The 60948-nt window shown below is 40.8% G+C and overlaps 1 protein-coding gene across 1 annotated transcript; it reads left to right on the plus strand.

Annotated features, from left to right (window-relative positions):
* Positions 1-16840: 16840 nt before the first annotated feature.
* Positions 16841-60039, plus strand: LOC126418721 (28S ribosomal protein S15, mitochondrial). The gene is made up of 4 exons (XM_050085625.1): positions 16841-17310; positions 26525-26658; positions 56085-56280; positions 59636-60039. The coding sequence occupies exons 1-4, from the start codon at positions 17021-17023 to the stop codon at positions 59931-59933; spliced, it is 918 nt and encodes a 305-aa protein (XP_049941582.1). The 5' UTR covers positions 16841-17020; the 3' UTR covers positions 59934-60039.
* Positions 60040-60948: the final 909 nt, after the last annotated feature.

Genomic DNA, 60948 nt, shown 5'->3' on the forward strand with positions numbered 1-60948 from the left:
TGCCAGCGAGCCGCACTTTTCTGTGCGCCAGCCCACCAATGGTAGCTGTCAGCTCCCACTTCGTTGCCATTTACGTTGCGAAAAAACACTATGCACGCTAGTTTTCAATTGTTGTTCACGTGCCTTACAAAGTGCGGTGACTGTAGACGGAAGAGAGGCGCAGGACCGAGACAACAGAAATGTATACCACGAGAAAATTTCAGAGTTTTTACGTCATTTTTTTCTCTTTCAGTTTCATGTTAAGAACAAGAAAATCAGAAGATTACGAAAATAATGCCATAAGAGCAGTTAAATGAAAACGGGACAGATGGGAAAAAGTAAGTAAACTGTTTATTGTTTAAAAAATAGTCGCCATAAATGTTGATGCATTTATCTCACTGTCAGAGAAGATGGTTAGGGCCTTTTCCGTTGGCTGCGGGGTCATGATTGTACCCAGGTGGGCAGCTCTTCGTCCGAAGCAAATCGAAGCCACGAACGTCCTTCCTCAGCGATCCAATAATATGGAAATCCACGTGAACGCTTAGCAAAAAAGCAGAAGCGCGCCATCAAGTCCAAACGCCAACGAATCTCGACGGGCGGCATCATTCTGCTGCAGGACAACACTTTTTCCGTGAAGGCACTGGCCGTCTTGTCTCACACTCAGATAAGCGTATTAGCAGTTACGGGGATTTATTTCGAAACAATAAACAGTTTACTTACCTTTTTTCCGTAGGTCTCGTTTCTATTTGACTACCACCCATACATATCAAATGCAATGTGATACGCAATTTCGAAAAGATCCTTTGCCGGGTGAGGTATTTTGGAAACTAACTAAATAAAACACTATTTCAGTGAATTCAGAGGCTGTTCCCAGGACAAGAAGATTTCTCTTGTGTAAGAAACATAACACAACTCTGACCCTAAACGAGATTAAGAAACTATTTCTGACTTCCTTTAGGACACTGTACAGGTCAGTACCACACGAAAATTTCAGATATTTTACGTCCATTTTCGTAGGAGAAACCAATCGTCTTTGGGGCTGTATGCAGGCAGTGCTCGCCCGAAAAACGACAGATGTTTTGGACCTTCAGTGTGAGATGCCAAGTAAATTCTATCATACCGTCGTTGCTCCAAATTAGTTTTTGGACAGAAGCACTCCGTCTTCAGGCCACGAGTGGCCTACCGGGACCACCGGACCGCCGCGTCATCCTCATTGGAGGATACGGATAGGAGAGGCGTGGGGTCAGCACACTGCTCTTTCGGTCGTTATGATGGTATTCTTGACCGAAGCCGCTACTATTCAGTCGAGTAGCTCCTCAATTGGCATCACGAGGCTGAGTTCACCCCGAAAAATGGCAACAGTGCATGACGGCCCAGATGGTCACCCATCCTAGTGCCGACCACGCCCGACAGCGCTTAACTTCGGTGAACTCACGGGAACCAGTGTAGCCACTGCGGCAAGGCCGTTTTGGACAGAAGAGCACAAGAAAACGGTGGATGCTGCTGATCTCCAGTTTACAAAAGCAGCAGTAGCTACACACCGGCTGAGCAGAAAGTCATGACATACCTGGCTGCCGCAAAGTTGATCCCTCACTCAAGCGTACGGTCGGGATCTGATGCTAAGATACCCTGGAGGTCTCCGCATTTTTGCGGCCAGATGCCGGCTTTATTCGAAATTCAAATTCTTACACTAGGGCCTGCGTGTGATTCGGTGTCATCCAAAAGTACTGTGTGCTAACCGTGTCGGCACTTCCTGGTGGCTATTTGCATAATTTGTCCACGTAATTTAGAGACTACGCTAGTGTCGCTTCATTTCAGATTTTCATACAATTGACTGACAGGTCCATAATCCCGTAATTCAAAATTGGAGTCGAGGCCATATTAAGGATTTTTCTCTCTGCTGCTGCTCTGTGCGCAATAGAGTACGTGGCCGCATACAAAACCAATCATTCATCCCGGGAGACTGAATGACGAATGTCAGTAAGCGAGCACATTTCGCTCTCTCGACAAACAGTTAGGCCCGCTCTGTGCCAGGTTCGTGTACTTATGCAACGACGTTTTCATTTGAGACGGTGCGTCATTACTTGACAAAGCGAACCGTAATGGGCATTAACGTGTTCTTCAGGTGCGAGGGAGAGAACGTACTTCGCGAAAACTGCAACGGCATTAGATTTTTACGAAAAGATGAAGTATAACCGCATCAGCCAGCGTTTTATTTAGCCAACAATGTGTTAATGCGCAGTACACTGTGAAGAAGTGTTGATAAGTGACAATTTGCAAGGGATTTTGTGAAACAAAATTGCTGTTCCACGTTTAATTGTTGTGAACGTGGTGACAAGATTTTCTTCTGGGTACATCTCTGATATATGCTTCAAAAAGCATGACTTCAGACTTTCTTTCAGAAGCGCAAAGCACCGCTTATTCCAGAATTTCATCTAAGCTGTCTTGACGTTCCTCGCACTGCTCCATATCAAGCAGGATAGTAAAATACCTGCTTCTATTTCATTAAGAAGTGAAATACTGTGTGCAACGGATGTAAGCGCTGATATTTCTATTAGTGACTGAGGACGATGTATTACACAACATTACATCAGCATTTACGTCATTTGCGGACTAATAATTGTAGCCTTTAAAAGTCTTATCTTTTTATGTTGGTTAGTACCTCCATACTGCAAGAGCAAGCTATTGATGTTTGTTTTCCGCTGGGCAACAGGTCAGATGTTGAAGTTCGGATGCGTGAACGCAAAACGTTTAGTCTGTTCTTACAAGCGTGGTCCACTTGGTGGTGCAGTACAGTCACGCAGAAGACATCAGGTAAATAAAGTTTGTGAAGTACGAGGGAAAGTTATAAAATTTTATTGTAATCAGATAGGAAACTTCCAAGAATATTATTTTTCGACATAGTCTCCTTGCGTTTCAGCGCACTTGGTCCATCGTTGTACAAGCCTCCTGACGCCCTCATAGAAGAAGGTTCTCGGTTGAGCTGCGAGCCAGGAATGCAACCCTTCTTTCACTGCTTCGTCCGAGGCAAATCGACGGCCCCTTAATGCCTGTTTGAGTGGACCAAACAAGTGATAGTCAGAAGGGACAAGATTGGGACTATATGGAGGACGATTCAGTACTTCAAATTTGAGTTTCTGGAGCGTTTCAGCAGTGTGGGCAACAGTATGCGGACGGAATTATCATGCAACAACACAACACCTTTTAACAGCTATGCTCGGCGTTTGCTTCGAATTGCATGCCTTAGCCTGGCAGTAAGCATCTGACTGCAACCTGTTTATTGTTGTACCCCTTTCCCCATAATGTTCCAGTACTGGACCTTGTGCGTCCCAAAAACCCGTAAGCATCAGTTATTTAAAATGAAAACCAAAGAGAAGTCTTCGGATCACAGTTTCTGTATCACACGTTCATTTATGCTCGCTTCGCTACCTATGCTACCAATACTACAGGTAATGCTATCATTTACTACGTCATTTATGTACCGTACAGAAAGTACCGAACTATAGCGTAACTGTGACATACTAGAGTCCAAATGTGAAATGCAATGCAGTGAAATATTTTTGGCAGCTATTCAGTACAAAAATAGCTTTCAGAATGTACAGTTTAAATTATTGAATTACTATCATTGCATGAGAAAAAACTAATCGAAAGTAATTTAATTTTGTAATGCATAGAAAACGTTTCAGTGAATTTATTCCTTTTTGGTTACCAACATTGTAATCAACTTAAAAGAATCATAAATGACGAGCACCACTCATCACAATGTTGTAGAACAAAAGCAAACTGGTGCTTTTCATTTATTATAATGCTGTTCTACCAAGAACCGACGGAAGATTCTGTTAACATGAACTGAAAACAGTTTAACGTAAGAATATTTTATTTAGATTTTTCCACATTACGAACTGCACAGGTTTCTTATGAAGTCCATAGTGGAAGCGAGGTGTGGGGTTTCCAAAAATTGTTTATCTTCTGTTTGAAAATATACAACGGAAGGAAAATTTATAAAGGGACAAAGGGACGTTTCTGGTCATACCGCACGTGCTTCTGATCACTTGCGTAATGGACAACGTAGTATAGGGCAGAGACAATTTTTTAGGAGACTAAAAGGAGAAAGCCTTAGTCACGGCAAAGAAAAGGGGATTTGGCACACAAGATTTACTGGCTTTCGGGGACATAGCTAGCGGATGGTTCGATGTACTACTACGAACTCGGTCACATATTTCAAGTAAAGATTTACAGAAAAATAGTGGTAAAAAGCTATGTTGACTGAGAGTAAGATCTAATCTACGCTTGTAATTGCCGACATTTACATTTGCTGCCCAAATTCCTTTTCACGAAATTTCGAATCCGAAGCATATCACATGGTTAACGCTACGCTTCGCTTTGTCCTCTCTCAATGTAGCTCCATGTGCTCTAAGACCCTCCAAAGCCTTATCCAAACGTTTCAAGTGATCGTCAAAAGTGGGAGAGGCAAATATAATGTCGTCATTATACACTGTGCTGGACGTTTTCTGTTTTAGTTTCAAGACTTCGTTTATCGCCCTTGAGAATGGCGAACGCGAGTACTTCATTTCAAATGTAACCCTCTTACACACGTACTGGTTCGTTTTGATCTAGACCCCAGTGTATTTCCGGCGTGGCTTGCGTAACACCACTTGCCTTAAAGCCAATGAAATGTCTAGCGGCGTCAACCACACTCTTCCCGAGAACTGGCTGAGGATATCTTGTATAGGCTATGGTCGCTATCCGTCTGTGTCTAACCGTGTATTCAGTTACCTTGTATTCGCACCTCACTGCACACTTCAGTCTTTTTGCATGGATGTTTCAAAGTTCTGGTGCTGGATGTAATACCGTGTTCGTCTGGTTCGTTACTTGTATTGCTTTTAGAGCTGTTTCTGTGTGTTTGACAGGAAAGGAATAAGATTTCACATTTAGACCTCCCCCTTCACTCACACGATTTTTGTACGACACGCCCTAGAATTTCCCCGTACATACGAATAGATATTTTCTAATCACGTACTTTAAGCAACTACCTTACTTCTCTTGCAAAATTTCATTCGCCTCGACTCTCCCCTCTAAAACTTGAATTACTTTCCTTACAAAATGCTCACAGCTCCCGTGGCCCGGACGGGCTACCACGATGACTTTGCTTTCAATCCCTGCTCTTTATTGCGCCTGCATTGGTGTCACCTTTTATTTTACAATATTAGGAAACAGAACACAGATGGTGTTATTTTACCAATTTATCACACTTTCTTGGTAGTATATCGCTGCCAATCAGCACATCTAACGATAGACGCTCACCATAAACGCCGTGGTGTCTCTATAGAAATGGCTGACCTCTAATGTAGCTAATGTTGTTGTCTCCAGATGGTGGTACCAATGCTATTTATGGCTCGTGCAGGACTTTCTTTGATATTTCTGACTTCATTTGTTAATCTCTCAAAAAATCTACTGCTGTCGCTTCCGATATAGTGCCAGTATAAGAGGAAGATAAGTTGCTTTGGCCCTTTTCTGAATGTGGGGAGACCTAGTTCCAATCTTCATTCATGTCAGAATTTACAGCGTCTATGTTTCACCTTGTGTTTGCACTTCCCAGTATTCCATGTTCGCTAGTCGTTTCTATAATCTTGTTTCCTGGGTTTTCTCTTTGAAATATTCCACTTTAACTGGATATAAAACTGACACCACCTTCACCTTAAGGACAATATTTTCTTGTCTGGATTGGCGATATGTCGTCTCGGTCATCCCTCTCCCGTCTGCGCACAGCATTTATCGACTGATAATTTCGGCGGGGCGTGTTGCAATAGACGTAACCACCACCTAAACCTCACTGGGCGGCTTCATTCGATCCCTGTCCTAAGTCACGGATCGTGTTCGAATAGTTATTATTTTGGATGATTCTTAGTCGGCCATTACGTCCTTCATGAAAAACGTAATTTCGTTCATGCTCACCGCTAGTTTGCTCCAGATCATCCAAATATCTAAGCTTCTCAATAAACTCACTGACTGATTTTACGCTGCCCGGCAAACGTTGTATATGCGCCGGAAAATGTGACTTCATAGCGTCACAACACTCTTGTTCAAACATATTAGACACTAAGAATGGCTACGTTGGAGCCATGGATTACCATACTCTGATTCGAATCTACATCATACTGTCCGTGGAACACTTTGAGCTTTACGGCGGTCTGCGCAGGAATGTTCTAATAGGTCGTCAAGAAAATTTCCCTTCAATCTTGGCACTTCGTCCGCTTCGTAGACGAGACTGCGAACCACGCATCTTCCTCGCGGTCCAAGACCTGCTGGATTACCAAGATATTGTATTTCTAACTGATTCCTTTAATGAAACACGTAAGCGATTGTCCAGCTCTTGCAGGCTGAGTGGTTTCCTCTCATTCAGGACAGGCGACAGTATCTGATTCAGCGAGAGTGTCAGCCACAGACGGCACCTGGAACCTGTTTGTGAGACAAACCGGGGAGGCCTTATGTGCGGCCGCCTGAGAAGTCTTTCGCCACGTGCTTTGTCCTGGGGTGACCTCCCACTCGACGACAGGTGAGGAGTCAGCCTCAGTGCGAGCAGTAACTGGGTTGGCCACTGGTGAGGACCGATCCGAGGACTCTGACATACTGGACGTCCATTGGATCCCCATAGCCAGCCCACAGCAGTGGTGCCCATCCACTGCAGCCTCAAGCTGTGTAACCGAAACCATCATAGCCTGAAGCTGAGAGCGAAGGGTCTCCAGTTTGGCTCGCATCCGCACACAACAATCGCAGTCCCTGTCCATATTAAAGACTGTGGAAAACTAAACTATGCAGATAAATGGACTATCAGCATGTGCTGCGCAATTCTATTGTATAACCTGCTGAAGACGCACAAACTGTGTCTAGTAATACGCAGATATTCAAAAACCTAACTACCGAAGCACTCAGGTGAAACTAAATAATTTGACCCTGATTTGGAACTTGTATTATGTCACAAAATCGGTTTACTTTCTGCCGCAAATGAAAACGCGAGAAGTGTGGCTATTAGATGTTAAATTTACACGCAGAAACTCAAGAAACTAAGCTATTAAAGCACACAGATGATATAATAAAATTCGCTCCTAGTTAGGAACTCGTAAATGACAAATGCGGTTACTTATTGCTGCGTCTGTCGCCGTCAGCTACTGCTACCTGACTGGTGCAATCAGTTGTAGTAACCTTTGTTCCATGACTGACCAACAGGAACATGTTAAAATTTTGAAAGGATATTTATAAGGGTGTTACTAGTTTCATTTATGATATTTGTGTTTATGTTTACACCTCCACACAAAATTATATAGACTTTTGTACTTGAGACTTTATCTAGCACTGCTATTAATTTATCGAAAAGAGTCCACATTTCCACTGGGTGAGCAACACACACAAAAATGATTGTCTGCTTGGTAACATCAAGCCCTGCTAATTCAGTACCCCTTATTTTAAAATGTTCGTCTCCATTTCCCATACTAAGGTTATATCTTGATTTAAACTGTCTTGATTTTCTGACAGAAAAGCATGATTTTCCACCCTCTGGAGCAGTCCTGGAGTAAGAGCCTGTCATTTCATACATCGGTAATTTTACATGTTGGATTTCTGAGTCTCTACACCAGTGCTCAGTGACACAAACTACTGTGCAGCTCAAAGACTGGAACCCAACTTGTGTATTTTATTTCTTTCTTTTGATGAAGAATTATTAAGTCTGCGAAATGCCTCATGTTTCTTTGTCTAGTGATTTAGTTTTCTTCGTGATTTGCACACTTGATGTGTTATAATCTAACTTTTGAGTGATTATTTCAGAAATTTTTAGACTGCTGGAGATACTCTTTAGGCAGGGGAATCTGTTATCTGAATTTGTCCTAAAAAGACTTATTTCTTCTATCCATAACATCAGGTGTTTGACTATTTGTGGCCCAAGACTCACCAACTATTCTTTCATGAATCAGTTGCACCAGACTTTCCTTTACAGTTCTGTTTAGGTGTGTTCCATGCCTAATGAATACCCATCTAGTGGTAGTCCCGACTGGTACCCTTGACTGCATCCAGGATGGACTCCAAGAGGTAGGACAGGGGGTGGGGGGGGGGGGGATTTTCCAAGGACGTGAAGCTGTTGCGTATTGGGAAGATCGGTGTTTAATGTCCCACCAACAATGAGGTCGTTAGAGACAGAGTACAAGCTCAGATTATGGAAGGATGAGAAAAGAAAGCAGCCATGCCCTTTCACAAGAACCATCCCAGCATTTACCTGAAGTGATTTATGGAAATCATGGCAAACCTAAATCAGAATGGCCAGATGAGGGTTTGAACCATCATCTTCCCAAATGTGAGTCTAGTGTGCTAACCACTTAGCTACCTCACTCAGTGCTACTTCATTAAAATGCTTATGGTGCTTTTCATTGCCAATGACCGGATTTATAACATTTAGTGTTGATGTAAAAATGGAAAAAATACACCATTCTTAATCTGAGGGCATGTGGAATTGATAACTTTCTCGCAGAAGTGTCGAAGGTTATGGAAACAGGGCAAAGAAGAAAACACTCTCCCTATGTAATGATATATACAACAAGGCTAACTTTCTTGCAGTAATAATGATACCAATTGACAAAAAGAGAGATATCAAAAAATGTGGAGATCGTAGGACCATCAGCCTAATTTCTTATGCAGCTAAAGTACTGCTGAGAGTGCTAAGTAGAAGGCTATATGTCAAGTTGTATAAATGGATTGGGGAGGTACAGTACAGATTTAGAAGAAGCAAAGGATCAAGAGATGCCCTTAGTCTGTTAAGAATCATAGTGGAATTATATATTCAGAAAAGTAAATTTATGCTGTTTTTACTGATTTGGGAATAGCTTTAGAGAAAGTATAATGGAACAAGCTGGTATTTTGAAGAGGAAAGGAATAGACTGGTAGGAGAGACAGCTGGTACAGAATCGATATTTACAATAGAAAGAAAGAATAAGGATTAGAAATGAAATGTTTGAAGTAAGCGGCATTGGAAAGGGCATTAGATAAGATTGTTGTCTGTCACGTTTATTGTTTAATTTATTTCTGGAAGAGATTATTGCAAAAGGCGTAGATGGAAAAAGAAGAGTGAGTATGGACAGAAAAACAATAAAATGTATTCAATTTGCTGTTGACATGGTATTATGACACAAACTGTTAATAAAATGCAAAAATATCTGAATGAGATTGAGTGGAATATGGGATGGGAATCAGTACAGCAAAAACGAAGAGTATGGTGATCAGCAAAGGAAGGAGACAGAAAAATATTAAGATAACATAAGTAATTTTTAGCCAAATAAGAGCATTTAGATATCAGGGAAGCACAATCACTGCAGATTTGAGATGCCATCCGGAGGTGAAAACTAGCCAAGGACTTATTCAATAGGCAGATGAGATTATTATGTGGCTAAGTAGATAAAGGTCTGAGGCAAAGACTTCGTGGATGTTTTGTCTGTAGTGTGGCAACTCTGTGGAGCAGATTCATGCACACTCACACAAGAGGGTGAAAAAAAAGCTAGAAGCATTTGAGATATGGATGAGGAGGAAAATGGAGAAGATACGCTGGAGAGAGAGTGAGTTATTAAAGAATGTTGGAAAGGGTTGGTGAGAGGAGAAGACTGCTGCAGTACATAAGACAAAGGAAAAAAACTGGATGGGACATTTGTTGAGATAGGAGTGCTTGTATCAGATGCTTTGGAAGGTATAGTCTGTAGGAAGAGACTGAGAGGAAGGAAGTACACAAGATGACAAATGACATAAAGGGAAGTGGAAATTATGTGAACCTAAAGACGTTGGCAGGAGATAGCAGAGCATGGAGAGTTACTATGTGAAAATTTACCTATGGGCAGAACACTGATGATCATGATGAGTTTGAGTTATAAAGACCTGAGTTTTTTCAGCACTGGTCTCTTTGCTCCTGGAGGGTGGGGGGAAGGGGATCTGCCTAGGCCAATGTCAAAGCAACATGCACGAAGCCAGCCACTATTTGTGTCATCTCCAACCCCACAGCAATTCACCTCACTCCCCTATGAAAGTGTGGTCAATCACAACACCAGAGCAGCTCAACAAAGTTGGGAAGCTATCTTATGCCAATCACCATAAATGTCATATCCACCACCCTGTCCTCTTTCGAAAAATACTTACATAAAGATAGTAAGTCCTCTATCACTTAGGTCAGCCCTGCATTTGTTTTGAAAATGCTAGTGGCCTGGTATGCTGCTCCTAAGTTTGCCTGCAACTGAGGACTTATACTTCACCTATGACTATAGTCTAGCAACAGCACTTTCTTCTTCTTAACATTTTGCACGTTTGTAGGCTTTCTAATGTCTCAGATGTTCTCTTGGTTGATATCTGCTTTATGTTCCCTATTCCTAATCCCATCCGAGACTCTTCTCCACTTAACTCTTGCAGTACTAGATATCTGTTTTTAGTGATGATAATAAAACTATCACATTGCATTCTCCTGTTTCCTACCTTCACACTGATTGCCAGTTCCCAACCACTCTCTCCCCTCTATTTCTCTTGATCCTGAACAATTCCTTCCTTACTTTCTTCGAATGTGTGCTTCCTGCAACTCAGTTAAAAAGTTTGTGCCGCATACTCTGTAGTTCCAGGAGAGAACCTCTTATGTTTTCCCAATGATCTCCCCACTGTATCCACTCAGTGATAATGTTTCTCACAAAGTTGGTTATAAATCCCCCCCCCCCCTCCATTACCTCATAATAGTTCCCACATTTCTCACTCATGGTCAGTTTCGAAAGAAGAATTAAATTTAAATTTAAAGAAGTCTTACTGTATGTAAACAAAAGCAATACTTCAGTGTTTTGTGCTTTTCCCACTATTTTTGTATTGATTCACAGATATTACAGCAAAAGAATAAATCATCATGGTTGTGGCACTGCTTTTAGAGAATTTGCGTTACCAAGATTGTTTTGTTAGTTTTTTAAACGTTTATAACTCAGAAAATTTAGACTTAGATCACATCTATCCAGTTAATAAATAATACTAAACGGATATAGAAATAGAACTTTAAAATGTTTAATTGCACTTTTATGCTGACTGTAGACACTACTGAAACTAATAGCTGTCCTGTTTTGAATAAATTCACCATTACGAAAATTTAAATAAAATTTTCGATGTTTACATCATGCAAAATGTCAGCCTCTGTAACAGCTATCAGAATTTCACATAATAAGTTGTTTTTAAGAAAAGTACGATGGTAAATCTAAATGTTAACTTGTATAACAATACTAGATATTGAAAAATATGAAAAAGAAAGAAAAATCAGTTAAGTACTTAAACTCCCAACAAGTACTGTTTGTGCTTGAAATATACTAGTGTATCTCACTCGGTGATCATCTTGCTGTCTTGATCATTTCTGAAACGTTCTCAAAATTTCTTATATTTGTAATGTTTGTATATTCTGGAATACTCTCTGTCTGTATAAATAGCAGTACTCTCCATCCAGAAGTTCATTTCTTTTCTGACTTTATGTCGGTTTTTGTAATAAATGTGCCTTCAGTTCTAAGTGTTGGGCTTAACTGACAACCCTGCATTTGGATTTGGACTTGAGTGTGATTATGATCTGAAACTCACAGTCATTACATTTACATTAAACATGACATATAAAAGATGAAAATGGGATTTTGGAAACCATTTTGTGCTGTAGTATTTACATGTTACTGCGTGAATCACTTCTTCTGTCGAAAATCGGTTTTCAGATCGTCACTTGTTTTAGACATATGGAGTGCAGCAATGAGCTGCTCTTTTTTTCCTGTATGGTGGTGGGGGGGGGGGGGGGGAGGCTGCAGCGTACAGGCAACCCTCTCTTCAGCCAATGGACAATAAATAAATAAACAGATAGCAGAGATATATACACTAAACTTAAACTTTTTGAAGGTGAAAAGTAAAATGGAAATTTTGAGATATACAATGGGTGATTTTTTGCACTAGCAGTTAAAAACAGTGATAATAAAAGGTAAAATGAAATACAATAAGCGCACATTTAAAGCACATTAATGAAACACTGATATGTAAAAGAAGCGCATCCCTGTCACGGGATAAAGAGTCAGTTGTTGAAGGGGAAAAGGTTGGCCATTGAAAAGTGTAGGAATGCGGTAGTATAAGGAGGAGGCCTGGTGCACTGCAGCAGTGGGGTAGGAGTGACTATTGGGACAGAAGAGGGAGTGGAGTAAAGAGGGGAACTGGTGGCACTAACAGTTGTTAAGGACAGAGGGTGGGGAAAGAAAAGCAGAAGGGAGAAAAAGGTATAATGATATAAGGGTTGGGAGGGGAGGGGATGCCATGATAAGGTGGATTGGTTGGGGTGGACCTGTAGGTGGTAGGATGGGTAAATGTTGAGCAGATTTCATGATCTGGGACAGGAAGGTGGTTGAAGATTATTTGGGAGAGCATGTAGAAGATGTGTAAGTGGAAGCTTGATATAACATGTTCAGAAAGGTGCGACAGCATATGAGGAGTGAAAAGTAGAGGCTCGCTGCATACAGTGCAGTCAGCTGTTGCAGCTCCCACCTTCAGGTAGCACAATGGCAGTTTCAGCTTTGGTGTTTGCATGGGCTTCCAAAATCGGATTTTGTAAACCGATCTCCAAATACCAACTCTTATTGGTCATGTAAACACTCTAAAATCGTTCCAGAACTCCAGTTATAGTTGCTGGTTTTCCACTTAGACAATCAACTTTCGTTCCTATGTAAATGCACAACTGTTTTTGAAAGGTGATTGAGTGATCAGGTCATATTTTGTTTTTAAAAATTTCCACCTAATATGGAAAAGTCTTACTTATGTACAGTGAATGAGTAGAAGAAATATTATACATAGCATGCAGCTGTCTACCTCTAACATTTAACTGCAAGGAAATAGCGATTGTGCTGACTAAATCACAAACTGGAAAAGCTGTTTTAGAGATGCTTCGTTTTACTGGGCTAGTAAATTTGTTTCAGCCTTAACATGTATAAATGACAACAAAAAACAGTTTCGGAAATTTGATTTTCATCTTCTGGAAGATGTGCCACATGTAAATACAATCACTTACTATTTTTATTTTTACAGTTGTTTAAAAGTTAAATTATTTCTTCAATTTCATAGTTACATCTTTTATTATTCTATTTTGTTTTCTTTCCATGAAATTCAGTTCTGTGGTATGCCACACATTAACAACTGCATAAAAATTAAATATGTAAATGACTATGTAATGACTAATAAATTGAAGTTGTATTCATGATTAGCTTGGTTCAGACTCTAGTATGAACAGTCTAATTTCTGCTTCCTAAGTTATACCACAATAGCTCTTTAATGGCACTGCCTTGATGGCTAAGTTGATAACAGTCACATTAATAAATCCTGAGGTTTGTGGTGCAATCTTCATTCATTATAAGATTTTGTACTGTTGTGTACCACCTCTTTTAAGGACAGAGGAAGTCAATGTCAATCACATCCACTAGGACCGTTCTTAGTGAAGCACTCTGATGTTCAAATGAACCTTCAGGGTTATATTGCCCATTATCCCTTGTCAACACTGTCTTAATATACCTAAAAATCAAATTTATCCCAATCAGGTATCAGATTTGGAGACAGTGTGTGAAATCTCTTTCTCTACATAACATCCCTAAAATCCAGATGTTCATCTTAAAAACATTGTATGATATGGAAAATTCAGAGTTAAAATGCACCAAGCCAATTTTTCGCTATTTTAACTAGAACCTACCACTGTATTGTAAAAACATGTCACTTTAGTAGTATTTAATCAAATATATAGTTAAATTTCATTTGCCATATGCCATAAAGCCTCTTTGCCTCAGAAATACAGTCAGTTGTTACCAGAGGTACAGTGAACCAAGCCCACAATAGTATTGTTTTAGAACATTTCCATATTTATAGTGTATCTTTTTGGTTCAAGTATTTTGTAGAAACTCTTTTGTGTCTTAATAGTTCGATAAAGTCGGAAAAGACCAAAAAATTACAGCAGCCTCTTGAATTGGCAAACATTTACAGAGGATGCACAAAACATCAATCATGTTGGACTCATTTCAGACTTGTACCCTGGACAAAATCGAAACGTCAAAAGGATTGTAGCTGTATTAAACTGAATTCAAAAAGGTCCTTGCCCAAAAATATAAACTATAGAATTGTCGTTCATTTGTGCTTAAAGATGCTGATTTCAGTACATCGAAAGAATAAGTAAAAAGAAACAATATATTTATATGCCAGAGGATTGGACCAAAATAGTGAATTCAAAAAAGAAGAATAAACCTAAAATCACCGATGTTTTAATGTTCATACATAAATTTATAAGCACCAAAACTTAGGGAATTTCCATAAATAGCAGAAAAGTGTGCTCACAAAATCATTCTGTCAATTAGATGAATATAACACAGCTGAAATTTGAAAAAGATTCATATAGGAAATAGCATGAGGATTTACTTTATTGCTCCAAAGACCAATGATGTGGATGAGAAAGATGATATGAAATCACTTCTGCCATCAACCTTCCAATATATCGTGTGTATTTCGAACCATTCCAGGAAATTTGAAGCAAGCTCCAGTAATGTAATTGTGCAGAATGAGGATGATGGTGACATTGTTTATGTCCAGAATCTTATAAAATTTTTCAAATATCCAATTATGACAAATGTAACAATATTATGCACTTCTACAAAAACCTGATGTTGAAAAGGTCTATATATTAATATAATAAGAAACATTTTTTCCTATTTTGTGGCCTGCAACCAATTTCAAAATACATCTTAAGTCAAATACTTTTCTAAAATTTTCAGAGGGAAAGTGAACGAAATGTATCTTTCTAAGCAGAAACTGTAATTAGTCAGTAATTTAATGTCAAATAATAGTCCATTTAAACACTTATTAAACATATCTGAGTCTTAAGAACGATCTAACCCTCATAGTCACTTAATTCAACTGCTTTAACTTATTAGTTTTTTCTCTGAAAATTAACTGTTGGACTTCGGTCACTTTAACTTTAAACCCCCCATGTATTGGCCAGCTGAGCTGCCCGTCACGTCGTGTTACGTCACATCACATCAAAACATTCCACAGTCCATTTCAAATGGCAGGATTCACACAGTCCACCAATGGATCATCCTGCCATGTAAAGATCTCAGGAATAAGCTAACCTATTTTCGCCATGCTCACTCATGTTATAGTAGTAGATTTCCTTGCTTTTGTATCTTCTTATTTTATTACTGTACTTTGTTTTCGTGGTAAACTGCAAGTGTTCCATAGCGAGTTGGATATTTTTTTTCCACTCAGTGTTCTTCCACGATCGGGGGTCACATACTAGATGTTACAGTAACAGAATGGAGCTGATGCCCAGACTGTATAATACATAAGAAAATATGTTGGTGAAGCCTTTATCATTAAAAAACATTTTAAGTGGAAAAGTCAGCTCCAATGAACAAGATAAATACACTTGTTTGCAAAGTTATTAGTTATGTTGGAAAAATACAGATACTGTTTGACGTGTTTGTATGTATATAAATAAATGTAGATGTTTAGAAATATTTCACATCTTAAAGCATTTTGTTACATAAAACTGTTGAAGAACGTAGTTATGTAGTTTACTTTAACCGTTAATAAACTTTATCGTTGTCAGTTCCTCAATTCCAACAGTATGCTCCGAGTTTTTTTTACCACGAATTGCAGCTCATAGCCTCACTTTCCCCATTTGGCAAGGGCTAAAGCCGGGTTCACACAAGCAACAAAAGTGTCGCCACACCTAGTGGGACACTGCAGGTGCATGTGTGAACTCCTCGTTTTTAGTGGTGCAACTTCAGAGAGGCAACTTTTGTCATGCCGCAAAAAGTTCAACTTGGTTGTACTTTGTTGCGCCACTTTCCTTCCAACACTACTCCCTGGTGGCAATATTTCGATATAAGAGCATTCTGTCGCTGTTATGGTGTAGTAATTGCTGCTGTACTCCATTTGATTTCAGTGCGTTTTCATTTTATTACTGAAAAAAGTGAAAACAGAGGTCGGCAGACACACTTCTGCAGCTTCTGGAACTTCTAGAACAGCACCTACGTTTGATTTTCTACAGCAGTGTGTGTGTGTGTGTGTGTGTGTGTGTGTATGTGTGTGTGTGTGTGTGTGTGGAGGGGGGGGGGGGAATATTTGCAAACCAATGACATATACTAGAATCTTAAAAGATTTTTAGACGAATACATAAGTAAACTTCATATATGTAACGAAAACAGCGAGTCGTATAAATTTTGTGAGTTGTGAGACAAAGCATTGTATAAATTGTGGAGAATATGCAGGAAATAGCTTCCAAATGTGTTGTGCCAACTGTTACACCAAAAATTAGTTATTCGAAATGCCTATATCAACGAATACAGTAACATTCTAAATCCTTGGAAGATTGGCTTGTCTGCAGATGATATTTACATGCCAGCTGTTGGTGAGTTTGCCACTGCAGACAGCATTTTCGTCTTCGACTGTTTTTTCTTTTAAAAATTGTGTTTATCTCTGTGCGAAATTTATTTTCGGATACAGCGTTTGAGTTTCGGCTTCCTTTTATTTAACTATTGTCACAGCTCTAATGCTATAAACTGCACTAAACGTTCACACATTATTTCATTTGACGCTGTATCAAAACTGTACAATTACGTAGAATTTGTGGTGTCCTGTGTGAACGGTAGCTCACGATGCCACTACAGAAAACCACATGTTGTAGCACCAACTGTGTCAACTCGGCTTAAGCGAATTGAACTGATGTGGCGCAGAGTGGGAATACATCCTGACGTGACGGCGCCGTGACGTAACGTGACGTCCAGTGTGGATAGGCCTTGTGTCTTTGATTTAGTGCAATGATCACGGATTAAGCGTCGTGAAGGGAAATTTTGAGATATCTGCAACATTTCATGTTCCGCTTGTGGCAACATTGGGAGAATGAAAACAAATATGGATGATACATAACAAATTTGCGTACAGCGCAAAATTATTTTGATATTGTTACGTGCATTATTGTGTGAACGTCAGAAGCATGTCAGTGATACTTAACAGCAGGCATCTGCCTGTAATGAAACTCGTTCCCTGCATACAGAGAACTTTTTCGCATGCTGCTTCGTCCAGTAGTTTGTTTACTGAAACATTTTTTCCAAGTGTCCAGTGTTTGCAAGCAAGAACATTCAAGTCCAACCTCAAAATAAAATGGGTTCGCCCGCCGAAGATTCCCTGCATAGATCCAGTAAAGAGCGGCGACCTGGAGCCCGCTGCTGAAGTGGACACCAATCAGTTGCCTCCCGAATTTGAAAAAGTTGAAGCAAGTAAAGAGTAAGTCCTAACGTGAACATCTTATATCTGAGATATGTCTCTAACTATTAACTGAGCGTATACTATTCCAACCGTAAACATTTGATTATAGTGGCGAGTCGTTTTTGATATTGTTGTGAGCGTCTCTGTTGGATACCAGTAATGTAATGTGAGAAGCTCCTATCATTTTCCACGCAGCCCGTACCTTAAAATCAACAGCTCTGTAGGGCCTCACAATTCATACAGTGACGACAAAAGAACTTTACTTTTTCACCCAGTCTATATCTTACAGTCAACAGCTCTATCTATCTTCACAATTCATACAGTGACGGAAAAAGAACTTTACTATAGCGCAGTCGTTTCCAGAGGAGAAAAACATTTTACTGTTAGGGAAAACTGTAGATCTTTGCAGGAATGCTATTCGGATTACAATAAATTTAAATAGGTTTCAGGTAATCTGTAATTATTTAAAGAAGCAAAACACAGGAAAGATTGCAACACTCCAACAAGAAGACATTAAATTTATTCAGAATGGGGCTTCGTATTTCATTTTGAATAAATATCTGTGTTCAGGGGGCAGATGCATAAAAAGACTTTGTTGGTATTTTTCACTTATGAGGAAAAAAATTGGAATGCCTCAAAGGTATTGGTATTGGGTCAGGGTGTCATCATAGGTTTCTGTAAATTTAGTTTATTTATTCATCCAAGGATAATCTCGCAATGATATAGAATTTGTCACTTGGTAATACATCACAAATCAGTTGGCCAAAATATACAACACGCTACGTACAGAACATGCTTTATGAGGGTAGGACTGGTAGCCTATGGGAGGGAGATTCCATAGTGACTCATGTTACATTTTGAAATGAGTGTTTTATTATGTTGACTTGTTATTAGCCTATAAACCCATATTTTCTTTTGTAGATCATCATTGTAAACTTTGTTATTTAAGAAATGGTTGTTTAAGGAGGAAAGAGCATTAAAATTAAAGGACAAGAATGTAATTTATGTTGTGACTCATGTTACAAATTTGGGACATCCTATTCCTGATATGCATTTTAGGTCAAAAGTGTCCTCAAACTATTAGGAGTGTGGATCTGGTTTTTAATCAAAGAAAATGCATATTAGGTTAGCATTCAAATGACAGAGTTGCAAATTCCTAAAAATATTTGTGCCATGTGAAATATTGTATATATTGTAATAGGCCTATATTGAAAAAGGTGCATGACTCAATGTTATGTGACTCATGTTACTTGCTGCTTCGTGTTGAGCAAACTTTTTTCCTGCAAGCAGAGAAATGAAAATATGACATTAATTGCCAAATAAGATATGCTTAACATTAACATTTCACTTTTCAAACACTATAAAAAATTATAAGAGCATGACATCTCAGAAAATGAACTGTAAATTCAATTAAAAGTCAGAGAACTGAAAATATTGTCTTGCATTGAGAGCATCAAGTGGATTAATTTTCTTTATAATTTCATCACATTTTACAGGCCATTTCCAATAGTGACCAGCTCACACCAGTGCACTGATTAAGTAAGAATTTCCAAAAACTGTGTGTACTTCTCCAGCATTGAATTTACTGTCATATTGTACTTTGTACCAGTCTCCAACTTTCACACTTTGTATATAATTCTTAACATTTTTATGCAGTGACAGCAACTGATATTGTTTATATAAGAATATACAGCCTACAGTTGCAGGTAAACTTTGTCGTTTACCAAGGTTTCAATGTTTGTAATAATGTCTTCTTCAGAACATAAAATATTATTTAAATGTTTGCCTAAAACAAGCCATGTCCTTTATAAAACTTGATGCATAACCATAAGATTTTGTCACTTCTATTAAACAGGTTGTAGCAAATTCTCTTTAAGCCTCGTCGAGGCCCATACAACGGACTTAAAGAGAATTTGCTACGACCTGTTTAATAGAAGTGACAAAATCTTATGGTTATGCATCAAGTTTTATAAAGGACATGGCTTGTTTTAGGCAAACATTTAAATAATATTTTATGTTCTGAAGAAGACGTTATTACTAACGTTGAAACCTAGGTAAACGATAAAGTTAACGTGCAACTGTAGGCTGTATATTCTTATATACACTTTCTATAGTTTCTTGAGTATGATGATCTGCAGCACCAAAATTCTTTGGAGACAGCAGATATGTTTGTATTGCTCCTTTCTTGTAGTGAAAGGAGTGAATGCTTTTTATGTATGATGCTGAAGAAAATATTTGAAAAAGATTAAGTTTCACATTGATTCCTTGGTTCAAATGGCTCTGAGCACTATGGGACTTAACTTCTGTGGTCATCAGTCCCCTAGAACTTAGAACTACTTAAACCTAACTAACCTAAGGACATCACACGCATCCATGCCCGAGGCAGGATTCGAACCTGCGACCTTAGCAGCCCTGCGGTTCCGGACTGCGTGCCTAGAACCACTAGACCACTGCGGCCGGCTTGATTCCTTGAATTTCATCAATAGACACATGAAAAACCTGTGTAGTTGTGGTACTTGCAGCTGCCTGAGCCAAAGTTGATGCATCAGCTACTAAGAATTTTCACTTTTTTTTCTGCATTCCCCACTAGCCGTTCCACAACTGCACCAATTTGAACGATTACACCCTATTCGGTTGGCATCCGCATACGGTGCAGTTACATTACCATCGCCATCACAAGTACCTGTTGCACCATTCTCTGTGCCACGAACAGTGGGCCCTCTGCGCCTCCAGAATACATCCACCCTTTGGTGGGAGGAGGAAAATCTCCTTCCATTGCTCTCAAAGCACCTATTTTGGGAGCAAGGCCCCCCCAGACGCAGGGGAACATTGGTCCCCTCCCTCCCCCCCCCCCCTCCACCAGCCAGAGAAGCAACAGCCTCCTCCGGCTCCTCTCATGCAGAAGGGGTCCCTTGGGACCCTCTCTCCCAAAGTCTCCACTAATGCCACAGGGGACACTCACCAGTGGCTAAAGGAGCCAAAAACTGCTGGACAAAGAGCTTCACAGTCTTCCTCCGTGCCCGAAGCTACTTCGGGGAAGTCCTCCCAGCGAGCCCCTAAAGAGAAATGAGAGGGCAAGCAAAAAAGGAAGTCTACTATGAAAAAGGACCCTCCAGTGGCCCCAACATCACCACTCCATACCAATTCTGCATCTGCGGATGAGGTGGAGATCTCAGTGTCCCCTGAGGACCTGGATCTCACACACGCCTCATCCGCAATAGGAATTGATAAAAATACTCAATCGATGGCAGCAGGTGACCCTGAGGTGTAACCCGCCTCCTTGCATGCTTCATGCCTTCCCAGCCTCAAGATAACGTCATCCTCCAGTGGAACTGCTGCGGTTTTCTCCACCGCATGGCTGAGCTACAGCAACTGTTAAGATTTACACTTGCATTCTGCATTGCCCTCCAGGAAACCTGATTCCTGGCAATGCGGGCCCCTGTCCTTCGCGGCTGTAGAGGTATTACCAAAACCATGGCGACGATAATAGAGTGTCAGGTGAAGTTTGTGTCTATATCCTGAACTCAGTATGCAATGAACCTGTGCTTTCTAACCGTCTTGAAGCTGTGGCTGTCAGGATAAGGACGACGCAGGAAATGATTGTCTGCAATGTATATTTTCTTCCAGATGGTGCAATACCTCTGATCGTGTTGGCTGCAACCTCTGCCTCTCAAATACTGGGGCACCCACACATTTCACTGTGGCTCATGGCACTTACTCGGCCATTGATTTATCCCTCTGCAGCCCACCATGACTTGTGTGGTAGTGACCACTTTCCCATCTTCCTGTCACTCCCCCAGTGCCATCTCCCCCACATGGTACAATCAATGTGGTAGTTCAGCAGGTCACTATAACGATCGTTTCTGCAGCGGAAAACACGATCCCATGTTCTTTAGGGTGCCCCGGCGAGAGTCAGTGGCCTGGTTGTCACCGGAAATCGTTGAGACCATTAAAGAGTGTCGGCGAGCTCTACAGTGACTTAAGCGGCACCCTTCCATAGAGCATCTAATAGCTTTTAAACGGCTCCATGTCGCGTTCGCCAGCTTATAAAAAGACGGAAACAGGAGTGTTGGGAGTGGTGTGTGTCGACCATCGGGTGCCATACGTCACCTTCCCAAGTCTGAATGAAGATCAGACATGTTTGTGAGTGCCAGACCCCGACAGTTGGTACTGGCATTACCATCAGTGACGTGTTATCTACCGACACAAACACAGTTGCTAAGCACTACGCTTAAGCTTCCGCGTCGGAGAATTATCCCCCAGCATTTCGCACCCTCAAACAGTGGATGGAAAAGAAAGCCCTCTCGTTCACTGAACGTAACAATGAACCCTACATTTTCAGAGCGGGAGCTCTTCAGCGTCCTTCCACATTGCCCCGACACAGCTCCTGGGCCAGATCGGATCCACCGTCAAATTATCAAACATCTCTCGTCCAACTACAAGTGACATCTCCTCGTCATCTTCAACTGGATCTGGGGTGATGGCGTCTTTCCATCGCAATGGCAGAAGAGCACCATCATTCCAGTGCTCAAACCCAGTAAAAACCCACTTGATGTGGAGAGCTACTGGCCCATCAGCCTCACCAACATTCTTTGTAAGCTGTTAGAACATGTTGGGTCCTGGAGTCATTTGGCTTACCGGCTTCATGCCAGGGCTGTTTCTGCCAGGGTCACTCTACCATTTTTGATTTACGAAAAGCTTCTGACACTATCTGGCGACATCATCTCCTTGTCACATTATATGGGTGGGGTCTCTTGGGCCTGCTCCCAATTTTTATCAAAATTTCCTATTGCTTCATACTTTCCATGTCAAAGTTGGAGTCCCCTATAGTTCCCCCCCATATGCAGAGGAATGGGGTACCGCAGGGCTCTGTATTGATTGTATCTATATTTGTAGTGGCCATTAACGGTCTAGCAGCAGCTGTCAGGGCATTGGTCTCACCTTCTCTGTATGCAGACGATTTCTGCATTTCGTACTGCTCCTCCAGTACTGGTGTTGTCAGTCGGCACCTACAGGGAGCCATCCACAAGACGCAGTCATGGGCTCTAACCCAAGGCTTCCAGTTTTTAGGACTGGTTTTCGATGCCCGATTGATGTGGCTCCCTCATCTTCATCAGCTGAAGGGGAAGTGCTGGCAGCACCTCAATGCCCTCCACAGCCTGAGCAACACCAACTGGGGTGAAGATTACTGTACACTGCTGCAGCTCTACAGAGCCCTTGTTCAATCCTGCTAGACTACGGGAGTCTGGTTTATGGTTTGGTGCTGCCCTCGCGTTGCGCGTTTACTTGATCCACTGCACCACTTGGCATTCGACTGGCAACAGGAGCTTTTAGGACGAGTCCGGTGACCGGCATCCTGGTGGAGACTAGAGTCCCTTCATTGAAGGTTAGGCGTGCACAGCTGCTCGCCAGTTACATTGCCCACATTAATAGTTCTCCTGAGCATCCGAATTACTGTCTCCTTTTCCCATCCACAATGGTTCGTCTCCCACATCAGAGGCCCATGTCAGGGTGTACGATTGCGGTTCGTGCCCGATCTCTTCTGTCTGAAGAGGAGTCATTGCCTTTACCATCTATACTCGAGGTCCATTCACGTACACCTCTATGTTGTATACCTAGGCCGAAGCTTTACCTGGACCTTTCACATGATCCTAAGGACTCAATTAACACCACAGCTCTCCGTTGTCACTTCCTCTTGATTCTTGACTTGTACCAGGACCATGAAGTGGTTTTCGCTGATGGCTCGATGGCTGATGGTCACATTGGCTTCGCATATGTTCATGGAGGACATGTTGAACAGCGTTCTTTGCCAGATGGCTGCAGTGTTTTCACTGCAGAGTTGGCAGCCATTTCTTTTGCTCTTGAGCACAATCCGCTCGTGCCCTGGCGAGTCGTTTCTTCTCTGTACTGACTCCTTTAGCAGCCTACAAGCTATCGACCAGTGCTATCCATGTCATCCTTTGATAGCGACCATACAGGGGTCCATCTATGCCCTGGAATGGTCTGGTCGTTCCTTGGTGTTTGTGTGGACCTCAGGCCACGTCAGACTCCCAGGAAATGAACTTGCCAACAGGCTACACGGAAACCGTTTCTGGAGGTCGGCATCCCTGTAACTGACCTGCGATCATTATTACGCTACAAGGTTTTTGGCTTTGGGAGACAGAATGGCATAATCTCAGTACACACAACAAACTGTGTGCCCTTAAGGAGACTACAGATGTGCGGAAGACCTCCATGCGGGCCTGTCACAGGGACTCTGTGGTTCTCTTTCAGCTCCACATTGGCCATACATGGTGAACACATAGCTACCTCCTCCACCATGAGGACCCACCTCGGTATCACTGTGACTCACATATGACTGTTGTCCACATCTTGCTGGACTGCCCACTTTTAGCCACTCTGTGGCAGACTTTTAATCCCCCCAGTACCCTATCTTCGGTGTTGGGCAACAATGCCTCAACAGCAGATTTAGTTTTACGTTTTATTCATGAGGGGGGTTTTATCATAGCATCTAAGGGTGGGCATTTAGCCGTCTCTCTGAGGTTGCCACCCTCCCTCCATTTTAACTCTGTCGCACTTTCTTTGCATTTGTTTGTCTTGGTGGTCATCTTTTCCCTACACGTGTTCATCTCGCCTTGTCTTTTTGGGGTGGATATTTTTATGTGTTGCAGAGTGGCTGGCTCATCCTCTTACATTATTGTGATCAGCCAGCCCAGCCTGCTCTTTGGTTTTAATACCAACTTCTACTTTTCCTTGTGGTGTATGTTTTCCCTGTTTTTTGTTCGTTTCATTCGTTTTCTTTTTAAGTGTGGTGTTGGGTGTTATTGTACCTTAAGCCTTGCATGTGTCAGGAAAAAGGGACTGATGACCCTATAGTTTGGTCGCCACGTGGAAAGGGGACGGGGGCAAGGCAGTAAGGTTTTAGGCATGGGGGTATTGCTAGAGTACAGGATGTTCTGGAGAGAGAGTTCTTACCTTATTAGTTCAGAGAAAGCTGTAAGCGATTATCGAAATGACAAGCAAAGTGAAGCAGCTATCGAAGTCATTAGTGTTGTGTGCACAGCATATTCAGCAACTGTATGGTCAAGTTTGCAGTATGTCACAGTTTGGTGAGTGTCAATCATGCAAGCAGATAGTTTGTTACTTGTCATGCCCACATAGAATGCTGTACAGGAATTGCAACAAGCTGATATATAACATGGCTGTTTCACACATGTCTCTGGCTTTTACAGGGTAGGAGATGTCTGTGATTGGGCTGCGGTAGGGGGTAGTGTGTGTGTGTGTGTGTGTGTGTGTGTGTGTGTGTGTGTGTGTGTGTAGTTTTACTGGAGAAGGAGCAAGAGCTCAACAGTTAGTGTGAATATCGTTTTCTGTTACATGTTTCTATGTGTCATGCATTGGTCCACTTATTTTATGTATTTTTCCATCCAGGAGTTTCCAATATTGTTATCAATGACAAAGTAAGAAGTTAACGGTCTCTGATTCTTACTATAACAAAATACAGCAATTAGAACTCAATATGTAGGCTAACATGCTACAACTTTTAATGGCATAAAATACTTTTTTTATATGTAAATTGACTTATAAGTCTTATCCACCTCGATAGAGTCGGGTGGTAAATGTTGGTTAGTCTTTCAGTAGTTGGTGCCCCACAGCTTTTAGATGTTTATTGAAAATCATTTTTTTTATTGAAAGTATAATGTAATTAGATACATTAAAGTCCTATATTCGGCTCCTGGTTACATGAACAACCAGAACTTTATGATAATATGGGGCAAAAAAATTGGCCAATCTCACAAAATCTGCAGATTTATACCCAACATTCCTTCTCACACTGCACCAAAAACATGAACTGGACAAAACAATTCAATAAATAGAATTTAAAGAGTGTTCAGAATAATATACCACATTACTGACATATTGGATCTTTTTAACACTGATATTTAATGTACAAAATAGTACATTACTGAGTACTGGAACAGATTTGTGACTGGATTCAGTACTTCCCAGCTGACACAACTCAAAATTTCTTAATGGGATGAAAGCAACAGAAGTGAAAAGGTGATCTAGTGGATAACACCAAAATCTCGCTGAGGTCATTCTACATTCCCTACATGTAGATTTGGGAGTAGGCATTGAGGTTACAGAGAAAAGAGCAAAGGCTACATCTGCCATGAGTCCATTTTGTGAAAATGTCATCAGTGAATCTGAACCAGACAATAAATTTTAGGTGTTGACTGGATACAAAGTATTCCTCCAGATGGCCCTTAAATAAGTTGATGTAAGATGGTGCCATGCAAGTACCCATGGCAGCACCTCAGGTTTATTTGTAGATTTGGCCTTTGAAAGTGAAATAATTTTGCACCGCAATGTGGCTGGCTAGAAGAATTAGGAAAGAGGTGATGGGTTTAGTATCAGAAGGACCATGGGAAAGACAGATTGCAGGGCCGTGGGCATGGGGAGCACATCCTGTGCTCTTGCAGTAGCCCTTGCCTAAAACTCTGATAACAGTTTCCCACTGTTTAATCTTACTGCCATCTCCACTGCAGCTTCTTCCTCCCCCCCCCCCCCCCCTCTTCATAATGTGGGCATATTTTCTCTCTCTTCCCCCTCCCTCCCCCCCCCTCTCTCTCTCTCTCTCTCTCTCTCTCTCTCTCTCCCTCTCCCTCACACACACACACACACACACACACACACACACACACACACACACTTATATGCTCTACCCTCTCAACTCCTTTCATCATGTTTTACAACAGTTGAGTCATCTGTCGAAAGATCTACCTCACATTATCCCGCTGCCACCTCCTTGCCTCATGTGTCTTTCTCTACCTGCTCTCGACCTTAATCTGCCCAGGCAACTGTTCTCAATAATTGAATATCAATACTGCGATCACAGGAGTATGCGTTTGTGTGTGTGTGTGTGTGTGTGTGTGTGTGTGTGTGTGTGTGTGTGTGTGTAAATGGGTACTTTTACTAGAGAAAGAGCAAGAGCTCAAAAGCTAGTATGAATACAGTTTTGTGTTACATGTTTCTATGTGCCATACATCATCCCACTACAGAAGAGTGGTTGCCTTTCCCTTATTTTACATACTTTCTTTGTATTTTACTGTGGAAATCAGCATTATATGTTCTTATTACTGCATAAAAGCTTCTCTTTGTTACACAGGTAGTTTTTTCAGGATTGCATTTTAATTATTTACTGTCTCATTAAATATTTCCCTTGTTCCAGTATCAGTGATCTTGCAAAAAGAATTCTCTCGCTCGACTTCAGACATGCGAATGTTACTGCAAAAGTAGCAAGGGATGAAATGGTGGACTCTGTGAAAGTGCATAACCTGGACAAAACTTCAGATGAAGCTGTCAGTAAGTAAGGATGAAATTTGATATTTTGATAGGAATTGCCTGTGACAAACTTCATTGCTTTCGCTTGCTCCGGTAATTAAAAAAAAAAACACTTTAAAAGATAATATATGTCAATAGGAGAAACATTTATTCACAAAACTAAGAAGGCACTGAATACTGGACAAACATGTATTTAAAAAAAGCTTTGTTTTTGGACAAAGCAGGGAATGCAAAAGTATAGTTATCATATCACTATCTAACACTACACTGCCATTACCTAAGTACAATTAAAAGCCTTTGTTACATAAACTGTTATTGATGTACTTGCAGTTCTTCAGCAAGATGATCGGTTATATAAATGCTTAGTTGTATGGAACAAGAAACAGCAGTGCAGATAACTGGTTCTGAAATCGTTGTTATAATGAGTAGAAAGATTTTTTAATACTCATCCTGTTTTATCAAAGTTTCACGTCAAAGGTCTTAATTGTAAGTGAAGATACTTCTTCACATTTTCAAGGCATCATAGTTTATTTCCACTTCACATAAGGCAAACAATCAAATTCATGCCTGAGCTTTATGCATTTTGCTAAAGAGAATCTTCCATACATATATATGATAAACACTGTTTGCAATCTGACAAGATTATATTACGTTTCAGATACCTTTTCAATGAAAAATCTCAACTTTGAATAAAAATTATGTACATGATGCACACGTAATTCATTGTGCCCGGTCCAAACATACTACTCATCTCTTAAACAAGGACTTTTCTACAAGTTTCAAACAAGGAGTGAAAAAAAAAAAAAGAAAGAAATTGAAACAAAGGCTTCCCTAGTTTTGACGCATAGCACAATGCTACATTACAGCATGGAGTTCTAGATTGTTCCAGAACCAGTACTAAAATAATTTTGGTATATATTTTTCTGCATACATGCAGTTGTAAACAAAATACAACCATTGAGATAAGCAAAAATTATAGAAATAAAATAATTATGTAAATAATTATATATTATTGAACATAAATTTTTGATATAGCTTTTGTAAAATTTATGGGGTATGTCACATTGCTAAAATAACAAATATCTTATACTTCCTTCTATGTGACAATTTTCGTGAAAGATTATGACAGTTCTTAATTCAGTGGAAAAGAAAATGTTACTAGAAAATATTGTAACCAAATACTGCATAGTGTGCAATATATGTTAATTACAGTCAAGTGAAACAAATGGAATTTATAGGTTAATTAAATTCCTTAAAATCAAAGACAGATGTGGAGTTTCTAGGAAACAGAGGAAAGAATGAAATTTAAATAAGTGTTCCCATACAGTACATAGATCTCATAGGCTCCCATTTTTTGCAGTTTTAGATAAAACGTAACTGAAAAAAGTGTGGAATCGTAATTTTCATCAATCAGGATAGATATCGTAATCTACTGTTGATAAAGGCCCCTGTAATACAGAATCATTGTAAGTAGTATATTCAAACTCATATTCGTGAATAATGTTCAATAATTTGGAACCCCCACCAATGTTGAATTAATGGAAAATGGAATGAAGATTTGAGGAAAGTGTCACAGAAATCTTCAACTAGTTGCTGTGAGAGGTCCTACAAGAATGTCATTACAAGGAAGCTTACTCTCAATATTCTCAGTGCCCATGTCCCAAAATAAATAACCATATTACTTCCATCAACATACTTATTGCATATTCATCATGATAATAAAATTTATACAGTGGTGGGGGTCGGCAGATTTTGACCTGTGCACTGTCCGCAAATGGAATAGGAGGAGGGTGGATAGAATGAATTTATCCTCTGCTACACATCATATAGTAACTTGAAAGTTAAAAAATCTAGAAAGAGATGTGCAAAGTCCCACCAGGTACCTCAAAGGTTCTCTTATATGTCTGCGTCCTTGGAAATGTCTGTTATGACAGTTGGCTTGGCTCCCATTCACTTGATTCTGGTCCTGACTGTGGACAGCATTTTACAAGATATGACCTACACTTAAATAAGTCTGTGAAAAGAAGGTGCTCATTCAGTACAGCATAATGGTTTGCTTGCCAGATAGTTCCAGTGTGAAAGAAGATGCTGTTGGGTGATCAGGTGATTAGGCTTTGACATTAATGTTAGGCCCTGCCGAAATATAAAAAATTGAGACATACATAAATACACAAGAAATGTAAAAACACAAATCTACATTCTTCTTTTAAGCTTTTAAGGATCATCAGTATCAGGACCCGCTGCTTTGCTGCTAAATGAAGTGTTTTCCTAAGGACATTTTATTACACATAAGAAAGCTCTTCTCCTTTAGGATATTGAAACATAATCCAAGTAGGGAAGGGCCCTGTATGGTTAATACTGTGTATGGTATTGGTCTCTCAGGGGTGAGGGACAGGAATTGTATAAACACTTCAATTCATGTAAGTGAGAGGTTAAAGACGTTACTGACATTAATGAGATATCAAAAATATTCCATGATTATTTATTGTGGGAAGATTGTTTATTATCTGTTGTGGGAAAACTGAATCAAAATTTCTTGTGCAACACCATTTTATAGATTGCTCACAAAATTACGTTTAGAGGAGAAATAGTAGATACATTTACAGGGCACTAGCAGGAAGGAAATTAGGGGATTATTAAATCTCAGATGTGGAAGGATTCATACAGTACTGAAAAAATTCCAAATCATATAGTGCAGTTGACATTACAAAGTATTAAGATACTTACACAATACTTTTGCTCATGAAAGAATTTTACCAGCGAGATTTAAGTATTGAGTTCTGTGGCCACAACAACATTAACTGGGTGTAAAGTTATGCAAAATACTAATGAATATCATTCTACTCATATTTTCGAAATTTTCCAAGACAGGATATAGGAGAACAATCATGTATTGCCCTGTGCATATCAATTTCAACAGATTCACAGTTTGATTTTAGGATTTGTTCATCTATATTACTAAATGACTATTCCGGACACAGTACCCAGGCCCATTGCTGGCCTGCAAATGGCCAAACTTTATTCATCCCATATTTGAGAATGAAACTATGTAATGACTTTAGAATGCAGTGAAACTTCAACATCAGGCATGATGTTTTAATTTATTACTTCTTTACTACTTAATGTATTCGCAGTACTCTTTGGAGACAATATCTACACATTTTGTTGAATATTCCTGCAACAGTATATCATGATACAACAAACAGTTCAGGAGATATGATGTCATAAACATTTAGGTGCGTGAAAAACTACCTTCTGCTTCAAATGGCATGAATTACAACTCCTACATCAGACATGACACTTCAATTTATTATTGCTTTACAAGATGCCATAAACATTGATATGTGTGAAAAACTGACTTGTAAATACTAGATGCTATTGATGCATTTAATGAAGAGTTTACATAACTAATTATCTGTAACACGATTGCTGTTAGTATTTGTGAACATTCAGAATATTTAACTGTTTGAAATGGGTAAAGATGAAACATGCTTAACATCAAGTTTGTAACACATTAACTCGTTTGTAAAGTAATCATATGTGTGAAGCTCTTTCATGCAAACTTCAGTTCTTTAAAGAATTAGGAGTTTCCTAGTAACCATGTAAATGAGAACATTGTGGAATTAGGAATAATATGTTCAGTCCATTTATCTTATGTGATCAGTAGAAAGCAGAAGTGTTACATACCATTAACAAACACACTGCTAATATTTTGGAGAATATATTTCAGACTTAACTAATATGGGAAACACACACACACACACACACACACACACACACACACACACACACAAACAAACAAATTGCATTTTACCAATTTTCAGTGCTGACTAGTTGTATTGCTATCATCTTTGTTGATCCTTTATTATCGAGTCCAATGCTCTACATCTACCTCTAGCTCACCCTCTCTCAACCTTCATGTCTTTATTTCATTACATTCCTGGAAGCTATTGCACAGTCTGCTGTTCTTAATTTGTTCTCTCTCCCTATTGCTTGTATTATGGGACATTTCCAGTAAAACCTCATTGACTCCATTCTCTCTATTGCATCAAACAAGGTGGCATTAGTTAACACACTGGATTTGAATTTGGGAGGGGGGGATTCAGCAGTGGTTTATGTCCCTATTTGCCCATTTGTATTTTGGTTTTCTGTGGTCTCCATAAATCACTTATGACAAATACTGTGATGTTTCCTTTAAAAAGGACGCGGTAGATTTGCTTCCCCTAATTTGAAATGAAGGAAGATGACGACTTAATGTTCTGTCAATGGTGAGGTCATTAGAGACACCACATAGCATTGGTTGGGGAAGGAAAATTGGCAATGTCCATTTCAAAAAAACCATCCCAACATTTGCCTTAAGCAGTTTAGGGAACCCTTTGGATGGCCATTCAGAGATTTGAACTGGTGCCCTTCCAAATGCGAGTCCAATGTCCTAATCATGTGCCACCTCCCTTGGTCCTTAATCCAAGCTTGTGTTCCATCTCTAACACCCCCAGAGGGCTCACATCTCTTTTGTGAGTACCTGCTTGGCCACCTGGACCCCCAGCCTTTGCAGCTCTACTTCCCTTTGCATGCTGCAAATCTATCTTTTTGTGTCCTTTGGGTGGTCTTCTGTGTACCAATTGTGCTTGGATCTGGTTTGTGATTTTGGACATTTATTTTCTTCCCTTCCAGCATTCTACAACTTTTCATTCTTAACTTTATGGTCCCCTTGTTGTGTTTGACTACTCCTTTTCCAAATTTACAGAAGTGTGGATAGTGCGGGAAGGTCACCCAGGGTGGCATATATTCCAGCTCTTGTGCCTTCTTTCTTTGCACCCTTCTTTTCTTGCAAAGAGGCTATGCCCAAAACCCAACACAGTAGCCATTCCATAGTGGGAGGTTCATCAAGAACCTGCACGCTGGTAGCCCCCAGACTGCTCAGGGATCACTCTGTTGATGCCTGAACTGGAAACTCCCCCACTCAAGCCAAAGAGTATGTGCCATCATAGCTCAAGCACAAGGACTCTGGGCAATGGTTTGCTGGCCAGATAACTGTCACTGTAGCTGGGTGGCATCCATGGGGAGAGGCCCTATTGGGAGTGGGTGACACCTTGGTGGAAGATTTGCACATGAAGCAAATTAAACTTTCTTCTGCTTGGAGCCGCAAAGCCCCAGAAGCCTCTTTAAATGGAAAAGATTATTATATTGCAGAGAGATACAATTCCATGATGTTTTCTTCCATATCTACGCCATGGGAAGAGGGGCAAGCCGGATGTCTGGGAGCAAAATACTTCACCCAGTACTTGGTCTGATGTGAATATGTGTATTGCAATGGAGCTGCTATTTTTTGTCGAAACATTGAAGATAAATTTTGGGAAGTTGGATCTCTAAGGAAAACGCAAAATTGTTCATTATTAAATAAAACTTCATCTGCTGCCCAATCTACAGCTCTTCAACCACGTGGTTGTCTAGGTAATATACCTGTGACCATTGCCCCACACGAAACTTTGAACATTGTCTGAGGAATCTCCTCCACAGAGATCTTACACTCCAAGCAGATGAGGAGCCCTCCAGCGATGCAGTGTACATTTTATCAGACATACAAAAACAGTTCCAAGGATAATCGTATGGATACAGGCATCATTATTTTAGCATTTGAAGAGAATTTTCTCCTGGAGAAGATTAAGGTCATGATGTAGATTTGTGATGTGAAACTGTATGTCTCACTACCTATAAGGTTTGTCGGATATTAACACTTTGGGGATATGTCATCCTGCTGTGGCAGCTGTGGACGATCACTCCATGAAGGTAATCACTGTGAACATCCACCATTGTGTGTCAGCTGCACGAATCATCATCCTCGGTGTTTACCAGTTGCCCAGTTTTCAAGAAAGAACAGAAGATCTAGGAGTACAGATCCAGTGATCATGTCATGTAGTGAGTACGGAAGAAATATGACTTCCTATGTACTGTGGATATGATGATCAGTTATGTTACCATTATGGTCATTGAGGGCCCCCCCCCCCCCCCACACACACACACAAAAAAACCTCCCCCCAGGGGGTCCACAACTCTTTTGTGAATACGTGCGTAGCGAGCACAGGACCCCGAGCTAATGCGGCCCTCCTTCGTTTCCGGGCTGCATACCTTCCTTTTCCGCATCCTTCCCTATCCCCCATCTTCACACCCCGTCCCCTCACCTCTGGCTCTTTCCTTCCCTTTCTCCCCCTCTGGGAGTATGGTTTGTGCCTACGTCCGGAACGGACGCTCGAAAATGTAACACATTCTTCGCTTTCTCTGCTTGCATGTCTTCATCCTTCCTTTGTTCTTCTCTTTTCCTTACCTCTTCTCTTTACCCTTTTCTCCTCTGCGGCATTTGAGACCTCTCTTCTTTCCTTTCCCTTTGTTTGTTTTTCCCTTTCTCTTTCTTCCTCCCTGAAGGCTGACCCACGCATTTTCATGCGTTGCCGGTGACAGGGTAACGCATAATTCCCCACCCCGGGTAGACAGGTAGGACACGTACGTACCCCCTGGTAACGGCCAGGCCCAGGGAGGGGTGATTACCCAAGCTGATACCTTCCGAAAGTGCCGATTGGTCCCTCCGTCCGTTTCTTGGGAGGTGTGACCTGAGGTGTGAACAATCACCTAAGGCGGGAGTGCCCTCAGAGAGGGCCCTCACAAGGGAGGAGCGCACCATCGGAGACGCCGGTAATCATGGGGGATTCTTCCGCAATGGTTTTTTCATCTTCCACTATGTCTGCTCACAAGTGTAAGTTCACTGAGTCTCAGCCACAGACAGTTCTTCCATCATTGCCACAGTTCCTTGTTGTTTCTCGGTCTGACGAATGTCACGACTTCTCCACGGTCAACCCTTTCATTATTCAGAAAGGTGTCGACGCAATTGCAGGTCCTGTAAAGTCTTGTTCCAGATTACGGAATGGCACCTTGTTGTTAGAAACAGTCAGTGCCCTCCAGGCACAAAAATTGCTGCGTACTTCACTGCTCCACAGCTTCCCTGTCCGGGTGGAAGTGCACCGCACTTTAAATTCTTCGCGTGGAGTCGTTTATACACGCTCCCTCGACGGAATGTCTGACGAGGAAATTCAACACTACCTGTCTGACCAGGGCATAACGGCTGTTCATAGAGTTATGAAAAGGGTTGACACAAACATTGTTCCAACCCGTACTGTCTTCTTGACATTTGACAGAGTTCAACTCCCATCGAAAATAAAAGCTGGCTATGAGATAATTTCCGTTCGCCCCTACGTCCCAAACCCTATGCGTTGCTATCGGTGCCAGCGGTTCAGTCATACCAGCCAGTCCTGTTCCAACCCGGCCAAATGTGTTATGTGTGGCAAGGATGTCCATGAGGGTCCTTGTCCACCTCCATCCCCTCGTTGCATCTACTGTATGGGTAACCACGCTGCTTCCTCTCGAAATCGCCCCATTTTTAAAGACGAAAAGCTCATTCAGGAAATCAGAGTGAAGGAAAAGGTGTCGACCTTTGCTGCTCGAAAATTATTCGCCAGTCGAAAGCCCACTGTGCCTCAGACAGGAAAATACAACACTGTCCTTGCCTCTCCTCAGCCAACAAAGGAGGCGGCCACGCAGACTTGTGATCTCACCTTTAGTGACACGGTCGTCAGATCGGCCAGCGCAAAGATCGCCCATTCAACCTCCCCACTTTCACCTGCTCAATTTATGGCTCACCCTTCATCGGGTTCTGCTAAATCTCGATCACAAAAGTCAGACACCCGGACTTCCAGAAAAGAGCATACTCGTGAAGATTTTTTACGTACTCCAACTTCTCAACCATCGGTTCCTCCTTCATCTAAACATCATGTTTCCAAGAAGGCTAATAAGAAACCCAGTTCCTCTCCTTCTTCGCCACGGCGTGTCTCATCTACAGCACCACCTGGCGGTAGCTGCCCTCGGCCGTCTTCTGTGTCGCCGAGGCGCACTGCAGGCGGCCGATCAACCGGCCGATCGCTGGTGGCAGGAGCTGCTCCTGAACAACCTATGGATCAGGATCTTCGGCTGAGTGCCGTTCCACGCTGTCGGTCGCAAGCTCTGAGCAGTCGTTGAGTTGACGGCAACCTTGGTCATATTCTTCCATTTTCTGTCCACCCTATGTCCATTATCCATTGGGATATCAGCGGCATTCGAGCCAATCGGGATGAATTGATGATCCTCTTACGATCCTACTCGCCGGTCATCTTCTGTCTTCAAGAAACAAAGCTGCGTCCCCACGACTGCTTTGTTTTCCCCCATTTTCAGTCAGTTCGATTTGATCTCCCCTCTGTTGAAGGCACTCTAGCACATGATTCTTCTCCATAATACTCTCCATTATCACCCAATCCCCTTAAACACTTCCTTCCAAGCAGTCGCTGTCCTTCTTTCCCTTTCTGGATACACCTTCTCTCTTTGTTCTGTATACATTCCATCGTCCACATCAATGGCACAAGCTGATCTCCTTCATCTTCTTGGTCAGCTTCCACCCCCCTATTTGCTGGTTGGGGACTTCAATGCCCACCACCCGCTTTGGGGATCTCCACGTCCTTGTCCGCGTGGCTCACTATTGCTAGACGTCTTCCACCAAGCGGATCTTGTTTGCCTCAACACTGGGGACCCTACATTTTTGTCTGCCTCCACGACAAATTTCTTTCATTTGGACCTTTCGGTTGGTACTGTTCCGCTAGCTCGGCACTTCGAATGGTTCGCCCTTGCTGATACACACTCGAGTGACCACTTTTCATGTGTCCTTCGATTGCAGCCACAACTGCCATATATGCACCCGAGACGCTGGAAGTTTGCCCAAGCCGATTGGACACTTTTTTCGTCTCTAGCGACATTCGATGACCGTCACTTTCCTAGCGTCGACGATGAGGTCACTCATATTACAGACATTATTTTTACAGCTGCGGAACGTTCAATACCTCGCACCTCCAAATTGCCCCGGCGCCCCCCAGTTCCTTGGTGGAACGAGGCATGCCGTGACACAATACATGAGCGGCGAAGTGCTCTTCGCATTTTCAGACACCATCCTACATTGGCCAACTGTATCTGCTAGAAGCAGTTCCGTGCGCGGTGCCGTCGCATCATCCGCGATAGCAAGAAGTCAAGCTGGAACTTCTTTACTAGCTCATTTAACACCTTCACTCCTTCCTCGGAAGTTTGGAGTCAAATTCGACGGTTATCAGGCGCGCCTAGTTTCTCCCCGGTCTCTGGGCTCACTGTCGCGCATGATACATTAGTAGACCCCGCTGCAATTTCTAACTCATTGGGTCAACACTTTGCTGAGATTTCGAGCTCTTCAAATTACCCGCCAGCGTTCCTCCCGAAGAAACATGCAGCGGAAGTGCGACCTCTTGCTTTTTCCTCTCAAAATCATGGAAGCTACAATACTGTTTTTTTCATGCGGGAACTCCAACATGCACTCTCTTCTTCTCACTCCTCCATCCCAGGACCGGATGGTATCCACATCCAAATGTTGCTGCATTTATCATACAATAGTCTGCATTACCTCCTTCGCCTTTATAATCGAATTTGGACTGACAGTACTTTTCCCAGACGATGGCGGGAAGCTATCGTCGTTCCTGTTCCGAGACCTGGAAAGGACAAACATCTCCCCTCTAGCTAGCGCCCCATTTCTCTCACAAGTAGTGAATGTAAGGTTTTGGAGCGTATGGTGAATTGCCGTTTAGCTTGGTGGCTGGAGTCCCGCAGTCTTTTAACACCTGTCCAATGCGGTTTCCGAAAGCATCGTTCTGCAGTTGACCATCTTGTTGCTCTCTCCACTTATATCATGAACAATTTTCTCCGGAAACGCCAAACAGTAGCAATATTTTTTGATCTGGAGAGAGCATACGATACCTGTTGGAGGACAGGCATCCTCTGCACAATTTTCTCTTGGGGCTTTCGAGGTCGGCTGCCCCTTTTTCTTCGTGAATTTACGGTAGAGCGCACATTTAGAGTGCGGGTGAACACTACTCTCTCCCGTACTTTCTCCCAAGAAAACGGGGTACCCCAGGGCTCCGTGCTAAGTGTTGTACTGTTTGCCATTGCCATAAATCCAATTATGGATTGTCTCCTTCCTGATGTCTCGGGCTCCCTCTTTGTGGACAATTTTGCGATCTACTACAGCTCTCAACGGACCAGCCTTCTTGAATGACGTCTTCAAGGTTGTCTCGATCGCCTCCACTCTTGGAGCATCGAAACAGGCTTCCGCTTTTCTCCCAGTAAGACCGTTTGCGTTGATTTTTTGCGTCGTACGGAGTTTCTTCCACCTTCCTTACATTTAGGACCTGTCAACCTTCCGTTTTCGGATGTCACTAAATTCTTGGGTCTTATGTTTGACAGAAAACTGTGCTGGTCCTCCCACGCTTTCTATCTTTCGACTCACTGTCTGCGATCCCTCAACACCCTCCGTGTCCTGAATGGTACCTCCAGGGGAGCGGACCGAGTGGTCCTTCTCCGCCTCTATCGTGCCTTAGTGCGCTCTAAATTGGACTATGGAAGCATAGTTTACTCTTCTGCTCAGCCATCTATTCTTCGGCATCTCGACTCTATCCACCACCGTGGATTACGTTTAGTGTCTGGAGCTTTTTACACCAGCCCTGTGGAAAGCCTTTATGCTGAGACTGCTGAACCTCTGCTGTCCAATCGGCGAGCTGTCCTAAGTCGTTATGCTAGCCATTTGTCTTCCATGCCTGCTTATCCAGCCCATGACATTTGTTTCAACGGCTCCTTGGATTTAGGGTATGCAGGCCACCCTTCCTCCCTACTACCACCGGGAGTCCGCTTCCGTCAACTACTCCATTCTCTTTCCTTCCACTTTCCTAAAACTTTCTTGACAACTTGGGGTACAGCACCGCTTTGGCTTCGTCCCCGGACCTGCCTGCTCCGTGATCTTTGTCAGTTTCCCAAGGATGGTACCCCTTCACTTGTTTACCATCGGGCATTTTCTGCTCTACGCGCACAAATGAAGGATGCCACATTTATTTACACTGATGGCTCAAAAACATCGTTTGGTGTAGGGAGTGCCTATATTGTTGGCGACACCCCAAATCGATTTCGGCTTCCTGACCAGTGTTCGGTTTATACTGCGGAGCTTTACGCTGTTCTCCAGGCTGTCCAATACATCCGCTGCCATCAGCGGATACAGTATGTTATCTGTTCAGATTCTCTCAGCTCTCTCCTCAGTCTCCAAGCTCTCTACCCTGTCCACCCTCTGGTCCACTGGATTCAGGACTGCCTACGCTTGCTCCACTTGGGGGGCGTCTTGGTGGCGTTCCTCTGGATCCCAGGACACGTTGGTATCTGTGGAAATGAGGCGGCCGATATAGCGGCTAAGGCTGCAGTCTCTCTTCTTCGGCCAGCTATTCGCACGATTCCCTTCCCCGATCTACGGAGTGTTTTATGTCGTCGTGTTGTTCTTTTATGGCATGCACATTGGTCGACACTTCCCCATAATAAATTGTGGGACGTGAAAGCTCTTCCCTGTGCTTGGACCTCTTTCTCCCGAACGCGTCGTCGGGAGGAGGTAACTTTAATTAGACTCCGGATAGGGCACTGTCTTTTTAGCCATCGACATCTTTTAAGCGGCGATCCTCTCCCACTCTGTCCCCACTGCTCTCAGCTGTGGACGGTAAGACACCTTTTACTTGAGTGCCCCTATTTTACTCCGTTACGCGCCCGTCTACAGCTGTCGCCTGAAATATCATCCATTTTAGCAGATGACATGCGCTCAGCCGATCGCGTTCTCGAGTTTATTAGTGCCAGTGAGATGACGTCAGTCATTTGAAGCTCTTTTTGGGGACAACCAACCCCTTTCTGTAGTGGTTTTTTAAGCTTTCCTTCTGCTTTTAGTTTCTCCAATTTTTTGAGTTTCGTTCCCATTGCCGCTGGTTTCCATTTTCGTTTTTTACCTTTTCCTAAGTCACAGACCGGGCGCTAATGACCATAGCAGTTTTGCGGCCTAAAACAAAAAATCACAAAAACCTCAACCTTTCCCAAAACAGATCTCCCACAAGCCTCCTCACCCGTGGTTCCCACTGCATCTCCTTCAGGAACCACTTCCTACACCCAGTCAGAGAAGCATTCTCTTTATTTGGCATCTAGCAGTGACAGAGCGCCTTTTCAGGAATCCTCTCCCCAGCAACTCTCACATTCGAAGCATGATGCCAAACAGTGGTGTGGCCGAAGGAGCCACAGCCTGTGGGTCCCGGGGCTGTTTGTGAGTCATCTGTCCCTGTGCTCAATGGGGATGGCACCTTGAACGAACCTTGGCCAACAAAGGTTATGATGGAAAAGAAGAATCAGACAAGGATCCTCCTGTGCCCCTGGTGGCACCAGATTCCCCAAGCATTCAGATTCTGAGCCGATGTTTGTGGATGTGGTTCCATCCTCACTGGTGACAGGCAGTGACGCAGTGGCATGATGGGCCCTCCTGGCCTCTTGATGCCTACTCTGACCACCCACTGCATCAGTCACTGGAGCTGTAATGGGTACTACTGTCACCAGCTAGAAATGCTCCACCTTATTTTCTCTTTTCTGCAACTTGCATTACTCACCAAGAAATACAGTTCATGGGTGACCATTCTCCAATGCTCCGTGGTTATCATGTGGGGGAGTACCACTTCATCTGGGAGCTCCTTAATGATGGTTCTCCTATTCACTTCAGTGCCACCCATGGCACCTTTTCAGTTATCAATCTACGAATCTCTTCCTATAATCTGGTTAGATTCACTACATTTGTCACTTCACAACAGCCCTTGTGACAGTGACCACTTTCCAGTGATCCTGTCACTCCGTAGCCGCATCCAGACAGAGTGACTGCTATGTTGTAGACTTCACAGAGCCAATTGGCCTTTGGATACTCTGCTGTCAAATTGTATTGATGATGAGGCTGTGTCAGGTGTCTCAAAAACAATTATCCACGCCACTGGAACTGCTATTCCCATTTCCACAGGACGCCCACCGACAAACCTGGAAACAGTTCGAACGACATCCTTTGCAGACCAACCTTTTAAGCGACTTCATGTTAAGGCTCACTATTTAGTCAAACACAATAAGAGGAAGTGTTCAGATCGCTATGTTTCCTCTCTGAGGATGTATGCCTCTTCTTCATGGGTATGGGTCAAGCTCTGTGGTTTTATGGCCTGCCAGCATTCAACAGTTGTTCCGGGTATTGTCCAATTGGGTGGTCTTGGTACCGATTGATCAGTTCTTGTCGAATGTCTTGCAACCCACTTTGCGGCAGCTTTGGCATCCTCTTCCTATCCAACTATTTTTCTGCTGCAGAAGTGACAAATTGAAGACATTCCCTCATGTTTCACCCACCACCAAGCTGAATCCTAATGAAACCATCACTCACTGGGAACTATCTAGGGTTCTTATCTCAAATCAGGAACAACCCTATGCCCTGAGTCAATTCTCCATCACATGATTCAAGACCAGTATGTTCCCCAAAGGTTACATCTCGTCAGGTTCTTCAAGCGTCTTTGACCCCAAGTTGCCTTCCACTTGCAATGGCTGGTCAAGAACCTGACATCTCTCAACACTTATAGGCCGATTAGCCTGACAAATATACTCTGTAAGCTGCTTGATAGCATGGTTGCCCGTAGATTATGCTGGGTTCTACGTATTAGGGCCTTTTGTCCCCGATCACCTATCAGTTTGGTTTCCGGGTGGGCTGATCCACTACCACAACCGACCACCTGCTTAGCTTGGAAACAGCAATCTGACAGGCTTTTTCTAAATTTCAGTATATGACACCACTTGGCTTCATCACATTTTACTCAGCCTCCATGACTGGAACTTTAAAGGCCCCCTACAGATTTTTTTTATTTGTCAGTTTTCATCCCACCAGTTTTTCTGGGTTAGAGTCAGCACTTCTCTGAACTCCCCATGGGTCTGAGAGAGTAGCATCACACAGGGCTCTGTGCTGAGTGTCATTCTCTTCCTCATTTCAGTTAATGGGTCAGTGACCTCTGTTGGGCTGCTGGTCTTCCCTGCTGCTGAATGCCAGCTCCAAGGTGATATCCAGCAGGCCTTTGTGTGGGCTCTTTCCCTTGGTTTCCAGTTCTTGCCTACAAAAATGTGGGTCATGGGTTTCTCCCATCCTACGTCAGTCCACCCTGACCCAGAACTCTGCTTAGATACCCAGCATCTGCACATTGTAGCACAGTCCCCAGCTCTGTTAATTGGGCCTCCTTTTTGATAAAAAGCCGATCTGGCTGCCCCATATTCATCACCTGAAGATTAACTGCATTCTGAAGCTTAATGCTCTCTGCTTCCTTGGCCACACGTGTTGGTGTGCAGATCATGCTACCCATTTCCATATTTACCAGGCACTGGTTCCATCCCAACTGGACTATGGTTGCCAGATTTATGACTCGGCAGCTCCATCAGCTCTGAAAGTGATAGACCCAGTCCACTATCATGGCATGTGTCTTTCGGACTAGTCCCATAGACAATCTCCTTGCTAAAGTGGGGATCTTGCCCCCTTCAGATTCAATGGTACCAGCTCTTGTTCTACGCAATCGCCATTTGACGATTTCCTGATCATCCCACATGTACCATTCTCTTCACATATGAGGGGTGTCATCCTGCTGTTATCCTGCTTCAGGTAGGACTACAGATTGGAATACTCCTCACTTTCCATTGATCAGATCATCTCCTCCCCTCTGTAGATTGTGCTCCCTGTGTTTTCTTATGCACTCTCCCTTGGATGGTGCCCAGGTCACGGATGAGGACCAGTCTTTCATTCTCTACCAAGGTCCTGACACCATTGTTCCTCCATAACCTTTCAGCGTCTGTTATATGCAGTCCTTCAAGAGTTCCAGGATGCTACCGTCTTTTACACAGAAGGGTTTAAAATTGTGACTCATACACAATATGCTTTTACATCTCCTGCCAGTATGAAATGCCATTCGCTCCCAGAAACACATCTTGTGTTTACACCAGAGCTGATAGCCATTGGTAGAGTCCTCAGTTTTATTAAATGGACCCTGTTTGACCATTTTCTAATATGTACTGATTCAATGAGCAGTCTTGAGACTATTGACTAACATTGTTATTGTCACACTTTGGTCTCCACTATTCATGATGTTCGTCGTGCTGCCTGCTCAATTTTGTTCCTCTGGGTCCCATATCATACGGGGTGCTGATAACCTCACACCGTAAGTGCCTCCCTCCCCCCCCCCCCCACACACACACACACACACACACCATGTGGGTGTCCCAGGGAGTGAACTGGTGGCTAGATGAGCACTTACTTACTCCCTGTTCACTTTGCCAATCCCAGGTGCAGATTTGCGGGTGCACATGAGATCTCTGCCCTGTCTAATAAACTCTGCACAATCAAGGAGACTACTGCAGCACGGTGCTCTTCCTTCCTCTACTCTCAGAAGAATGTAATTCCATCTTCTGGTAGAGTATGGGACTACAGCTGCTCAATGTTCAATAAAGACAATACCAGTCGCCGTTGTATAGGGGTCCAATAAAAATTAAGTTGGTTGCTTGACCATTTTAAAATTTTTTATTTTTTATTTGATTAGCCTGTAATTGAGAAGTTCAAAGCAGGTTTTTTGTAATGTACCTTTCACCTTTACTGAGTGGCGGCCATTTTTGTTTGTAAGTGGGCGACGATGTATCAGTTTAGAGACGTTAGCAAAAATATGAATATCTCTGCACTGGGTTAAGTTACAACATTGCAATTGTCATGATTGTTTTTAGAAAAGTGTCCTCTACATCATTGTCTATTACACAAAATACCCTAAATTCAAAAATAACCAGTCAAAATTACCTCCAAAGTTTGGTATCCAAATTTTCAAAAATCCACTTTTTAGGCCCAAAAATAGCAAACAAGGAGTTATTTATGAGAGTCTATTTTTTCTTATAGTTAGATATCATAAAGTAGTAGCCTCATATAGAGTAAGAACACATACAGATTTTTCCTTAATTTTTTATGCATTTTTGAAATTTAAAAATTTTGATTTTTGTAAAGTTTGGGGTTAGTTATCTCAGCTGGGGCTGAATATAAAAATATGATTTTTGCACAGTTTGTACACCTATGTGATAGCAACGTACTGTAAAAATTTCAACATTGATATCTGACTGTGAACAAAGATATGAATTTTTGCAAATTAGGAGATAATTCATATTACTCTACAACTGACCTTATGGCTGTTGCCTATTCATGTGTGATATTGGCAGGATATAATCAATTATTATTGAAGTAAGGTACTGAATTATATACAAAAAGTGGATACAACACTGAAATTAACATTTATGTTATTTTGACATACTTGAAATAAATATTTTCAATTAACATCCTTAGAGTGCGACTGTTCCTTAACGTGGTGGTGAGTTAAGAACACTTATTTCTTCAGAGATCTCCAGTGATATAGAATAAGACCTCCCAGTTGCTGTGGTAAGTTCAAGCACTGAAAGTAACATTTTTCACTGGTATCCAAACTTTGGCACTAGTAGATTTCTTGAATGAGGTTCTTGGGCCAGCAGGATGGTGAAATGCACAAAAATATAATTGTTTCCCAAACTTATTCTTTCAACCTCTGCAAGCCACCACTTTCCATCATACACACATGCCACTATGTCATTCAACATTAAAGACAGAGATGTAGTTTTACTGATACAGTGATCCTCATGTTACATAGCATTGAACTAAGTTTTCTGCAATGCCAAGGAATTTGTGGAAATGCCTTGTTCCTTTTATTGCTACACAGTTTTCAAATCTGGTTTGAAGTTTTGTTTTCATATGCAGAACCACTTTTTTCTTGACGAGGAATTAGGTAATGCCCTTAATATTAGCCTTGCAAAAGACATACATGTCCTGTACTGTGAGAATTTGGTCTATGGTTGGTCTTTGTAGGCAGGCTTTTCTTACTTTACATTTTGTTGTACCTCCTACTCCATCACATGCATTTTTACCATGGCAAGATGCAAAAAAGTGCCATTTAGCCTCCAACCCAAAGTCTGCTTTGTCATTGCACAGATTTGAAGAATTATTTTTGTTCTTATACTGACTACCACTTCCACCTGCAAAGTGTGGTGTCACCGCCAGACACCACACTTGCTAGGTGGTAGCTTTAAATCGGCCGCGGTCCATTTAGTACATGTCGGACCCGCGTGTCGCCACTGTGTGATCGCAGACCGAGCGCCACCACGAGGCAGGTCTCGAGATACGGACTAGCACTCGCCCCAGTTGTACGACGACTTTGCTAGCGACTACACTGACGAAGCCTTTCTCTCATTTGCCGAGAGACAGTTAGAATAGCCTTCAGCTAAGTCAATGGCTACGACCTAGCAAGGTGCCATTAACCATTTTAAGATAGAGTCTCACTTGTATCATCAAGGAATGCTGTATTTAAATGAAGGATTAAAAGTTAAGTATTATAGCAGCTACATACTTTTCTTGCTACCATTCATTACGTATCCTGTTTCAGACCTCTATCTAGCCTACGTGAGATTACGCGTGCCTTTCGGCTACTTCAGTGTGGCTTAGCTGTCTTGTTACGCCACAAAACAAAGTATATCAGCTTCTCAACCTTGGGAAAATTTTCTTTTATGTAATTTATTACATACTTTTGAAACATATGTACAGCCAAAGTGTTGTGCTCCAAGTAGTCGCTTAGAATACAAATTGAAGAACTTCAAACTTCATGTTTCTCATTTTTAAAGTAGAGAATAAATCGATGCACTGTTGCCTGGTCATTGACGGAGTGGTACCCTTGATCCTGAATCACAAATGTAAAATTTTCTGCAAAATCAGCTAGCACTATGCATTCAGTTTCATTAAGTTGTGCTTTTTTGTCCTTCAAAAACTTACTTTGGTGGTGACTGTTGAGTTTTTGTAAGTTATCAATTAAAGATTCCAAGTACTCATCCTGAGATTTAGCTACTGTTATCGTTTCTGACCTGTCAGTTGTGACCCACTGTGTGAAGGTAATAACTGTCTGGCATTTCCTCATCATATTCGTGATACAATTCAATAACAGTTTCCTTACCAGAGCATTTATTACACAAACTCATCATGCAGTCATAACTGTTAGTGTCACAGACCATTAAATCTAGTAACTCTTTGTAGGTAAGATCACTGAGTTTTGCGCCCACAATCATCAGTTTGACATTTTAATGATATAAACAAACACATATGGAGTGTGACCCTGAGGATCCAGCCAAAATACACCACTTACGGTGGAGGTCACAAAATTTTGACCTTCCAGTTTTGCATTCAGGATGAGAATTTTTGTAAGCTTCATAAAGTTCATTTAAATTTGACAGCACTAGTCACTTCTGCTTTGTTACTTTAACTCCATTTATAACAACTCTTTTGCTATCTTTGCAGCCCGAGCACATTCTACTGTTTTCATCATATTCAAAAAACTGCTGGATCATTTTAGTTGTTTCTTCACTTAACCTATTCTTTTCTTATTTCCTAAAACTGGAAGAATGCCTTGCTCTTTCACTAATTTTCGGGTTTAACCAAACGATAAGAAACATTGAATTCGTGAACTATTTTTTCTCTTGACCATGAGTCAGGGAGCAAACTTAAAATTTTAACTTCTTCCCCTTTAGATGTCACTGAACATTTAATTTTTAATTTCTCTATTAAGCTCAAATATTGTCAGATGATGCTGGCGGTAGATTTTCTTCTTCTTTAGAAATAATGTTGGTATCTGTATTATTAAAGCATGATTCCAAGTCTTTTCTAATTTTGTCTGAAATTTGTTGTACCTTATTTTCAATAGCTGCTTTTCTTTTTCTGCTACTTAATTTTATTATTTTCGAAGCAGGAAATATGTCTAACTTAGAACGAGCAACATCCAATATGCTAACAGCTTCCCCATTAGGAATATAAATGTGATTAACAAGGTTACGTACTTCTAGTTTTGGATTCACAACAAATATTTTTGAGTAACAATTTGGGCACAGGGAATTTCCAGGAATCACATTATGTTTCACTTGGGAAGCTGTTTTACTCTGACATAACAAGGACAAATGTTCAAGTTTTATTTCCCTCAAACCTTTAGTAATAGTCTTTTTATGAACTTTAAGTGGATCACAGCACTGTCTTCCAAAAATGTGGTTGTACTTCAGAATATATTTCTTCTCACACTGATGTTGCAGAAGAACGTACTTGAAATTTAAACAAAGTTTGTCTAAACTTCATCAAAGTCATTGACATTTTTCAAGTTTTTTGAAACTGAACCATAAACTGTTTTGTGACACACCTCATTTGCTATCTGTCCAACAGAGCACTGTTCATCCATGTTATTGCATTCCACTTAATCTCTCAAAATTAATTACAAATTACACACAAAACAAAGTACATAACACATTCTACGCTCTTGATGAAGTATGTACATCCACTCTAACAGAGGTTTTAGAACAGACTGACTTCTACAATGCCACACCCACCAATAATGTACTTTTTTTACTGACAATAAACCTAAATGTAAATGGGCATTTTTATTGCCATATAACAAAAGTGAAAGTTCCTGTTGTTATTGCATTATTAAAAATAAATAAATTAAATGAATCTTGGGTGATAGTGTTAACTAGATATATGTCACAATTAAATTTTATTACAATGAAACACTAAACCATTTAAATAGGCAATAGCCATAAGGTCAGTTGTAGAGTAATGTGAATTATCTCCTAATTTTCAAAAATTCGTATTTGTTCAGTCAGATATCAACGTTGAAATTTTTACAGTACCTTGCTATCACATAGGTGTACAAACTGTGCAAAAATCATATTTTTATATTCAGTCCCAGCTGAGATAACTAACCTCAAACTTTACAAAAAATGAAAATTTTCAAATTTGAAAAATTTCCAAAAAATTAAGGAAACATTTGTAAGTGTTCTTGCTGTATACAAGGCTAGTAGTGTATGATATCTAAAAGAATTGACTCTCATAAATCATTCCTTGTTTGTTATTTTTGGGCCTAAAAAGTGGATTTTTGAAAATTTGGATACCAAACCTTGGAGGTCATTTTGACTGGTTATTTTTGAATTTAGGGTATTTTGTGTACTAGACAATGTTGTAGAGGACACTTTTCTAAAAACAATCATGTCAATTGCAATGTTGTAACTTAACCCAGTGCAGAGGTATTCATATTTTTGCTAACGTCTCTAAACTGATACATCGTCGCCCACTTACAAACAAAAATTGCCGCCATTCAGTAAAGGTGAAAGGTAATTTTTTTTTAAAAAACTGTTTTGAACTTCTCTATGGGGTAAACACATATAAAAAATTAAAATATTTAAAAATGGTCAAGCAACCACCACTGGACCACTTCATACGGATTGACCCATAGGTTTATTTCCAAGCAACCAGTTTCAATGTTAGTCTACGTCATCTTCAGGCAAAAACTGCTCCAAACCATTAACCTTCGTGATACAAATATAGCAGTGCCTTTAACTGGTCTCATAATAGCTATTACGGTCATCTGTGCTCGTTGGGCAACAGTCAGTATGGTAGTAACTTTTGACTTTTACTATAGACAGTGCAAAAGATATCCATTATGTTTTTAGACTTCTCAGTTTTACTGTTATGAATCCCCAAACTAGATCAGAAACCATTCTCGGTGGATGTCTCCATGTCTGGGTGCTCTTCTCTTGGATCGAGAGCTGATGTTCTCATTGTAAGAAAAAAAAGTAAAATCAACCAACCAACCATCTCAGAGAACCTAGTCGTCATTGAAACCTTAAATCCTAATCATCCAGTGTGGCGATTCTTCAGGAAAACTGGGAGTTCTCAGGGAGTTACATTTTACCTGGAAAATCAAGAAAACCCCAGGAGATTCAGAGTTTTCCACCGAGCAGTGTAATTTAATTTTATTAAGCTTCATCAACCACAAATTTTAAAATACCAATATTTCAAAGCGTACTATTTGTATGAATTTGGCCCCAATCATGGAACAACTCCGATTTTTGTCGGTATTCCAAACAAACATCAAAGGGCTTTGTAGTCAGTAGATAAGGTGACCACACATTGCCACAAACATAGTTTTGTTTCTCGTTTCAAAACTCGAGGCAGGCTGGTTGTTGTGTCTACTTCCCGGTACGATTCTTCAAATAATCGTCTCAGGAATAGTGGGATTCTTGACTTTAAGGAACTTTACCATCAAGAAATACATTTATGGATGTATTTGCGTATTATTTTATACCTTATTTAAAATTTACTAATTTCAAAATATGTGTAGTCTTATAGCCCACCAACTTGTTTTGTGTATTCCTTTTTGTTTTGCAGTGACAAAGTATAATTAATTCACGCTCAGAACTGCAAATGCACCAGCCGCAATCCCTGCATCATATATGTTTACATCTGCTGCATGCAACTTAAACTGAAAGTTGTCTTGAATGTGTATGCATCATATTGTAAATATTGGCCAGTGTTGGCACCTGTGAGTGGTCAAAAGGAACAGAGACTTGCGGTGTAAACAAGTTTATTGTTAAATAATGGATTACTTGAAGTTAATATGCTCAGTGATTAAATTTTATTATCTCATTAAATTGTTACAAGAAAGGTGAAATAAAATTATTGTTTTCAGTGTAACATTTATTATGTGTTCATCAGGTGTTTTCACAGCCAAATTTAGCAAATATGCATGTTGAACATATGATCTGAAGTCAACATAAAAATGCACTACACATCTCGTGTAAACTAAAATAGATAAAGCAGGTTACTGTACATAAACACCAAACTAGCTAGATCCGCGTTCATGCTGATTTGAACTAACCTTACTTTTTTCCTTATAAATGTTTAAAGTTTGTTATCCCGTAGTATGTTCTCTGCTTGTGGTTAACTGTTTTTGCAAAAGTTTGTTCAAACTTTTGATATTAATACATCTTTATATGGTTCCATGTTAATGAAAGAGAGGCAGACAGGTTTCAAGGTTGTTATGGTTCTGCGGCTGTGCATACATTGAGCTTGAAATATGTTTTCAAAGTATATTTTCGGTTGCTGCTTGTAGACACCGTTTTGAAATACAGTAACAAATATCCATAGCAATGACGGTAGCCCACGCAGGATACGGTGGCCGATGTGCAGTGACCAATTTTCTTCCAAAGCGCAGGGCGAATTCATTCGTTTGTCTGGAAGGGCAGGCTGACAGTGTCTGAAACCTTTTGGCTGGTCGGCGATGGCAGAATCAGGGCGCACACCTTGCAATCTTTCTCAAAACGATTTTACAGGAACTGTTCAGTAAAAAAAAATTGTTCCCACTTTTTTTACACCTTCATATATCAGGTTCATGTTGGCGTCCCATTATTTTGTGAATGATCATAATTATTGCGATGTTTACGTGGAAGTAAGACACTGCGCAAAATTCAAAAAGGTTTGTAATGGAAAATAGAGGTCGCTATGATTTTGCATATTACATATGATATTGCAGTGTGTGAAATTTAGCCAACGTACTGAATTTTTCTTTAGACTTGGCTTGAGGTCTCTATCTGTTATCAAGCTCGGGAAAATTTATCTGACGTAGCAGACTCATTTGCGATCACGCCGCGCCAGTGATATAAAGCCAGAGTGAAATATTCAAAACATTCCTCATATTTCGTAAACGGTTTGAAATATCGAAATGAGGTTTTGGTAAATATAGCACGCAAAGAAGAAAGTTTTTTTTGTGACATGGTTATTATGCAAAACCTCATTATCTATCGTGTTATTCAATCAACTACAGACATTTGCAATGAAAGAATGAGATTTTTTAAGGGTGAAACGAAAAATGCTATGGGTTTTGGAACAACATAAGTGAAGACATTAGATGTTTATTTTGTACCAAAAATATGTTTCTTCATAAGCTACTCATCTTCATTTCCATAGTTACTCACTTAATAAACCAGTTTGTCAGAATTCTTTTGCAACTGCATTTGCAGACGTTAGGGAAATGAGACTGTGTAAACTCCACTGTGTTTTGGTAAAAAGAAGCAAATTTTAACTTGGCAGCCACTCGTGCTTCTCTGAAAGTTACAAATGGTTAATGTTGTTGTTGTAGTCTTCAGTCCTGAGACTGGTTGGATGCAGCTCTCCATGCTACTCTATCCTGTGCAAGCTTCTTCATCTCCCAGTACCTACTGCAACCTATGTCCTTCTGAATCTGCTTGGTGTATTCATCTCTTGGTCTCCCTCTACGATTTTTACCCTCCATGCTGCCCTCCAATACTAAATTGGTGGTCCCTTGATGCCTCAGAACATGTCCTACCAATCGATCCCTTCTTCTAGTCAAGTTGTGCCACAAACTTCTCTTCTCCCCAATCCTGTTCAACACCTCCTCATTAGTTACGTGATCTACCCATCTAATCTTCAGCATTCTTCTGTAGCACCACATTTCGAAAGCTTCTATTCTCTTCTTGTCTAAACTATTTATCGTCCATGTTTCACTGCCATACATGGCTACACTCCATACAAATACTTTCAGAAACGACTTCCTAACACTTAAATCAATACTCGATGTTAACAAATTTCTCTTCTTCAGAAACGCTTTCCTTCCCATTGCCAGTCTACATTTTATATCCTCTCTACTTCGACCATCATCAGTTATTTTGCTCCCCAAAGAGAAAACTCCTTTACTACTTTTAGTGTCTCATTTCCTAATCTAATACCCTCAACATCACCTGACTTAATTCAACTACATTCCATTATCCTCATTTTGCTTTTGTTGATGTTCATCTTATATCCTCCTTTCAAGACACTGTCCATTCCGTTCAACTGCTCTTCAAAGTCCTTTGCTGTCTCTGACAGAATTACAATGTCATCGGCGAACCTCAAAGTTTTTATTTCTTCTCCATGGATTTTAATACCTACTCCGAATTTTTCTTTTGTTTCCTTTACTGCTTGCTCAATATACAGATTGAATAACATCGGGGAGAGGCTACAACCCTGGCACTCCCTTCCCAACCACTGCTTCCCTTTCATGCCCCTCAACTCTTATAACTGCCATTTGGTTTCTATACAAATTGTAAATAGCCTTTCGCTCCCTATATTTTACCCCTGCCACCTTCAGAATTTGAAAGAGAGTATTCCAGTCAACATTGTCAAAAGCTTTCTCTAAGTCTACAAATGCTAGAAACGTAGGTTTGCCTTTCCTTAATCTAGTTTCTAAGATAAGCCGTAGGGTCAGTATTGCCTCACATGTTCCAATATTTCTATGGAATCCAAACTGATCTTCCCCAAGGTCGGCTTCTACTAGTTTTTCCACTCGTCTGTAAAGAATTCGCGTTAGTATTTTGCAGCCGTGACTTATTAAACTGATAGTTCGGTAAATGGTTAATAAGCAAGGCGAAAATAAATCGCTGCATTTTTGGCGAAATTTTTTTGCGACTAACCAAAACAGAAGTGACAATAGATATTTTTGAATGGCCACCATGCAGGTGTGGGCGTGGAGGATTCTCACTTAATATTTACAGAAGATGTGAGTGTAGGCTTCAGTTTATAACGGCACTTCCCCTCCAGCCCGCGGCATTTCCTCAACAGCGCATGCCCGTAACCCCCACCACTACCGCTCACCCCACACGTTCCTTGTCATCTGCTTATCTAACTGCCACGGCATTATGCAAGCCCTATATGAATCGAAGGAAACAAATTTTCAGGGGGCTTATACGTGTCACCGGCTGCACGGCACTAATGCGTGTTTGTATATCGCATTGTGTCTGGTGTACAGTTGATCCATGTTGTTTTTTTACTTGTTTTAGCAAGTTTATCTAAAAAAAATTGAGTGATCAATGCAGAAGATTCTCGAGTTATTACATATTGCTCTACCATTCACCAGTCACATTCATAAGCAACCCAGAACATAATGGCTCTTGAAGATTTATGCAGAATCATACCAACTGAATAAAAATTTGATAATAAGCGTATATAATGTTTTCTTCATTTAGTTACCATTAAACAAACCTTCAGGACTTCCACCAATGCTCCCCTAGTTTTAGATACTATTTGGAATTCAAAGGCAGTGGATGACATCCAAGTGAAGTTACAAAAAATCAGAGCCGTCTTCCATATTCAGCTGCTGTAGCAAGTTATTACTGCTAGTTCTTCTCTAGTACGTTTTTGCCCACCACCAACAACAAGGCCTTTTACTTTGTTTGCGTGAACTTTCTTAGGTTATTAATTGTTCAGCGCCAAGTATCATTACAGTTTCCTCATCAATAGACATAAAAGTAGCAGACAATACAAAAACTACACAACAAACATCATTAGAGACTTTGTGAAGACACAGCAAGAAATCATTGCCACCAGTGTGGAAAGAATTCAGAAACAAAGATGGAAACACTTCATGAAATGCCACAGGGAAACATGTTTCAAGAACTAATATGTTTCCAGGCACTTTTTAGCCACACGAAGGGGAATAAACGTATACAACGTGCTAAAGTGCATATCAACTGGAGTGTTTTTTCAGCCAAAAATGTCAGCTGCTACTCTGTCACCTAGTACTTCAGAACCACACACTTCAGTTTTCCATCTTCAGAATTTAAAGTGTCTCTCTTACCTTTAATAGCAAATCGTCCCTGTAGACTTGCGAAATTTGTATTAAAAGATGATGTAATGATGGTAGAAATTTTCTGGTGTGTTGGAACAGTTATGACATAAGTCATTTCAGAAAGCTGAAAAAGTTGTTGCTGTAATCTCAAGAATGTAACAAGATGCAGCTCAAGTGAAATACTATAGGATATGTTCTTAAGTTTAGAATTGCACCTTACTTTAATCAACAGTTGCTTGGGCTGCTGATGAAAGCCAGTTATATTATCCTTGGTCTTGACGAATCGCTGAATAAAATTGTGGGATGCACACAAGTTGATGTGAATACAAGATTAAGGCTGAAGGTAAAAAAAGAGATAACAAGATACCATATTCCCTACTTTCTTGGTTGTTCCAGAGCTACTGGACTTTTATCTTGTTTCACTAATGTGGCAAAAGACATACCAAAGGGGAAGACTCTCCAGATTTCAATGGCTGGACCAAATGTAAATTAGCTGTTTCTAAAAGAAGATGAAGCACTTTCAGCAGAGTAGAAACTACTAGATATTCATAGCTGTGGGCTTCACTACACGCTCAATGCTTTCAAATATGCAACCAGGGCAACACATTGGGACATTGCATTATTTTTGAGATTCTTGTATAATTTATTCAAGAATATCCCAATCAGGAGAGCATTGTGTACTCAGCGTTCAGGCCTCACTGTTTTGGGAAAAAAAGAAATTTTGTATCAGATGACTGGAGAATTCCTCTGTTGCTCAAAGATCAATCTTTATAACACCAAACGTGGAGAAGTATCTCAAGGGTGTGAAGATGGATAAGAATGAACCAAAGAGTGAAAGCTTCATGTTGCTGAATATTAATGAGCCATTTCTGTGTGCTAAATTTGGTTTTTTCAAGTCGTTAGCCTGCGACATTGAGCCTTTCCAAACATAGTTCCAGATAGATGCTCTGTTAACTCCATTTATCCACACAGTTTTGATACTTACAGTAAAAACAGTATTAGGACCTTTTATGAAGCCAGATATATTAAATAAAAAGCACATCAATCAAGTTAGCTGCTGCCAAGGAAGGAAAAAAATCTGTTACCTTAAAAAAATTAGGCTTTGGTACCCATAAAGAATTAAAGAAAACCAATTCGGATGTAAAAACTGTTGATATTCTTAAGTGTCAACATGAACATAAGACGAGTCTTCAAACATTTCTCATGAAACTTAATAACAGGTCACCCTTAAACTACCCGTTGACATTTGCCATTACATTTCTTGACCCACGTTTGATTGTGTAAAACATCAGTTTGGCAAAATCACGTTTTGATAAGCTGCTTTGTATTCTCTCAGAAAGAAATCACCTAAGAGGATCTGCAGCAGATAATGTAATGCGTGAATTCAAGGATCTGACTTCTCTACCACATATTATCAATTCTTTTAAAGAATACAGGTGTTCTTAAAAAAGGTTGATCATTTCAGGTTGGCTATTCCTAGTGACAAATATCAAAATTTGATGGCTGTCATGAAATTAGTTTGCAGTCTTTTCCCATGGAAATGCTAACGTTGAAAGGAACTCTTGGAAAACATGGGGGAGTAATCAGTTGTTATGCGTAGGCAAACATACGATGCTGTGTCCAATAGAAAAGGCATTGGCGAACTGGATATTCCAAAATCCCTTAGTCACTGCGCAAGGAATGCGCGCATGCACACACACACACACACACACACACACACACACACACACACACAATGTAGAATATCGTAATCATCTCAAAGGACAACATCTTGCAGAAGAACAGAGCATTTTAGAAAAACGGAAAAAAAGTACTTGGAAATGAAAGGGTTGGAAACAAAGTGTTTGAAAATAAGAACAAACAAAGGCTTTAAAAATTTGGTAATTGCATTGTGACATTGTATTTGTTTCATAAATAGTGAAATTATCTGGAAAAACTCAAAATTTTGTTCCTCTACCAAATTTCTAGATAGACATTTTGTGGGTTTCGAGTTGGGACTTGAATCTTTCAAGAAAGCCTTGGGACCAGCATAAATGATACATTTCAATTATAAGTACTGTCTAAGTACACATTATTTGTTATTGAACATACTATTTAGTTTTTATCGAACTGTATAAGCCTGCTTAATTTTATATAGATTTTTATCAATTTAATAGTTTTGGTTTTGTTGTGAGTGGCCTTTTATCAGCAATTTTTAACCACATAATTGTAAACCACCTATAATAGTATTGTTTTTCCCTAAACTGTAGGTATCGCAACACTTCAAACACTTTTTTAATGCTGTTAAGTTCCATTCCCTTGTAGCCAATAACCATTGCTTATTAATTTCTGTAGTGGTCATTTATTAGAAAGAAATGAATATATTCACCTGGAAATTTGTAATATGAGGGCATTTCGAAAAGTAAAGATACAATAGCTCGCAGTCCTTAAATAGAAAATTTATCTAGAAAACGTCAGTTACATCTTATTAACTGGATTATTTGTTATTTTTCGACATAATCACCCCCGTTATCCAAACATTTGTTAAGTCGGTGCACAAGCTTTAGTATTCCACAGTCGTAGAAGGTTGCCGCCTGTTGTCAGAACCACATTTCAACTTCATCTTTGATCTCTTCATCGTTGTTGAATGATGTGACTTCAGGTAACGGAAGACATGGAAGTCGGTGGGCGCAAGGTCTGGGCTGTATGGCGGATGGTCCAATATGTCCCATTTGAATTGTTTGAGTAGTGCTTTGGTTACAAGCACTGTGTGAGGCCAAGCATTGTCATGAAGGAAGCGGACTCCACTTGTCAGCATTCCCCTGCGTTTGTTTTTAACTGCCCTTCGAAGACGTTTCAAGGTCTGGCAATATGCAGCAGCATTAATTGTCGTTCCAGGAGGCATAAATTCCAACAGAAGAATGCCTTGTATGTCCCAAAAAACAGAAGCCATGATTTTCTTTGCTGAAATCGAATGGCACCATTGCATTGATTGCTGCTTGGATTCGGGTGTATGGTGATAAACCCACGTCTCGTCACCTGTCACAATGTGATCAAGGAACTCATCACCTGCTTCAGCATAGCGTGTGAGGAAGTCGAGTGCAAAGCCCATCCTTTTCTTTTTGTGTTCTTTCGTTAACAGTTTTGGAACCCAGCACGCACACAATTTCCTGTACCCTAACTTGACAGTCACAACGTCATAGAGAGTTGTCACTGACACTTCCGGTATGATCTGAAGCAATTCTTTGAATGTGAGACTTCTATTTGCACGAATTGGTTCCTCTGTTCTCTGAGGAAGGGCATCAGAGGTCACAGATGGCCGACCTGTTCTTTGTTCGTCACGAACATTGGTCCTACCTTCAGAGAAATGACGATGCCATTTCGTTACATTTTGTCGATTCATAATGTCCCCATAAACAGAAACAATTTCTTTGTGAATATCCGCTGGTCACTGACCTTTTTCACGAAGAAAACATATGACAGTGCGCACTTCGCATTTGGCGGGATTCTGAATCGGCGCAGCCATTTTAAACACGACCTACTCCGACCAGAAGCAACGTTCAACTGCCGAACGACAGCAAGGAGAAAGCTAACGGTTCAAGGTTAACACCAGTGTTGCCAACTTGCTCGCCAAAACTCTTCTGTTCCTCTGGCGTACAGTGTATCTTTACTTTCCGAAATACCCTCGTACTTGCCTGGAATTCTCACAGCTGTTTCCCCCTCCCCAAGTTTGAGTAGCCACTGTTTCCCTCCTTTTTGTTTAATAATAATGTTTTGCCTGTACAAAGAATTTAATAACTGGAAGTCATTTTCATGTTCTATAATGACTATTACATTTTTCATGTATCATGTTCCATTACAATTAAATTAACATTAAAACAGACATCATACTGTTAGGGGATATCACTTTAACTAGAACTAGCATTAACTAAAAATATTCTGCACTATTATTGACACACCATTATTTTTTAGTTGCAGAGATGACTGCAAGGATACGTTCATTGCAGAGACACATGGAGCAGTTTCCTCGTGACAAAAAGAATAAAGTTGTGCTCAAAGAGATGATAGACAGGAGGAAGAAACGGTTAAAGTTTTTGCGAGCCAAGGATTACAAGCGGTTTGAATGGTTGCTAGAAAAGCTCCAGCTTGAATACAGGCCACCTCCAGAGTGAGTAATTTTTTGTATATTGAGTCTAAATATTTCTTTATACATTGAAGAGCGAAAGAAACTGGTACACCTGCGTAATATTGTGTAGGGCCCTCATGAGCACGCAGAAGTGCCGCAACACAATTTGGCATGGACTTGACTAATGTCTGAAGTAGTGCTGACGCTATGAATCCTACAGAGCTGTCCATAAAACTGTAGGAGTACAAGGGGGTTGAGATCTCTTCCGAAAACAGGCAAACATCACAAGGCATCCCAGATATGATCAATAATGTTCATGTCTGGGGAGTTTGGTGGCTGGCGGAAGTGTTTAAACTCAGAAGAGTGTTCCTGGACCCACTCTTTAGCAATTCTGGATGTGTGGAGTGTTGTACTGTCCTGCTGGAATTGTCCAAGTCCTTTGGAATGCACACTGGACATGAATAGATGCAGGTGATCAGACAGTATGCTCAAGTATGTGTCACCTGTCAGAGTCATATCTAGATGTATCAGGGATCTCATATCACTCCAACTGAACATGCCCCACACCATTACAGAGCCTCCACCAGCTTGAAAAGTCCCTTGTTGACATGCAGGGTCCATGGATTCATGAAGTTGTCTCTATACCCGTACATGTCTGTGTTCATTCGCTCAATACAATTTGAAATGAGACACGTCTGACCAGGCAACATGTTTCCAGTTATCAACAGTCCAATGTCAGTGTTGATGGGCCCAGGCGAGGTGTAAAGCTTTGTGTCGTGCAGTCATAAAGGGTACACAAGTGGCCCTTTGGCTCCGAAAGTCCATATCAGTTTGTTTCGTTGAATGGTTCACACACTGACACTTTCTGATGGCCCAGCATTGAAATCTGCAGCAATTTGTGGAAGGGTTGCATTTCTGTCATGTTAAATGATTCTCTTTATTCGTCGTTGGTCCCATTCTTGCAGGATCTTTCTGTGGCTACAGCGATGTCGGATATTTGATGTTGTACCAGATTCCTGATATTCACAGTACACTCGTGAAATGGTTGTATGGAAAAATCCTCACTTCATCGCTACCTCAGAGACCGTGTGCCACCGCTCATGCGCCGACTAACACCACATTCAAACTGATTTAATTCGATAACCTGCCATTGTAGCAGCTGTAAGCGAGCTAACAACTGCGCCAGACACTTGATGTCTTATATAGGCTTTGTCAACTGCAGTGCCGTATTATGCCTATTTACATATCTCTGTATTTGAATACGCATACATATATGAGTTTCTTTGGCACTTCAGCATAGAAGCCTGGCATATTTGCAGAACTACCTGTTTAAAACTACCACTTCATTTGTACAAGTAAATTGTTTAATCAACAACTTGTTTCAACATTATAAATCTTATAGGGAATGATACATACTGTGTTTGCTGCTGTGACGTGTGATACTATATACACTGTTGGCAAAACAATTATCAAATATTTAATTACCATTCAACATACAAACAATGATCATTGTTATCCCTCGTCATCAAAACAGGTAGGGTGTGTGATGTGTCCCTCCTTTCTAATCTTCCCAACATCTCTCTCTCTCTCTCTCTCTCTCTCTCTCTCTCTATGATCCTTGTGAAAGAAACTAGTAATAATTCAGAAAGCTAGGAATAGTATTTTTCCCCCCTTTCAAATGTGCCCCTTGGCAGCACTGAGTTTTTACAACCTGGAGGTAGGTATTAGTCAGGTATTGTTTCATCCTCATTTTATAGTTATCCAAATTGAAGTTTCATTTTGAGATAGTGTTAATATAATTCAGACACCCAGTGTTTTGTATCTATACGTGTTACAGATTAAAGCCCCCACTTTTCTGTTTCTATGTGAAGGCTAATCTCAGAAACTACTGTAGAGATTTTGATACGGTTTTCACTAACAGATAGCCTGATTCACGAGGACACACACACACACACACACACACACACACACACACATTCTTTCCTCCAATACTAAATTAGTGATCCCTTGGTATCTCAGAATGTGTCCTATCAATTGATCCTTTCTTTTAGTCAAGTTATGCCACGAATTTATTCTGTCCCCACTTCTGTTCAGTACCTTCTCAGTAGGTATGAGATCTACCCATCTAATCTTCAGCATTTTTCAGTGGCACGACATTTCACAAGCCTCTATTCTATCTTACTGTCTAAACTCTTTGTCATCCATTTTTCATTTCCGTACATGGCTATATTACAGACAGATACCTTCAGAAAAGATTACCTAACATCTAAATCTATATTCAATGTTGGCAAATTTCTAGTCTTCAGAAATGCTTTTCATACCATTGGCAGGCTACATTTTATATCCTCTTTATTTTGCGCATCAGTTATTCTGATGTCCAAACAGTAAAACTCGTCTATCAATATTAGTGTCTCCGATCCTAATCTAATTCCCTCAGTATCTCCTGATTTACTTCGACTTCATTCCATTACCCTTGTTTTGCTTTTGTTGATGTTTATCTTGTATCCTCTTTTCAAAATTCCGCCCATTCTATTCAACTGTTCTTCCAAGTCATTTGCTGTCTCTTGACAGAATTACAGTTTCATCAGTATACCTCAAAGTTCTTATTTCTTCTTCCTAAACTTTAATTCCTACTCCACATTTTTGTTTTCTTTTACTGGTTGCTCAATGCACAAAATGAATGACATTGGGGTTAGGCCACAACCCTGTGTCAATCCCTTCTCAAGCAGTACTTCACCTTTGCATCCTTCAACTCTTACAAATGCTGTCTGGTTTCTGTACAAATTTTAAACAGCTTGTTGCCCCTTATATTTTGTGCCTGCTACCTCCAGAATTTCAAAGAGAGTATTCCAGTTCTAGCAGCCAGTATTTGGTGGGAAAAGCAGGAAACAGCTGCTCCAACTCCAGAGAACAGTGAAGTCTGACCAGAATATATACATAATTTATTTATTCATCTGTATGTGAAGACTAATCTCAGGAGCAGCTGTAAGGATTTTGATATGGTTGTCACTGATATGATGATTCACAATGAATGTTGGAGTGTGTAATCTGTTATCACTATACCAGAAAAGTCATCTAGCCATAGGTATTTAGTGCTACCTGTGTGAAACCAGCTTGAGTCATTAGTCATTTTATAATTTTAAAGTAATTAATGTCAATCAGCAGTGACAACTTTCTACCCCAGTTTGGTTAAAATTATCAAAGTCAAACATCTAAGTTATATTTAGAGTGCAACTTTTGGTCTGCCATTGAGATTTGAATATTGTTTATATCAACGAAGACCAAATGTATATCAATAAAATTTTTAGAAAATACGTGTTATTGTGGAAGTCAGTGAGAAAAGAATCCTTACGGTATATTTGTGCTCCATTTAAGTAATGGTCATTTCACCTTACAGCTTCTTCTATCGAGTAACACGTAAGGATTCATTACGTAAGCTGACAGCACAACACTGCACCCACATACGGAGGCAACGCCTGTACGAGCTGCGCCGGAGTTTTGAGGAGCAAAAGCCCATATTCCTACAAGAAAAAGCAGAAAAGTTGTCCTGGATTCGACAACAAGAACTGGAATGTGGTGTGGAGCCTTCTGTATCAGAAGAAGATATTCTGAAGGTTCAGCAGCAACTGAAGGAGCTTGAGGCAGCTAGAGCAGTGAAAGCTGCCCAACAACAAAAAACAGACAAAGCCACATAAGGCACCCTGCTGTTGGTTGTCTGTAAACATGTTACATGTACTCCAGATGATGTTTGCATGGTTTGTGTGTACACAACAAAAAATAAAATACAATTCATCAACCAAAGACTGCGTTTTATTGGCAAGACACTTAGAAAATGTAACAGACCTACTAAGGAGACTGCCTACAATACACTTGTCCGTCCTCTTTTAGAATACTGCTGCGTGTGGGATCCTTACGAGATAGGACTGATGGAGTACATCCAAAAAGTTCAAAGAAGGGCAGCGCGTTTTGTATTATTGCGAATCGTGGCAGAGTGTGTCACAGATATCATACAGGATTTGGGCTGGAAGTCATTAAAAGAAAGGCATTTTTCGTTGCATTTTCTCGAAATTCCAATCACCAACTTTCTCCTCTGAACGCGAAAATATTTTGTCGACACCGGCCTACATAGGGAGGAATGATCACCACGATAAAATAAGGGAAATCGGAGCTCATATGGAAAGATATAGGTGTTCCTTCTTTCCGCGCGCTATACAAGATTGGAATAATAGAGAATTGTGAAGGTGGTTCAATGAACCCTCTGCCAGGCACTTAAATGTGATTTGCAGAGTACCCAAGTAGATGTAGATTACCTTTGCTATTAGTGTTATTTTTATAATGTATGCCATATTTATTTATTAAATACTTATTATTTGTGATATGGGAAGGGCCAAACCAGGGTGTATACGTGGAAAAGGGGAAAAAAAAAAAATCCCGGATTTCCCGGTTAAAAGTACACTTTCTCCCGGGTGAAAATACACTTTTTCTATGTTAAGTGACAGTATACTCTTCCTCGGCACTGTAAAACTCATCAATTCTTTGAATGTTTATGGTTTTATATACTGTCGTAGAATTTCCTGGCACTTTAGAAAACAAACACAGGGGGGAAAACCACGGTTTGAAAGACCATTGATGTGCAGCAACATGTATGCTGCATATTTCCGTATTATGAAGGTATAAATTTGAATTCTACCATACACCGCATGTCACTTT

Source organism: Schistocerca serialis, chromosome 9 (assembly GCF_023864345.2).
Source record: "Schistocerca serialis cubense isolate TAMUIC-IGC-003099 chromosome 9, iqSchSeri2.2, whole genome shotgun sequence".
Taxonomy (NCBI): Eukaryota; Metazoa; Arthropoda; class Insecta; order Orthoptera; family Acrididae; genus Schistocerca; species Schistocerca serialis.

Coding starts and splice junctions, on each gene's coding strand:
- LOC126418721 (XM_050085625.1), top strand. CDS start 17,021: ATGTCAGTGATACTTAACAGCAGGCATCTGCCTGTAATGAAACTCGTT. Junction 26,659..56,084: donor AACTTCAGATGAAGCTGTCA/GTAAGTAAGGAT, acceptor ATTATTTTTTAG/TTGCAGAGATGACTGCAAGG. Junction 56,281..59,635: donor GAATACAGGCCACCTCCAGA/GTGAGTAATTTT, acceptor TTCACCTTACAG/CTTCTTCTATCGAGTAACAC.